A 72,089-nucleotide genomic window follows, 5' to 3' on the forward strand; every position below is an offset into this window, starting at 1 on the left:
ATAGGGGCGTAGTTCCCATGTCCCCCTAGGAAAAGGGCATGGCACCCTTGTCCTCACCCCTTAGGGTGGCCCTATGTCAGGTTTGTCCGATCTCCTATGCATAATTTGTCTTCGGGGTTTGCAATTCCTCTTTGTTGGCCTTTGGTGGTTGAAAATTAATCCTTGAGGCATGTATAAAAAGGAATTCAATACCCTCATTCAAGGATGGATAGATGAATGATAAGGGATAAGAGGCATAAGGAGAAGATACATGATTTCAAGGTCATCATCAAGCATTCTAGCATTCAAGTCTTCTTCATTCATCCATTGGAGCAACATTACAACATTCATTTACAAGTATCTATTTGTTTTAGGGTTTTATCATGTTACATGCCATTTCATACAACATTTGTGGTTACATTCAAGAAGTAAAGAAATCATCATCAATGAGTTGCAGATCTACAAGGTATACATTTCGATTGTTTACGTTCAAGCATTTGCAATTACTTTCTTTCAAGGTTGATTATTCAGTTGGGGTTTGACTGAGGCAAACCCCTATCCACAACTATTCTCCATCTCTTTTCTATGTGTAGGTTGCAGGTGCACAACTGTAATTGCAGGTTTGGGCTTCATTTGCAGAGATGGAAGAACCCTTTTTGTTTCGCAGATTTTGTGGAGTACCATGTACATTCCCGCCACGGTCCTAATAGATTTTCTCCAAATTTATAGGGTAGATTCATATCAGTCTAATTAGCTCAGATCTGAAGTTACACCATGATCCTGAACTGGTAGCTCCTCATTTAACTCATTTCCTCTCTCTTTTCCACATATTGAACAAGTCAACTTTCTCATTTACAAAAGAGGATAAATCACAATTCAACCCTTGCAATCCATTTGGAGTTGACATCCTCATTTCCCTCGAATTTGGATCTAGTGGATTCAAGCCCATATTTTGAATGTAAAGTTCCTCCCAAGTGAAAATCATCCTAGTGGCTTCCTTTCTCTCTCCTAGGTGGGGAGTCACTAGGATCCAATTTTCCACTTTACACTATGCATCTGAAGAAATTATATGCTTAAAAGTATCAACAAAAAATACCAAAAATAATGAAAAAGCAGAAAAAGCCTAAAAATCAGAAAAGCAACAAAAATTCCTAAAAAGCATAAAAGGAGAAAAATATAAAAATTAGTATAAAACAACGAAAATAGTTACAAAAAGAATCAAATATGGAAAAAAATGCAATAAATTTAGATGGTGAAAACTTGGTAAATAGGTGCTATCTAAAAGTGGGCTCTTCCATCTATGAGATCATTTTTCGCATCTATCCATCCTATCATATCCATCCATCCTTGCATGTCCATCTTATCTTTCGCATTCATTGCTTTGTACCATTAGCAATAAATATGCATCTTATCAAACAATTATCAATCTTTGATATACTTATCATAGTCACTATCTTGGATTTTATAAAAATCAATTAATCTATAGTTGTATCTCACCATGGTTTGGATCATTCTTCATACATCCATAATAAATTTTGTTTCCACTAGGGGTAAAATCCTAAACTCCTTTTGCTAAGGAAATATTTGAAAATCTAAAAACATTCGAAAAACTTAGAAAAACCAAAAACACCTAGGGTTTTGAAACATACAATAAACAACAAGGCAATGAAGATCAAGGCATTTGTAACAACTGGATCATGAAATTCAAAATACAAAGATTCAACTAGAAAGTAATGAAGGATTATCAATGATCATTCATCAAGATGATTATATCAGTTAATGACCATGAGAACATATGTATGACTCACAAGATTAAGTGTTTATATCTTGATTTTCGTTAATCACATGCCTTACGCAACTCGATAATGTCCAAGACTAGAGGATCTATGATGGGGCATTATTATTTTCTTTGTTTGTTGTTTGTGATTTATCTCTTAGTAAGGTATGTACTTGTCTAAGGATATGATTGGAAAAAGATCATGGAGGACGTTTTGAGTCATGCATGAAAGGGGATAAAATTTGTATGTTGTACAAGAAATACTCAGGTAAACTTGATTCATTATATCAAGTTGCTTGTATTAGCTTGCTGTATCAAAATCCATGTAAGAAGCACTCAGGTCAACTTGAATCATTATGTCAAGTTGCTGGTATTTTCTTACAACATTTAAAAGCTCAATGATGAAATCAAACACTATTACAAGAAAGCATGTGAGGAATGGAAGTATCTTTTTAGTTAGATCATTTAGATTCATTTATCATTTGTATTATAAGCATTTCATTCGAGATTAATGGTTAAAAATAAAGATTGAGTATATTTGGACAAAAACACAAATTTTTCTTGCATTGATCATGATAAATTGCATTAGACTGTATTTAATTAATTTGGTTCATTTCATCTTTTAAATCATTAGGTTTGCATGCTATCATAATCATCATGTCATTCACTATTCATCATTTATCAGATGCGTTCATTTCAATCATATTAGGTTTACATTCATAGTTATTTGCATTGATCATATCATTATTAGTTAGATTCATCATTATCATCTTTTGCATCCAATTATCATTAGTTTCATTTTCATTAATCCTATTATTATTCCATCATTATTTATATTTCATCATCTAATCATTATAAATATTTACATCCATAATCATCAAATCAAAAATCAAATGCATTCAGTAAATTATTTTATCATCATATCATCACTACATATATAGATTAGTAAAGCATCATCCATGTAATCAATGCATAACAGGTCATCATCATCATAGTAGCATGCATAATCAATCATGAATCAAAGCATCATATAAATTCCATGTCTGGATATCATCATAAACAATAAACAGTCCAAGTATACAATGATATCAAAGAAATAATCAATAAAATACAATGTCCCATGATACAAATCAATGTCTCATATCGATATGTCAACTAGGACAAAGAGAACCACTCTTTTCAGATGTTGTAGGCCTCGCTGATCCTTTTGCTCCCTTGGATGAATCAATACATCTAGATCATCCTGCAACATGATATCAACAAAATATTAGTTCTTGATCCAATCAATCACTTTGATCAATCAAACAGCTATCCTATCCGCTCACTTGAGACTTCTATCAATCTCTTTGACCACATAATAGTGACGCTCATTCATCATGAGGTTATGCATCTAGTCTATCCAATCTTGAGTTTACATCATTGACGTTCATCAATCATGAAGTCAATCAAACTCTATCCAATCAGATCATCAAAGCTTCGAGTTTATATCATTGATCCTCATCGATCATGAGGTCAATCAAACTCTATCAATCATCAAATCAATTAGAATATCAAAGTAATCAAAGAGTGGACATTTTCATCAACCAAAGTTGTAGAAATTTAATCAATTATCGTGAGATCAATTGCTTAATAAAAAAATTTCAAAATTTTCACGATCAATCTCCCGAGGGGCACACAATCAAGATTTTTTATTTTCATTAGGCGCATTATCGATATTTGATTTAATCTTTGAAACAATGTCATCTCAACATTATTTCAAAGAGGGGCAAAATGTATACACATAAAATTGGCTCTATATTTATTTAATAATTATTCTTCTATTAAATAGTTAATTTGAAAAGATCAATTAGTTTAATTAGTTTCATATTCTTCTATTAATTAATTTAATCGAAACATTTTATTAATTAATTCATTTATCTTTTCTTCTAATCAATCAATTAAATATCTAATATTTAATTATTCTTCTATCCACTATCCTATAGTCTCATCAATTAAATAATTTCTTAATTATTTAATCTCCCTTTTCCAACTCACCCTCATCTCCACATCACTTCTTCTTTGCCATCTCATCCATCAAGTGACTAAAGATATTAATATGTTTTTTAATATTAATATGCATCATTATCTTCAACATGCATTCTATTCTTCAAATAATGTGTATGTACACACATTCCTCAACCTTCCTATATTATCTCCAACCTTCCTACATCTTTGGAGGAAGTTCAGTCCACTTGTCCTCTTATCCCTAAATCTTCTCCAACTATCCTATATTCTCTCAGTCTTCATTCTTAGTCAAGGTGAGATGAATAACACTTGGCTTCTCCTTCCATTTTCCCCTCCATCATGTAGGTGTAGGAGGAACATCTTCCACATTTCTCTCTCACATCTCAACCTCTTTCTCATAGCCATTCAAATTGCAAGATTTAATTGTGATTGTTGATCTCTGCCACCTAATCTTATGCACTCAAAAATCTATAAATAGAGGTCTCCTAAGCCATTTTTGAAACTAATAGCTAATATTACAGTCATTCTAGGAGTCTTTATCTTTGCATTTTTAGTTATTTTTGAGCAATTTAGCATAAATCATTATCATAGTTTATCATTGCATATCATATTATTTATTAGTCCATTCCACACTTGCCATCTTGGAAGCTACCAATGCTTGTCTAAGAACAAAATCATCTGCAACCAAGAACAATGGGGTTAGGACACAATGAGACATTAATCATGAAGGTATAATCTTTTATTTGCTTTTTCATTTCATGTTGTTTCATTGGTTGAAGCTTGAGTTATATTTGCATGATAGACTAATAAGTTTGCAGGTTTAATCTTTGAGGTGAAACTTAATTGGATACACATACATACACACATGCACACATAAACACACATACATACACACAAATATATGTTAGCATTTGCATGAAGATTGCATTAATGATATGTTATGTTGTCATTGATGTCAATTAACCAGTAATGATATAGTTATAATTTTGTTTTGTAATCGGTAGGAAGAGCTAGTGAAAGGGAATTGTAACCGGTAGGTAAGTTTGTGAAGTGAATTAATATTGCTAAGTATTGGAGAGTTGAACCGGTAAACCCTACTTGTTGATTTGATAAACCCTAACTGATTAAGTTTGGTGAATTGGTTATATTGGTTTATGATTTGATGATGAGCGGTAATCATTATGACATGTATACTTATTGTATGAAGAGAGTTTCAAAGTGTTTTTGGTGCGTTGAGGTAACAATTTTTGTCTAGGGAATGAGCAAGTATATTGCATGTAATGCAAAGCGCGTGATGAGTTACTGAGTTCGATGAAGCGGTGATCAAGGAGTAGTCGAGGCTTTCTTGAATGATGTGTAGAGATTGTTATGTAATCCAATGGTCATACTTGAACCAACTTGTTTGTAATCTCTATGAGAGAATTAGATTTTTTTATGTTACCAATCTATTGATTTGTTTATAAGGTTGATGAATTGTTTAATTTTAGAGTTAGCAAAGTTTCAGTTGAGTGTGTAGTTGCCAAACCGGATGATGTATCTACAGTTTGTGTAAAGGTAGATAGGAGCATGAAAAGGATCTAAACAAACAAGTGTAGTGTTATTCAAACTGGTCAACAAACTCCTGTTGTTTTCTAACAATTACAACCGATTGAAATCCCCTAACCGGGTAAGCTCTAACAAGGTTAGTGTTATTCAAATCCTCTAACCAGCTGGTCCATTATCTTGGATTTCAAATCCTCTACTGAGGTTACTCCTCACAGGGTATTGCTTATAAAAAGGCATTATAGTCAATCCCTTAACCGGGTGGTCCCGAACATGATCTGATCTTAATAGGGCTTTTTGTAAAGCTTTAATAGGCTTGGCTTCTAACAAGGCAAACTTCAGAAGAGTTCAAATGGTTATCTTGTGAGTTTCATCTCATCGTCGTTTTTCCCATTTGGGTTTCCACGTAAAAATATTATGTCAAGTGGTGAATGTTTTTGTGGTTATGTTTTATATGGTTGATTTGCTTAACTACTTAATCCACTTTGATAAGTCATGATAACCGACATCAATATGAAATGAAGTTTTACTTATGTCAGTAAAAGTATTTGGATGTTTATGAGTTTCAAGTTGTTTACTGTTAATCTGTTGTAATAGACAATCAGTGTAACTTGACAGTGATATTGCATTGATAGTTCTAAGTTTACTTTGAGAGGTTGATTTTGAGATTGGTGAAGTTAATGTCAATTTTTCTATCTATTGATTCACCCCCCTCTCAGTAGTCAATCGGATCCTTGTTCTTTCATCACACCATCAATTGGTATTAGAGCATCTCAGGTCCTCTAAGGTCTAAGTCTAACAACTTGAGGTAAAGATCTTGTAGAACATGATGAAGAAGGAAGGTCTGAAGTTTAATAAAGAGAACTATAGAATATGGAGTGATAGAATGAAAATGTACATCAAGAGTCTAGGAAATTAATACTGGAAACATGTTGGTACTCAATATATTGCACCTAATGGGATTATGACTGATGATCAGAAGAAAGAGAAACAAGAAAACAATCAAGCACTGGAGGCTATTATCAGTTCTTTGTCAGATGTAGAATATGTTGATGTCCATGGTCTGGAGACTACATATGAGGTATGGAAGAAAATTGAAGAGATTTATAGCTATGATGAACATGTGAAGATTGCCAAGGAAGAGAGTCTAAGAGGAAAGTTTGATGACATGCAGATGGCTAAAGGTGAGAATATCCAACAGTATGGTCAGAGGATAAAAGAGATAGTTGGTGAGATCAAGAGTGCTGGTGGTAAAGTAGAAGTTGCCATAGTGGTTAGTAAGGTGTTGAGAACCCTGCTACCGGTCTACGCTATCCAAGTTGCAGCCATTCAAAAGCTGAAATCTATTGACAAAACTAAGGTAATCCTTGACTCCATCATTGGTAAGCTTACTGCTTTTGAATTAAATGGTTATAAGTGTAGTGTTCAGAAATCTAAGTCTGCATTTAGAGCTTTAGTTTCTAACCCATCTATGAGGAAAAGTAGAGATATCAGTCACAGTTATGAATCTAGATCCAGTAGAGATGTTGATGATGAAGACAGTTTGGTTGAGCTTGAAGCATTGCTGGTCAAGAAGTTGCCGAGAGGAACTAGTAAATATAGAGGTAATTTACCTTTGAAATGTTTTGCATGTAACAAGATTGGACACATTGCAGCTAACTATCCTAGTGGTGATAATGAGCACAAGCGAGAGAAATTGAAGAAGTAAAAGGGAAAAGGCAAAATAGATTGTCTTATTGTAGTTGATGGTGGTATCACTGATGAGGAATTTGATGGTGATGCTAATGAAATTATGTTTGTAGCCATTAAAGAGGAAACATCTGCTCAGAAAGATTTAGTTTCTCGCATGGATAATTTTGATGATTAGATCATTGATAGTGGTTGTTCACATCATATGACCGGTGATCGGAGCAAATTTCTTTCCTTGAGGGAATTTAATGGCGGAGTAATATTTGGTAATGACTCACCTTGCATGGTTAAAGGTAAGGGAACTATTTCTCTTAATGGAAAGAGCAGTGAATATGATGTCTACTGGGTTGAAGGTCTAAAGCACAATCTTTTGAGTGTTGCTCAACTCAATGACAAAGGATATCCATTAGAGTTTAAGAATGGTATGTGCAAAATCTATGGGAGCAAAGGTGAACTGATTGCAACCAGAAAGAAGACTAAAGGTAACCTGTTTCACTTGAATCCTAAAGTCAGCAACTGTTTAATTTCTAAAGTAGATAATAGTTGGCTTTGGCATAGGAGATTCTTTCAAATAAATTTTGATAACATTGTTAAAGTGAGTAAGTCCAAGAAAGTGAGAGGTTTGCCTCAATTGGACAAACTGGTTAATGCTCTATGTAAAGAATGTCAGTTGGGAAAGATGACATCCTAAACTTTCAAGAGAAAATATTTTTCAGTGGAACATCTGTTAGATTTGGTTCATACAGACCTTTGTGGACCAATAAGGACTAAAAGCATTCAAGGTGCTAGATATTTCATGATATTCACTGATGATTTCTCAAGAATGATGTGGGTCACATTCTTGAAGGATAAAACAAAAGCATTTAATAAATTCAAGGCATTCAGGGCCTTAGCTGAAAAGGAGAGTGGTAAGAAGATAAAGTATCTAAGGACTGATCAAGGCGGTGAATTTACTTCTAAGGAATTCACTAAATATTGTGAAGAAAATGGTATCAAATGGTAGCTTTCTGCACCAAGGACACCACAGCAAAATGGTATTGCAGAGAAAAACAATCAGTCAGTTGTTGAAGAAGCTAGAACGATGTTGATACAAGGAGGTGTAGTGAAACATTTCTAGAGAGAAGTTGTTAGCACAACTACCTACACTATGAACAGAATTTTGGTAAAAAGAGGTAAGGACAAGACTCGTTATGAATACTAGTATGGTAGATTACCTAATGTTAGTTATTTCAAGATATTTGGCAGAAAATGTTTTATTAAGAGAGGTGATTATGTTAGCAAGTTTGAGGCTAAAAGTGATGAAGGTATATTTCTTGGTTATTCTACCAAGAGTAAGGCCTACAAATGTTATAACAACTGGACACAAAGAATCATTGAGAGTGCTCATGTTTGAGTGGATGAGTATCCTGAAGTCTCAGGGGAAACCAGTGTGGAGAAAAAGGATTAAGATCCTTGAATTTTGTTTTAAGAAGGAGAACTTGTGAAACTTGAAATCAGTAAAGAGAATGTTGTTGTAGTAGTTCAACCAGAATAGGTAGATTCAGAAGAAGGTGATGATAATGTAGAAGAATAACCTAAAGATAATGATCATGTTATTCTGAGGTATGTGAGACTCAATCACAATCCTGACCAGATTATTAGAGATTAGGATGTTGGAGTGTTAACCAGAAGAAGAATTAGAGAGAATTCTTGCATGATCTACACTATTGAGCCTAGAACTGCTAAGGAAGCATTTGGAGATGATCATTGGGTCAAATATATGGAGGAGGAGCTTGATCAAATTGAGAAGAACAATACATGGACCCTAGCACCCCGAAGGGTGAATAAAAATGTGATAGGTACTAAGTGGGTATTCAGGAACAACCTGAATGAAGATGGTGTTGTAGTTCACAACAAAGATAGATTGATTTGCAAAGGTTATGCACAAGAAGAAGGAGAAGATTATGGTGAGAATTTTGCACCAATGGCTAGAATGGAAGGTGTCAGAACTTTACTTGCATTTGCAGCACATAAGGAATTCAACGTATATCACAAGGATGTGAAGTCAACATTTTTGAATGGAATTTTGGAAGAAGTATACATTGAGCAGCCATATGGTTATGCTTTGACTGATGAGAAAGACATGGTATGTAAGTTTCACAAGGCACTATATGTATTAAAGCAAGCACCAAGAGCACGGTATGAAAGGCTTCATTAACACCTGATGAATATAGGTTTTCAGAGAACTAGTGAAGATAGCAATATATATCTCAAATCTAAAGCAGATAAAATACTGGTTAGTGAAGTGTTTGTAGATGATATCATATTTGGAGGTAATGATTACATGAGCAATGAATTTGCAAATGAAATGAAAAGTGATTTTGAAATGTCTCTAGTTGGAGAGATAAATTTTTTCATAGGATTGCAAATACAACAAATGAAAAGTGGTATTTTCATCACACAGTCTAAGTATGTGAAAGAGGTATTAAAGACATTTGGTATGAATTATTGTAAACTAGTTGGAACACCAATGGTTATAGGTTGTAAGTTTTCTAAGGAAGATGAAGCCACATATGTTGATGAGAAGGAGTATAGGTCAATGATTGGAAAATTGCACTATGTTGTTCACATCAGACCAGATATAGCTCATGCAGTTGGTCTAGTTGCTAGATTTTAGAAGAATTCGAAGGAAACACATTTGATTGAAACCAAGAGGATTTTCAGATATTTGAATGGTACTGTTGACTATGGATTATGGAATCCATATGAAGGAAACTTTTACTTGAAGGTGTTCACAGATGTAGATTGGGTAGGTAATGTTGATGATAGGAAAAACACAACTGGTGGAGCATTCTTTCTTGGAGGAAGACTTGTTTCATGGAGTAGCAATAAGTAGAGTTGTATATCACAGTCTACTATTGAAGCTGAGTGTGTTGTAGCTTATATGAATTGTACCCAGGCTATCTGGATGAGGCACATTTTGGAAGGTTTCAAGATGAAGTTTATAGAACCTGTAAAGATCTTATGTGACAATACCAATGCCATAAATATTTCCAAGAACCCTATTTTGCACGCATGAACCAAGATTATTGAATTGAAGTATCATTTATTGAGAGAATAAGTGTAGAGTAAAGATGTGATCTTGGAGCATGTTTCTACCAAGGAGCAGCTTGCAGATATCTTTACTAAACTTCTACCTAAGACTACTTTTGTGTATCTTAGAAGTCAGCTAGGGGTTGTGCCCCTTCAAGAGGTAAATTGAGCATGTTGTAGAGTACATTAGTCCCAGAGCTACTTGCAGAATTTTACAACAAGATTGATGTAGAAGTGGAGTTATTCCACAAGGGGAGCATCAAGTTGCAGGTTGTTGATGCTAAATAGTGAAATTTGACATTGCATGTTTTACTTTCAATTTGACATTGTTGTCAAAGGGAGAGAAGAACTATGTGATTTTTGGAAGATGAATCGTATGATTGATAGAGAGAAGGTCTATAGCTGGTAGCTGAAGGAAGACAAGCTGAAGACAAGGAGAGTAAATGGTAAAATTTAAACCAAGATTCCTATTCACAATCACAACAATCAATGGTATTGATATTTGTATTGCCATCAATGCCAAAGGGGGAGATTGTTGGCATTTGCATGAATATTTCATTAATGATATGTTAATTTGTCATTGATGTCTATTAACCGATAATAATATTGTTGTAATGTTATTTTGTAACTGGTAGGAAGAGCTAGTGAAAGGGAACTGTAATTGGTAGGTAAGTTTGTGGAGTGAACCGGTATTGATAAGTATTGGAGAGTTGAACCGGTAAACCCTAGTCGATTAAGTTTGGTGAATTGGTTATATTGGTTTATGATCTGATGATGAGCAGTAATGATTATGACATGTATGCTTATTGTATGAAGAGAGTTTCAAAGTATTTTTGGCACTTAGAGGTAACAATTTTTGTCTAGGGAATGAGCAAGTATATTGCATGTAATGCAAAGTGCGTGATGAGTCACTTAGTTCAATGAAGTGGTGATCAAGGAGCGATCGAGGCTTTCTTGAATGATGTGTATAGATTGTTATGTAATCCAACCATCATACTTGAATTGACTTGTTTGTAATCTCCATGAGAGAATAAGTTTTTTGTTGTGTTATCGACCTACTGATTTGTTTATAAGGTCAATGAGCTGTTTAGTTTTAGAGTTGGCAAAGTTTTAGTTGAGTGTGTGGTTGCCAATCTGGATGATGTATCTGTAGTTCGTGTAAAGGCAGATATGAGCATTAAAAGGATCTGAACAAGCAAGTGTGGTGTTATTCAAATAGATCAACAAACCCCTGTTGTTTTCTAACAATTATAGTAGATTGAAATCCCCTTACTGAGTAAGCTCTAACAAGCTTAGACTTATCCAAATCCTCTAACTAGGTGGTCCATTAGCTTGGATTTCAAATCCTCTACTGAGGTTACTCCTCACAGGGTATTGCTTCTGACAAGGCATTATAGTCAATCCCTTAACCGAGTGGTTCCTAATAGGATTTGTTCATAACAAGAATTTTTGTAAAGCTTTAATAGGCTTGGCTCCTAATAGGGTGAACTTCAGAAGAGTTTAGATAGTTATCTTGTGAATCTTATCTCACCATGGTTTTTCCCATTTGGGTTTCCATATCAAAATATTGTGTCAAGTGGTGAATGTTTTTGTGGTTATGTTTTATATGGTTGATTTTCTTAACTACTTAATCCACTTTGATAAGTCTTGATAATCGACAACAATATGAAATGAAGTTTTACTTATGTTAGTAAAAGTATTTGGATGTTTATGAGTTTCAAGTTGTTTACTATTAATCTATTGTAACAGACAACCAGTGTAACTTGACAGTTTAATCTTGATAATGGTATTGCATTGATGGTTCTAAGTATACTTTGAGAGGTTGATTTTGATATTGGTGAAGTTAATGTCAGTTTTTCTATCTACTGATTCACCCCCCCTCTCAGTAGTCGATCGAATCCTTGTTCTTTCATCATACCATCAAAATACACCCACATACACCCATACACATACACATACACATACACATACACATACACATACACATACACATACACATACACATACACATGCATGCATACATACATACACATACACAGATACGTGCACATACACATGCATACACACATATGTACACACATGCATAACACATACACATGTATGCATATATACATACATACATACATACATACAGAGACACATATACGTGTACATACATACACATACACACATATGTACACACATGCATGCACGTGTGTATGCATGTGTGTACATATGCGTGTATGCGTGTGTATGTGTACATATCTGTGTGTGTATGTATGTATGCGCATTTGTATGTGTATGTGTATGTGTGTGTGCGGGTTTATGTGTGTGTGTATGTATGTGTATATGTATGTGTGTGTGTTTATGTGTGAATGTGTGTATGTATGTATATAGGTCTATGTGAGTGTGTATGTATGCATGTGTGTATGTGTATGCACATGTATGTGTGTGTATGTGTGTATGAGTGTATGTATGTCTGTATATATGCATGTCGGTTATTGCATGTATGTATGTATGTATGTATGTATGTGGGTATGTATGTGGGTATGTATGTATGTATGTGTGTACATGTATGTTTATGTGTGTATGTGTATCAATATGTATGTATGTGTGTGTGTATGTCTATGTATGTATATGTGTATACACACATAAAGGCACATACATACATGCATGTACACACACATACACCCACATACACACATACACCCATACACACATACACATACACTTACATGCATACATACATACATACACATACACATACATACATCACATATACACACATACATACATACATACATATACATGTAAATACATACATACACACATACATACAGGCATGTGTGTGTGCGTGCATTTGTATGTATGTGCATGTCCGTTTGGGTGTGGGTGCGGGTGTAGGTGTATGTGTCTATGTCTTTGTATGAGTACACGGATTTATTTTTTTATGTGTAGTGTATTGATTATAATTTTTTATGGTTTATATGTAAGGGTAATGAGAAAATGATTTTTTTTTAATTATTTAATTGGTATATGTGCATATTTTTCTAATAGTTTCAAAGTGTTGGTTTTCAAATTTTGCTAGGTTTAATTTTCTTTTAACATTTTTCTAATGTTTTCATTCTAAAAATTTTCAAAAAATTGATAAACTACATAAATAAAAAAAATTATAACAATAAATCTATTAATTTTTAAAATTACAAATACAAAACAAAAAGAAAAGGAAAAAAAATTTAACCTACCTAGAAAAACGGGTGCTAGAAATAAGCTCCTTATGAGTCCAGCCAAACTCCCAAAGCTGCTTAGGGTGCAAATGAGGGTCGATCGGTAAAAAATTGATTTATATAATTGATAGTCCAATCGGACTTAGTCCAACCAAACTAAGTTCAATCGAACTCTGTCCGACCGGACTCCTAATGCCACTTCGGTGCCACACAAGCACCACAGGGTGCCACACGGCCTGCAGGTAGTCCGACCGGACTACCCTCAGTTGACCCAAAGTGTGACACAACTCCATGCTTTCCCCCCTAGGTTTATCACAAGTTTCTCCCATGTCTTCCTACTATTTCCTCTTTACTCATAATTATAAATCCCAAAGAAAAATTCTCCTTAATTACCAAAGTTTCACAATAAATACTTACTTGAGATCTCAATGCTAAAATAATCACTTCAGTCCTTGACTTGATTCCTCCCTCTTGATACCTATCAAAATACATATTTCTTTGCATTCTTCAAATTTCTTGATTACCTCAATTCATGCTTAAGTATAATTCTCCACTCATGCGAACACTTCTGTCAAAACAACCATTAATGCATTCATTTTTTTTGAACTGTTGCTAGGATGTGATAATTCTCATTGACCAGACAAGGATGACCTTTCTTTGATCATAGTATCTCTTTATTTGGTGCCATCTCATTTGTAGTCCTTTTTCATCTTTATATCCTATCGAGGAGACAACATAATTTTCTTATCAAGGTTGAATGTCTCTTCGATGAAACCCTTTATGATCTTGTGACTTTTGGAAAAAACTCTTTTATCTCTATTTGATGTTTCTCTAATAGATCACCCTTCTCTTATATGGTTGAAACTTTAAAAATATCTCATCGAGATCAAATGTCTCTTCGATGATTTTTCTAATATATTGTGTCAATACTTCGAGGAGACCTAAATTCATTCTTGTTCACCATATTGTCGGGCACCCCCTTCACATTATTATTATTTTGAAGAGAATTTTGTAATCTCTTTTTGACACTGATTATATCCTTGATGAATTTTTGCTAAGTCCCTTTTTGTCTTATCGATGAGACCCGTTATCATCTATGTAGTGCCCTTCGTCGACCCATCCTATGTTGATCTTAATAGATTTGTTTATATTCCTATTTGATGTCTCAAGTTAAGTTTAGGACTCCATATGTTTCAGTTACTCTTTCAATGTTTAACATTAGGTGGGCATATGTTTCTCTGATGATTCTATGGATGAGGATATTGTCTTACTATATATGTGGATTGATGGGTTTACATATTGATGGTTTTTTTGTGCATTCATGTGATTGATGGATTATACATGTTTAGCTATGTTATAGATTAGGTTGGTTATACATTTAGTGATTTATGGATGTAATAACCCTATTCTTGAGTACATATGATAAGATGATGTCATGATATATAGACTATTGTTTGTATATTGTTTGATTATTTTTATGGAGAGTCAACGTCGCATCACTCATTGTGAGCGGGATGTGCCGTTGCAAAACTCTACCACTTGCTTGTTATATGTATATGTATATGTATCGTTGTTGTGGTTGCAGGATCTATAGGTACCAGACATCTATTCCTCCTAGATTCCCAAGTGCGAGATCCCCTGGCCTTACAAGTGCAAGTGTGTCCTTTCCCAATGGTAATATGTGGTTCCGGAGATGACGTTGTTTCCCCTTACACACTCTAGGTCTATGTTGTCACTTGTGTGTGTCGTCGGTGTGGGCAGGAATTGCCATGTCAACTTGGTCGCCTTGGTATGTGAGTATGTGGAATGAGTTGGTGGTCATTTATGTGATCGATAATGTTAAATTAATTATCTTAATATCATTTTGTGATTATATGGTTATTATGTGTATTTTGATGTATTAGACTCATTGGTTTTTGGATATTAAGGTTGCTTAAGGCTTTATTTAATATTTATTGTTTTTTTGATATTTGAGAGTTTGGATCATGTATTTGAAAATTAATATTTTATTTATTGGAGTTGATTTATTGTTTATAACTTACCATATTAATTTAGTGTTTTAATTTAATTAATGTTTAATGTTCATTACTTTATATTGCCTTGGGGTTCATTTGATATTTTACGTTTGTAGTTAATTTATTTATTTGTTGTTTATAGTTTATTTTATTTAGTGTTTAAATTAATCTTATTTAATATAGTTTTGGGGGACTTGGTTATTTATTTATAATCCCTCCTTGATTTATTTAATTAATTTACATTTTCATTTATATATATAGTTTCTTTAATATTATATAAAGGGGAAATAAAACTATAGGCTAAATTAATATAAAATACCTCGCCACTCATAATAATAGTGTGTTGAAATATTATATTTTTATCTCCTTTGTTTTTAAATTTTATTGGAAAAGTCAATGGGGAAAATATATTATCTAACCCTAAGATTTGGGATGAGATATATTTCAAATGAAATAATCTCATTGGCTAGAAGAGAGGGGTTTTGGATTAATTTTCTTTACTTTTTATGTTGTTGCCATGAGATTTTTGGGGCTCTTCTTCTTCCTCTCTACAAAAAAAATAAAATTGGGTCTGCAACTTCTTAGGTTGATTTTTGGAGCCTGGTCTTGGCTTTGCTTTGCTAGATCACTGGAGGAATTGGGGAAAACTCTTCATCAATCTCTTTCCTTCCATCACACAGGTTTGAGGTTGGCTTCTTGTCCTTTGTTTTATTTTTATTTATATTTGTGAAGTTACTCGTGTCTTCTCTGTGCTTGTGTTTTCTTGAAGGATATGGGGTAGTATTGAACATTTCTTTATATAGAATATCGTTTGCAATGGAGTATTATGGGATAAAGGAGTTTGATTTTATTGTTCATATTGTATGGTTTGATGTTGTATATTTTGCCTGTGGGTGCCATCCATGATAATGGTTCCCATCCCTATGCATTCTTCTATTGTTGTTGGGTAGTCTTTGTTGTTTTATTTAATGTTGAATTCATAGTGAAGGATTCACATTGTGGAGAACTATCTCTTAAGTTACTTAAATTTTATTACAATAATGTTTTCCCTTTTAAGGTGTCGTTCATGGCAATGCCTTTTCCTTCCTGTGCAACCATGTTTATAGTTTTGGGATTCCTTCATTGGTGTCTTTGTTTTGGGAGTGTTTGGTATTGTTGTGTGATAGTGTTGAAGTTGTTAATGTTGAAATTTACACTATGAGAGTTGTTGGTTGGTCATGGTTTGTTTGGAGTGAGCTTTGTTGGATGTTAATCTTCACCACACTTGTTCTATTTTATTTGGTTTTGTTTGTGAGTGTTGATCTGGTATGGGTGACTCTCTGTCTGTGTTACTGAGTCATTTGGCTAACTCCAAAATTTAATTTTCTTGCCACGATTTGCTGCTCTCATGTCTACAACATTCTGATGAATGTATCTCAAAAACTAGAAATTGGGTGTGCACGAATTTTATTGGTTTTTTTTTCCTTAAAGTCTTCTAAATTTTTTGTAAAAATCATGAAATTTGGGATCTGATTTTTTGAGATATGAACAAAACACTAGACTGTGTATTTAGGGAGTTTTCCCGTGTGTTTCTTATTTGACTTGATTTTTCCATATTGTTCTCCATACCAGAGGCTAGTTTATGATATATTATTGTGTTCCAGAATTGCTCTTATTAATATTTGAGGTTTTATGATGATTTATGAGCTTCTGATCTTCATGTTGTGGTTTTATTGGTTCCTCTCATGTTGAGATTGCCATGAGAGAAGGTCGCACCTTGATGTTTTGTTTCCAGCAAGTGAATGGCCTTGTTGTGATGTTGTTTCTATGTTTAGCAGCAGATTATGATGGCCTTGTGTGTGGCCCTTTGATTTATGAATGATTTCCAAGAGGTTCCTCTTCTTTCTTTTCTTGTTGGTGTGGCCTTGATCATGTTTATGTTCATGTGTGAGTGTTTGGGCTCCATGCTATGAGTTTCATTTCAAGATTTGAATACTTGTTTTAAGACCTCTTGGGCATATTTTCCTTGTTTTATGGGTCCATGTTAGGGGGAGTGGGATTGTTTGTGATGACCAAGGTCACGAGAGATGGACTATCATGAGGTTCCTTGTAAGGATGCATGAAGTCTAAACCACCAGGGCATAAGGGGGTTTACCTTGCATTGTAAAAAAGTGATAACCTAAAAATAAAAATGGGATGGGTAGATAGGTTTATAGATAAGATAATAAATTGATTTGTACCTCATGACTTAGTCCTAGGGAGGATGTTTTAGGATAAGAATGAGAAGGCCATGAAGACAGTAAGCTAATCTGCCTTAGTCTCTCATAGGTTAAGATGACTCCACATGTCCACAGGCTAGTGCCTGTGTTATGTGTTTTGTGGATGGCATGTGATGACACTCCACTCCTACATGTGATCCCTTTTTGTTTGCATTGCATCTATGCCTTATTGTTGGTAGCCTCTAGAAGTTTCTTATTGTGCTTGGTTGTGTTTGCTTCATGTATGAGTGTCTTGTGGTAATCTTGTCCTTTGGTTTTGAGTGTTAACCTAGATGTAGAGTGTGTGTTGGGACCTTGTGTCATCTCTTAGCATGGGGGGTGGTTCCTTGTAGGTTCCACATTGGTCGGGTAGTTGGTTCTGTTTACCATTGGGGTTTTTCCTTCTTGGTTGGTGTTCTTCTCTCCATGCATGGATTGGATCTTCATCTTGATGGCTTACGATCTATATGGTAGAAAATATATGTATTAGTAATCATAGTCTTGAAAGGATGAAACCCTCAAAGTAATTGATGTTTGAGTAAATGTGATGTAAACATTTGTAATAGTTGTAGGTTATCATTTGCATTTACGCTTGGTGAGCTATGCTCATGTTGAAGAACTATGTGACAAGTTGTAATCATAGCATACTCATGGTCATGTTAGTCTTGGACAAGCAATGTAATCATTAAATGACTTTGATATGCAATGTATATAATGTATAGTTTATGTTCTTGTTGGAGTGAGGCATTGATTCTTAAGTTGATTCTATTATGCTACGTTGATGTTGGAACTAAACTTAGCACCATGATAATGTGTAGTAGCATTGTTAGGTAGTGGAAAGAAAATTAGTGGTTAGAAACATTATGCAAGAATATTAGAAGAGTGGAATGGAAACTAAATAATATGTATGGCTGAAATCATATTATTAGTAATGAATGTAATATTCCCTTGGTTTCATAATTAAGATGGTTTGAATGACTCATATCAAGTGTAGGTAATGTTAACATTCTTTTAGTTGCATTTCCAAGTTAGTAAGCATGCATCTCATAGTGATAATACATAGGAAAGGCAAATAGACCATTGCATTATGTAGGTGGGATGCATGAAAGAAATTATCATAATAGGATTAGAAATATAAAATGAAGCATGTAATGATAAGGAAATGTCTGCATTTCATATTATGCATTATCTAAGGACAAAAGGGAAGTAGTTAGATATTACATTGTGCATGTAAGGCTCATGATAGTAAATGATCATGCTAAGAAAATTTAGATTTATGATAAATAGGGTTAGAGGTTAATGAAATTAATGATCATGCATTAGGAGATGGTTAATCATGATAGATTCATAACATTTCACATAGGTAAGAGATGGATAAGGGATTAGGAGTATTTGGATTTGGTGCTCAAATGGACATTAGACTAAAGGGGATAATCTTGCATCATATCATATAGAATAGAGAGATTAGTAGAAAGAATCATGAAGAGTAGTTAATTGTGTACTTCCATATGTAAATAGATAAGTTAGTGAATTTTCTAGTGTTGCATAATATTGTATATAAAATCAACAGATTGCATCCACGTTCATGTAGTCGCATGTCATGATGGGATAGATAGTTAGATTGCATCTATGCATGTCCATGGTATCAAAGAATAGGTAGTGATAGCTCATGATAGCTAAGGATAACTGTAATGCCCCGCTAGGAAACCCCAAAGGGTTTAAGTTAAAAAACACTAGATACCAAGTGTAATGCCCTACCAGGAAACCCTGAAGGGTTTAAGTTAAAAAAAACTCAAATGGAGTGTAAATATATATATTTTTATAATAATAATTAAGAGTGTTAATAATAAGTCACAACATTAAGATAATTTGGAGTTATCTAAAGCTTAGATAACACAGTGGAAGACTAAACGAACCTAAGGAGTTTCCCAACATGATTACGTAACCTTACACCTAACTCAACTCGTGACATTTGATCCAATTAAGTTGGATATCCTAATTTCAAGTTAATGCTTAAGACATGGGAATGTTATGTTCAATGAATTGACATTTTAGAATTTAGGAAGTGTTTCATCTATTATGATTGGAGATGAGGCTAACAAGGGGATATTTACTCAATGAAGTTAAAACATAATTAACTTAAGAAATCACCCATTAAGGTTTAAGTAGGGTTAACTTGACGAGCCATCCATTTTAGATACAATGCAACTAATATAACGAAGTTCATTTATAGATGGTTGAAATGTAAATAGCCAAAGAGTTCATTTATTGAAGTTAAAATAATACTAAGAGATGAAGTTAATTCATTAAGGTGAAAATGTAATATAGCCACATGAGTTCATCCCTTTAATTAAACTATGGTTAGTAAGATGATATTCATTCATTAAGGATTAAAAATGTAAGCAATAAAGCGAGGATTCCTTCATTTGGGTTTAAACATAACCAACTAATAAGTCATAGTTCATTTATAGAGGATAAAATGTAAATAGTCTATTAAGATCATCCATTAGGGTTAAGATATAGGTAACTTAATGAGTTCACTCATTTTAGTTAAAATAAAGTTATTATGAAGTAATACTTTTGCTATGATTAAGATATAAACAACTAAATGAGTTCTCTGATGTTAGTTCGATTATAGCTATTATGATGAAGATCATTTATTAAGGTTATAATGAGGATAACCAATTTGAGTTCATCCAATTATAAAACTAACCTAGTGAGGATTATTTGTTTAGAATAAAATGTAAACAACTAAATAAATTCATCCAATATAGTGAAATATAGCTAACATTGACGATGTTCATTTATATAAGATAATACGGTAAGTAGCCGAATGAGGATCACCCATTAGTTTTCAATTTAGATATTATGACATTAATCCAATATTTGTTACCCATCCAATACATTCAAATTTCAAGCTTTACAACACGTTAATCCAATATTTGTAACCTAGCGAGTTTCCTTCCATACTTCTTTTCATTAACATTCACAAAATACTTTCCATAATCATATCTACAAACTTTTATGATCCTAATTACTACTTTAAAAAAGATGACTATATTATTCGCATTCAAGTAATAACTTCATTAAATTCCCATTATTCACATACAAAATGCAACCATACATGCTAGCTCTAAGTATGAAACAGGAGAAAACAAAAGCATCGCATAACATAGATATGATCTCGGAGTTCATCCCTAGAGGGCTACATCTTCGGGTCTGCTCAACTGCAAGACCCCTCTAGCATTTAATAAAGTTAGGATTACATAAGTTTCAAGTCTATTACATCTCTGCTGTTTAGGCGAACACAATCACTATACAACAACCACCTCGGTCGATAATTACATAATGATCCCTTTTGAAGCGGATACAACTAAACATGTCAAAAGCAAATACAAGGGTTTCTTAACTGACGGTTCTCTAACTAGGGACATGACCGCCTATGACCAAACACATACAACTAGACGACAGGGACCCAACAAACCTATCAGGGTCATGCTATTACTTTAGACATAGCGGTTACAAAAATAGTAAACCATGCACAAGCATTAATGGGTAAATACAGTCTTTTCTCATGTTGATTTAAGCATCTAAACAAGTTATTTAATCCTTAGAAATTCATCAATGACCAATTGGTTTTACAACAATACTCTAGCCCCCTTTTTTTTAACAACACATAAATTACCCTTTACTATAAAGAACAAAATACATTAGAAGTGAATAAGGAAATGGGAAAATCATCTCCCAGCTTATTTAAGATTCCCTTGCATTCATTTTAAAAACCAATTTCACCATTCGATTTATTCATTAGCATCTAAATATGAGTCCCAATATCTACCAACTTAAATAAATAAAAATAAATACAACATTCAACAATTGTTAAATCAATGGAAATCATTACTTTATTGAGTCCAATGATTAATATATAATTAATAATATATATATTTATCCCCTTTTTTTTATAATTATTACTTGCTAAAAATATAAATCTCAACCAAACTTTAATAATAACAAATATATTACTTATAATATATTTTTTTATTAGCTATCCCTTTTTTTTTACACGGTAAAAAGAAACTTCATATTTAAATTTTAAATACATAAAAAAATAACAAATTTGAGGGCGGCCAAAACTCTAGCCGTGCTCTAGCTGAAGGGAACTGTGGCCTCCATGGAGGACGCAGGCCCTTGGCCTCCACCCATAGTGGAGCCGGGGTTACTACGGCCGCCGTGGGGGTCACAGCCTCTTCGGCCTCCACATAGTGGAACCGGGGGTTGCTGCGGCCTCCATGGAGGACGCAGTCCCCTTTGGCCCCCACTGTGTGAATTCGGGGCTCATTGCAGCCGCCATGGGTGTCGTAGCCCCTTCGGCCGCCACTTTGTGGAGTCGAGCGGCTTGTGGGGAGCGGTAGGGGAGGGTGCGGGTTGAGCTTTGGCTCCCCCCCCCAAAAAACCCCAAATTTCTTTTTATTTATTTATTTATTTTTGTTTATTTCCAGTTTCTTCTAGAATGGAAAAATAAAGATATACACAAACTAAATAACGAAAAGAAAACATAAAACCCCCATTATCCATTTATCAAAGTCACAGACATATTTTTTTTTTTCTCAGAATGTTCAAAAATAATATAATGGAAAATATTCTCAACTAGATCATAAATCTCAAATACCCAAATGGATTTAATCCCATTTATTTACTCTTTTTAACAATCTTGCCCCAAAACAACAATATTCTCAAAACTGAACTTGAATCTAAGAGTATTCATGGATATTTTAAAACCAACATTTCATGAAGAACAACCAAATACCATTTTTTTTGATTTAGTAAAGAACAAAAGGATAAACCGGAATCCTACCTCTTTAGCATTCATAGTAAGATTTGAAGAAGAGCCCCCAATCCTGCAGCTGTAGAAATCTATCCTTGCAAAAATCCCCAAATCTCCATCCCCATATTTTTCTTTTCCCAAAAGTTCAACAACCCCCAATAATATTTTTCAACCTAGGTTAAATGGGAACCAATTTTGACCTAATTTCTAATTTCAAAATTTAAGCATTTTTTTAAATTAAAAAGGAAATAATAATTCTTTTCAACTATTAAATTAATTTAACTTGATTTTCTAATTAATATACTTCTCTCTTATTTAATCTTAATTTTAATTTCTCAATATTAGTTAAGCCAACATTTATATTTCGAACTATTGACAAGGGTAAAGTATTTAAATTATATTAATTTCCAAAATCAATCTTTTAGACTATATCAAACTTTACAAATTAAAAATGATTTTCTTTAAATAATAAAATTTACCCTTTCTTTTCCAAAATGCAAAAGTGGTTAAATTAATTATATTTCAAATAACTTTAAATATTTCCCTTTTTTTAAAAAACGCATAAACTAATTAAATTCATTATTTAAAACTAACCATTAAATTAAATTCGCTACAACATAAATAAAGCGCTCCTTTTAATTAATGATTAATCACCTAAAAGAAACCTATTTATTTTTATTTCTCAACTACTAATGCGTAAATGAACACATTAATTCAAATTACATACTTAAGCTTGCTACAAATATAAATAAAGTGATCTCTTAAATTAACAATTAATCATATAAAAGAAAACTATCTATTTTAAATTTCTCAATTACAAATGCGTACTTCCACACATTAAATTGAATTAAATACTTAGGACAAAATACTCCATTTTCCACATGCAAGGCACACAAACCAAGAAAGTCCACCAATCACATGACACGCAACCCAAACGACAAAGGAACCCTACAGACCACACACGACGCTCACCTAATCATGGCTAAGGCAAGACGAGAGTTTTATGACCACCTAATCCGAATTCTAAGGATGAAGGAGGTATACTCAACCCTGCAAATCTTGAAGGAGATGAACCCCGCACCAAGGTGATATAGTACCTGCAATCTCCTACAACCATGAGTCACACAAGCATGCATATATATACATATTCAATGAAGGCATTAGCTCGAGATTTATAACAAGAATTAGGGAACAATTACATTTACACAAGAATCGATGCAAAAGCACAATAATAGGTATGCACAATATTTATATAGTCTAATCTACAACATTACATAATGGTAAATCCACCATTCAAGAATGCCACGTAGGAGGTCAACCAAGGTCAAACTGGTTTTGCAAGGCCGACTAGGGTAGGGGCATTACATTCTCCCCCCTAGGCTCCGACTTACTCCTGGAAGTCGCAAGGCTAAGCAGAAGTCATACGACACGTATTAGCCCTGAAACTCAATTAACAATTATCAATTTGCACAAATAACTATGTTGTCAACAATTTAAAACATTATTTATAAATCCTCTACGAATGTCATTATCTATTAACAGAAAGCATCTAAAATCATACACTTGTTAAAATTATGCTAGAAATTACACCCAATCTTAGTGGAGAAACGAGAATTTTTTCTTCCTTTCATTACACCAAACTAAAGCATTAAAAGATATAGACACAGTTATCATACTCATTTATCAAACATGACAAGAAAACATGCCATCAAGATCAAATTCTTTCGCCCATACCTCTTTTAACAAAACTTTATCGCATAGGACTAGCTTCAAATATAAATTTCTACAACCAAGTTAACTTTTCAGTAAATAAGAGCAACATAAATAACTCAATTGTTTACACTTTCCAGGCATTTAAGAACTTTTCCAATGACTATGTCCCATAACATAGTGACAAGTGAATGCCATTTAATCCATGATTACACCTAATAACCATCCACATAACTGGTTTGCACAACACAAAAGGCCACATGTGAGCATGTCTAATGCTCGGTCAAAGATAACATGCACAATTAGCATCTCTATGCTTGCTCTCAGAACAAATAACATGATCATCAATATCCAACATCTCACTCAAGGGCTTGATGGTGCTAGGGTACACCATAGCGGTGCTACCTTCCATACAAGACCCTCATGAATATCCCTTGTTGCGTAAGGTGTTTAGCCTCCAAGAGATAGTCACCACTCATAGATAGGTAGTGGATCCTAGCTGTCTCATAGCCTCACATACCTCCATCCTCAAGGTTCCCTACGTCTACTTCCTTGTATACACTCATCCAAGACCATCTCCTACATTCTTGGAGAGGAATTCACATCGCAACACAAGACCAGCATACGAAAACAACAAGGATAAACTAGTTTAGCCACCAAAGTATAGAAGTATAAAGATAATAATCATCAATTCCAACAGTAAGGCAAGAAAATAATTCCGAAATTGCAACATCAAATCAAGTAAGAACAAGATTGCAAGATTGTGGCTAAACCTTCAAGGTCAAAATAAAATAAATTGTTGACCCACAAGGAAATAAATAAATAATAAAAGAAGATCATAAGTGCACATTACATCACTACGTGACTAGCAGCTAGCCACCAACGAGGAAGGAAGGAATAATCATCTAGCTATCATAGTAGCTCATCATGTGGTGTGGCCTAGTCACACATCCACATAGCATGGCAGTGTGCACCTTGACATCACCCCGCATCACATTGTCACGCGGTATGGCTCTACCCTATACCTATCGGTAGGCCGCATGGCAATGTCTACTACATCCTGCATCGTGTCTCAGCACGACATGGCAATACTCCAAGCAGACAGGGCACACAATGGACGTATCCCGCATGGCAATGTACCTCACGGATAAGGCATGCGTAGGTCACACCCCGCATAGTGATGTTCCTCTCAGGATACCCGCCGTAAGCCAGAGGTATACATGGCTAAGGTCTACCCACAAGTCTACCAACACTAGTCAATTGGCAGCTCATGTAAGAAAAATAACACGCCTCTCATGGAGACAAGGCAAAAGATGCTCCAATAAAATCCATCATTATGCTCAAGAACTATCATCTATATGCTCAAAATAAAGGATAGGAATAGGCTAGCACACATGAACCTCATAAATCGGTCCATCACAAGGGAAAGTATTGAGTACACCTATAATACAGTTTCATTATATAACTATATTTTTCCTCGAGATAGGGAAGCTAAAGTCGCTTCGCGTTGACATTACTCGTACGCTGTTCATACTATTCAAGGAATGGTGACTTTTAATACTACCCCTTCACATACTGACTTATCAACAACCCGTGGGTTGGCACTCAGTAAGGGAACAAATATGCAACATCACATAAATAGGTATGGTTTCCCATACTCATAAACAAACATATCCCCCATGGTTGATTACTTCACCATCCCATGGCACACATAGAAAGTACGGGTTTCTTACAACACACAAAGAATAGCACCATTACTGGTTTAGTCACATTTACAGGGAGTACTTTACACTACGCTAACATCTACTTTACTCTAGATACATGTTCTAAAATTCTTAACAATTCAAATTTACACAAGGGAATAACGTCATTCCAATATCTTTCTCAGTTTCCACTAAGCATTTTCATTCAGCTTACGAACTATGCAATTTTCTCTTCCAAAGCGAAAAACTTTCCTCATTCAATCAGAAGCCAAAGCAAAGATACAATTTTATATGCATTAAAATTCTTCTTAAAATCACTGCATTCTTAATAGCATTTCAAAAACAACAACCTTATATTTTAGGCAAGAGGAGGAAGAGAGTTGGAAAAATCATCCTTTTTTTTTTTTTCTACGAATACACAAGATCTACAAGATCACACTATATGCTCAGATATAAGTCTATCATTTTAGTTGCACGGTTTTCATTTCTCTATCTTTTAGGAGGGTGCCAAAACAACCTAGCATGACATTTCCAATTATTGTTGTTGCAATATAATGTTCTAGTTTTCTGAACAAGAATTTCAAGACAAACAATTTTTTTTTTGGTAATACAAGTCTTCTTGAGAACACTCACTATTCATAATACAATACAATAACACATCAAACCTAACATTGAAAATTCAAAATACAACAAGAAGGTAAATGAGGAGCTATCTACCAGATATTACACATTAATGCATACAAATTAACAAGTCTTTCATTTGCTCTTTCTAAACACAATAAGACAATTATCTATATCCAAAGCAAGTTAAATGGTGCGTTACTAAAATAGGTCCTAAATCAACTAGTTTGAAGATGCACATAAAACAATCTTTCAAGGAACACATCAATACACTCTTGAAGCTACTATAACATGTTCTCTTTTGGTACTTCTTTCACAACAAAGCAATTTTCACAAAATCAACTATGCGCATATTACTGCACCTTACCTAAGATGGACTTTAATTATATTACACTTACAAAGCACATGGAGAAACCTTAATGTAAACATACAATTTTTCTCTCAATAACCAGTATTAACTTTCAACCCAAACCCCTTTCACAATCTAAAACACATAAGCGTTATATGGCTCACACAAGGGCTCAAGAAATATCATCCTTTCTCTTGCGATAAGAAAACTTAAATAAGAGATAATTACCCATATCAGCTACATTTTAATCTCTAGAGAGAGAGAGGAGGAAGAGTCATAATCATTCAATTTACTACATAATAAGCATTGATATTTGCCATACTAGTCCTTCAAGTGGACAATCATTAAGATAGATCATAACCATGACAAGCACATATCGTACTTTTAGATTCAAGATAATACCAACTAACCTAGATGGATTAGTCAAAAGAGTAAAACAAATCAAGAGCGAAGGTACATACGATTCTCTTTCAGAATAAGAGAAGTCGTAGACCAAGACATTAATAAGTAACAAAACACATACAATCACTCCAAAGCACCCACATCAAGAAGGTGAGAACAGGGTGTGAACACAATTGTTACACCCAAGTTAGGGTCCGCTCAATCACACACACACAACAAGGAGGACAAGCCTACAACATAAGGTAGATACACCTCACACCAACTAAGGGCACAAGCGAAACAAGAGATCCCAGTGTTGCAACATGGGCTCTGATACCAAGTGTAATGCCCCGCCAGGAAACCCCGAAGGGTTAAAGTTAAAAAACACTAGATACCAAGTGTAATGCCCCGCTAGGAAACCCCGAAGGGTTTAAGTTAAAAAACACTCAAATGGAGTGTAAATATATATATTTTTATAATAATAATTAAGAGTGTTAATAATAAGTCACAACATTAAGATAATTTGGAGTTATCTAAAGCTTAGATAACACAAGAGAAGACTAAATGAACCTAAGGAGTTTCCCAACGCGATTACGTAACCTTACACCTAACTCAACTCGCGACATTTGATCCAATTAAGTTGGATATCTTAATTTCAAGTCAATGCTTAAGACATGGATATGTTATGTTCAATGAATTGACATTTTAGAATTTAGGAAGCATTTCATCTATTATGATTGGAGATGAGGCTAACAAGGGGATATTTACTCAATGAAGTTAAAACATAATTAACTTAAGAAATCACCCATTAAGGTTTAAGTAGGGTTAACTTGACAAGCCATCCATTTTAGATACAATGCGAATAATATAACGAAGTTCATTTATAGATGGTTGAAATGTAAATAGCCAAAGAGTTCATTTATTGAAGTTAAAATAATACTAAGAGATGAAGTTCATTCATTAAGGTGAAAATGTAATATAGCCACATGAGTTCATCCCTTTAATTAAAATATGGTTAGTAAGATGATATTCATTCGTTAAGGATTAAAAATGTAAGCAATAAAGCGAGGATTCCTTCATTTGGGTTTAAACATAACCAACTAATAAGTCATAGTTCATTTATAGAGGATAAAATGTAAATAGTCTATTAAGATCATCCATTAGGGTTAAGATATAGGTAACTTAATGAGTTCACTCATTTTAGTTAAAATAAAGTTATTATGAAGTAATAATTTTGCTATGATTAAGATATAAACAACTAAATGAGTTCTCCCATGTTAGTTCGATTATAGCTATTATGATGAAGATCATTTATTAAGGTTATAATGAGGATAACCAATTTGAGTTCATCCAATTATAAAACTAACCTGGTGAGGATTATTTGTTTAGAATAAAATGTAAACAACTAAATAAATTCATCCAATATAGTGAAATATAGCTAACATTGACGATGTTCATTTATATAAGATAATACGGTAAGTAGCCGAATGAGGATCACCCATTAGTTTTCAATTTAGATATTATGACATTAATCCAATATTTTTTACCCATCCAATACGTTCAAATTTCAAGCTTTATAACACGTTAATCCAATATTTGTAACCTAGCGAGTTTCCTTCCATACTTAATTCTTTTCATTAACATTCACAAAATACTTTCCATAATCATATCTACAAACTTTTATGATCCTAATTACTACTTTTAAGAAGATGACTATATTCATGCATTCAAGTAATAACTTCATTAAATTCCCATTATTCACATACAAAATGTAACCATACATGCTAGCTCTAAGTATGAAACAGGAGAAAACAAAAGCATCACATAACACAGATATAATCTCGAAGTTCACCCCTAGAGGGCTACATCTTCGGGTCTGCTCAACTGCAAGACCCCTCTGGCATTTAATAAAGTTAGGATTACATAAGTTTCAAGTCTATTACATCTCTGTCGTTTAGGTGAACACAATCACTATACAACAACCACCTCGGTCGATAATTACATAATGATCCCTTTTGAAGCGGATACAACTAAACACGTCAAAAACAAATACAAGGGTTTCTTAACTGACGGTTCCCTAACTAGGGACATGACTGCCTATGACCAAACACATACAACCAGATGACAGGGACCGAACAAACCGATCAGGGTCGTGCTATTACTTTAGACATAGCGGTTACAAAAATATTAAACCACACACAAGCATTAATGGGTAAATATAGTCTTTTCTCAGGTTGATGTAATGCCCCTACCCTAGTCGGACTTGTAAAATCCGTGTGACCTTGATCGACTTCCTATGTGGCATTCTTGAATGGTAGGTTAATCGTGATGCAATGTGTAGTCTAGATAATATAAATAAATGGTGCATACTTATTATTGTGCTTTTGCATCGATTCTTGTGTAAATGTAATTGTTTCCTAACCCTTGTGATAAATCTTGAGCTAACGCCCTCATTGAATATGTATATGTATATGTATGCTTGCATGAATCCATGGGTGCAGGAGATTGCAGGTACAACACCGCCTAGGGCGAGGTTCATCTTCTTTGGGAATTTGCAGGGTTGAGTATACCTCCTTCATCCATAGAATTCGGAATTGGTGGCCATATAACTCTCATCTTGCCTTAGCCATGGTCAGGTGAGCGTCGTGCATGGTTCGTGGGGCTTTCTTTTCATTGGGATGCGTGTTGAGAGATTTGGAGGACTTCCTCGATTTGCATGCCTTGCACGGGGTAAGTGGAGTTTGTTATCCTGAGTATTAAATTCAATTTAATGAGTAGACGTACACATTAGTGATATAGAAATTTAAATAGGTAGTTTCTTTTATACGATTAATCGTTAATTTAAAGAGATTGCTTTAATTATTATTGTAGCAAGCTTAAGGTATTTAACTTGGATTAATGTGCTCATTTACGCATATGTAGTTGAGAAATTAGAATAAATAAGACTCTTGCATTAGATTAGTCATTTATTTAAAAAGGTCGCTATATTATGTTATAGCGAGTCAATTTAATAGCTAATTTTAAAATAAACGAATTTAATGAGTTATGCGTTTTAGAAAGGAAAGATTCAAAGTCATTTGGGAAAATAGAAATAAATTCATCATTCTCGCATTTTGGAATAGAAAGGATAAATTTTATTATTTAAAAGGAAATAATTATTCTTTTTACTTGCAAATTGATATAGTATAAAGGATTGATTATTTGAGATCTAAATTAATTTAAATATCTCACCCTTGTTAACAGTTCAAAATATAAATGTAGGCCTAAATTGATATTGAGAGATTAAAATTAGAATTAAATAAGAAATAAAAGCAAGTTAATTTTAATTAGAATAAAACAAGTTAGATTTATTGAGCAGTGGAAAATAATAGTTTCCACTTTCATGTTTCTTTTTATTTCAAACAAAAATGCCTAAATTCGAAATTGAAAATTAGGGCAAAAATAGGGTTTCTCATTTTAACCTAGTTGGGAAATGTTTTTGGGGGTTCTTTTCCTTTTTGGAAAGAAATGATTTTTGGGGTTGGAAATAGAGGTGGGAAAAATGTTGGAGGAAATGGAGTTCTCTTGCTTGGAGTTGCAGGTGGAGCTCTTCATCAATAATCTCTTCCCGGAATGCGTTTGGAGGTAGGATTCCAATCTACCTTTTTTGTTTATTGTTATGTTCTCCATGAAATGCTGGAAAAATAGAAAGGAATACTACCCATGAGAGTTCTTAAGATTTAGTTTTCAGTTTTGTTGAAGGCTTGGTTGTTCTTGGTTTAAGATTGACCATGGTTTCTTGGGTTTTTTTGGAAAGAAGAAAAATCTTCCTCAAATCTATTGCTTAAATAATCTGGAAAATATTTGTGGCTGTAAAAAAAAGGGGTGTGAAGTTTTTTATGTATTTTTGTTTATCAGTCCATTTAGTTTCATTCAAGTTGTTTTTTTTTTTTTTTTTTTAAAAAAGAAAACCGAAACTGGAAACTGGATCAAAAGAATGCATACAATAAATAAATAAAATCAAAATAAAATAAACAAAAAAAAAAAAATGTATTGGGGTTAGGGTTTGACGGGCGGAGGAGCCGAAGCTCGGCTCGCGCCGCCGCCCCCTCCCCCGTCTCTTCCCCTCTCCCGTGACACGCAGGGAAAACCCCACAGTGCCACAGGGACCTGCGTTCACTGTGGCCGCAGGGAACCCTGCGTTCACTGTGGCCGCAGGGTAAAACCTGCGACCACAGTGGCTATAGGGAAACCCTGCGTGCACAGTGGCCGCAAGGGGGATTCCCTGTGCCACTGTCGGGCCACGAGGGAGCTGCGGGATCCCCGCCCCTTCCGTGTTGGAAGGTGGGCCCCGCAGTGCCCCGTGCTTTCATTATTTAATTTAAGTTTTATTTTGTTTTAGTTTTAAATTTTTTTTTTATGATTTAAAAAAAATAATAATAAAATGCAATAAAATATACTTTGAGAAATATTTTGTGTTATATAAACGAGTTGGGAATTTTATTTTAGAAAATAATGTTTTTCTTAAAAAAAAAAAAAGAGGATAAATGCATATATTAAAATACATGCTAATATAGTTAGCATCTATTTAGCAAATATTATTAAGTATATATATAGATTTTTGGGCTTTAATCTAGCAATGACTTTCATTGTATTTTTAAATCGAATGATAATTGATTATATGATAATGAGTAATTTGAATGGGGGTAATGGTCTCTAATTTTTAAATGTATGCAATAGAGGCTTAATTTAGCTCGGAAATGATCTTTCCATTGCTCCATTCACTCTTAATGTATTTTGCTCTTGTGGTAGAAGGGTTGTTTTTGTATCGTTAAAAAAAGGGGTTAGATTATTGTTGTAAAATTAACTTGTCATTAGTGTTTATCTAAGGTTTAATAAATCTGTCTAGATGCTTAAGTCAACTTGGGAAAAATGTTGTAATTACCCGTTAACGCTAGAGTACGACCTATTATTATTTTAGTAATCGATGCGTTTGTTATAGTAGCACGTCTTGCTAGGTTTGTTTGGACCCTGTCATATGAATATTTTTGTTGGTCATAGCTGATTTCGTCCCTAGTCAGAGTATCGTCAGTCATTTGAACTTGTAATTGCCTTGAAGTGTTCAGTTGGATCCGCTTCAAAAGGGATCATTATGTAAATTCCGACCGAGGTGTCTGTTGTATATTGATTGTACTCACCTAAGTGGCAAAGATGTAAAAGACTTATAAATTATGTATTCCTAACGATATAATACCAAAGGGGTCTTGCAGTTGAGTAGACTCGGAGATGTAGCCCTTTAGGGGTGAACTCTGAGATCATATCTGTGTTATGCGATGTTTTAGCTTCCTTTGTTTCATGCTTTAAGTTATCATGTATGGTGGATCTCTTGTATAAGTGCATGGTGTGAATTTATTGAATTTAAATCAAGTGCATCAGATTATTCATCTTGACAAATGTAGTAATTAGGTTCATGAAAGATTGTAAATGAGATTATGGAAAAGTATTTTGAAAATGTGAATTAAAAGTAGTATTAGTGAATAGAATCTTGCTGGGTTACATCATTGGATTAACTTGTTATTAACCATGTAAATTGATCGAATGTGAATGGGAATACAAAGTTTGAATTAATGTTTTAATATTCTAAGTTGAAATTTAAAGGATGAACCTCATATAGATATTTACCTTTTTACCTTAGTAAATGAGTAACGCCATGTTAAATTATGCTTCACTACATTGGACAAAATTGTTTAGTTATTTATGTTTTAATCTTAACAATAATCCTTACCAAAATTAACTTGATAATTGGGTGAACTCAACTAGTTATCCATAATTGTAACCTTAATAAAAGAATCTCTTATAATTGCTAAAATTGAACTAAAAAGGGAAGAATTTGTACAGTTGTTTAAACCTTAATCTTAGTAAATGTATCTTTCCATATTAACTTCATTTAACCAAAAAAAAGAGTGATATACAATAAGATAATTGTATTTTAATCCTAATGAAAGAACGCCACTATGAACTTATATTCTAATCTTGAAATGATGGATATCATCTTGCTAACTATATTTTAATTTAAGGGATGCCCTCATGTATCCTAATACATTTTCATCTTAATGAATTTAGCCATTTATTAGCATTATTAAAACTTCAATGAATTCTATGGCTACTCACATTGTATCCTCCATAAAGGAACTATAAATCTTTAGTTTGGTTATGCTCCAACCTTAATGAGGGAACCACACTCCACTACTGGAAGTTTAATCCTTAATGAACGAATTTTTTTTTTAGCCATACTTTTAATATTTAAGAAAGATATCGAATGTGGGTGATTATCTTAAAATCAAATGAAGGAATCCTCGTTTTATTAATTGTAGTTTAGTCCTAAATGAATGAATCTCATTAGGCATATTTTTAATATTAAAGGATGATGTCAAGTGTGGATGGGTACCTTAAACCCAATGAATGAACTTCATTATATTAAACACTTTGAACCTTTCTGGGGGCCTCTAAATGAAATTATGAATTTAAGTGCATTGAATAAATAACCTCTCAATGGCCTTCTAACCACCCAAGGTAAATGAACACTTCCTAAAATTCTAAGATGTCATATCATTGAAACATATATATATATATATATATATATATATATATATATATATATATATATATATATATATATATATATATATATATATATATATATATAAAATCATGTCTTATGCATTATCTCACAATTAAGATATCCAGATTTAATGGATCAATTGACGCAAGTTGAGCTAGGTGTAAGGTTATGTAATCGCGTTGGGAAACTCCTTAGGATCTTTTTAGCCTTCCGCTGTGTTATCTAGCTAGAGATAACTTCAAGATAACTTCAAACTATCTTAATGTTGTAACTTTTCATTAACGCTCTTAACTATTATTTAAAAAAAAAAAATATTTACACTCTATTTGAGTGTTTTTAACTTAAACCCTTTGGGGTTTCCTGGCGGGGCATTATAGTTGATTTAAGCATCTAAACAAGTTATTTAATCCTTAGAAATTCATCAATGACCAGTTGGTTTTACAACAATACTCTAGCCCTTTTTTTTTTAACAACACATAAATTACCCTTTACTATAAAGAACAAAATACATTAGAAGTGAATAAGGAAATGGGAAAATCATCTCCCAACTTATTTAAGATTCCCTTGCATACATTTTAAAAACTAATTTCACCATTCGATTTATTCATTAGCATCTAAATATGAGTCCCAATATCTACCAACTTAAATAAATAAAAATAAATACAACATTCAACAATTGTTAAATCAATGGAAATCATTACTTTATTGAGTCAAATGATTAATATATAATTAATAATATATATTTATCCCCTTTTTTTTTATAATTATTACTTGCTAAAAATATAAATCTCAACCAAACTTTAATAATAACAAATATATTACTTATAATATATTTTTATTATTATATATCCCTTTTTTTTTACACGGTAAAAAGAAACTTCATATTTAAATTTTAAATACAAAAAAAACTAACAAATTTGACGGCAGCCAAAACCCTAGCCGTGCCCTAGCCGAAGGGAACTGCAACCTCCACTGAGGACGCAGGCCCTTGGCCTCCGTCCATAGTGGAGTCCGGGTTAGTGCGGCTGCCGTGGGGGTCGTAGCCCCTTCAGCCTCCACATAGTGGAACCGGGGGTTGTTGCAGCCTCCACGGAGGACACAGTCCCCTTCGGCCCCCACTGTGTGAATTTGATGCTCACTGCGGCCGCTAGTTTGTGGAGCCGAGCGGCTTGCAGGGAGCGGTAGGGGAGGGTGCGGGTTTAGCTTCGGCTCCCCCCACCCCCCCAAAAAAAACCCCCAAATTTCTTTTATTTTATTTTATTTATTTTTGTTTATTTCCAGTTTCTTCTAGAATGGAAAAATAAATATATACACATAAACGAAATAACCAAAAGAAAACGTAAAACCTCCATTATCCATTTATCACAGTCAAGGACATTTTTTTTTTTCCAGAATGTTCAAAAATAATATAATGGAAAATATTCTCAACAAGATCATAAATCTCAAATACCCAAATGGATTTAATCCCATTTATCTACTCTTTTTAACAATCTTGCCCCAAAACAACAATATTCTCAAAGCAGAACTTGAATATAAGAGTATTCATGGATATTTTAAAACCAACATTTCATGAAGAACAACCAAATACCATTTTTTTTGATTTAGTAAAGAACAAAAGGATAAACCGGAATCCTACCTCTTTAGCATTCCTGGTAAGATTCGAAGAAGAGCCCCCAATCCTGCAGCTGTAGAAATCCATCTTTGCAAAAATCCTCAAATCTCCATCCCCATATTTTTCTTTTCCCAAAAATTCAACAACCCCCAACAATATTTTTCAACCTAGGTTAAATGGGAACCAATTTTGACCTAATTTCTAATTTCGAAATTTAAGCATTTTTTTAAATTAAAAAAGAAATAATAATTCTTTTCAACTATTAAATTAATTTAACTTGATTTTCTTATTAATATACTTCTCTCTTATTTAATCTTAATTTTAATTTCTCAATATTAATTAAGCCAACATTTATATTTCGAACTATTGACAAGGGTAAAGTAATTAAATTAAATTAATTTCCAAAATTAATCTTTTACACTATATCAAACTTTACAAATTAAAAATGATTTTCTTTAAATAATAAAATTTACCCTTTCTTTTCCAAAATGCAAAAGTGGTTAAAGTAATTATATTTCAAATAACTTTAAATATTTCCCTTTTTTTTTAATACGCATAAACTAATTAAATTCATTATTTAAAACTAACCATTAAATTAAATTCGCTACAACATAAATAAAGCAATCCTTTTAATTAATGATTAATCACCTAAAAGAAACCTATTTATTTTGATTTCTCAACTACTAATGCGTAAATGAACACATTAATTCAAATTACATACTTAAGATTGCTACAAATATAAATAAAGTTATCTCTTAAATTAACGATTAATCATATAAAAGAAAACTATCTATTTTAAATTTCTCAATTACTAATGCGTACATCCACACATTAAATTGAATTAAATACTTAGGACAAAATACTCCATTTTCCACATGCAAGGGACACAAACCAAGAAAGTCCACCAATCATACGACACGCAACCCAAATGACAAAGGAACCCTACGGACCACACATGACTCTCACCTGATCATGGCTAAGGCAAGACAAGATTTTTATGACCACCTAATCCGAATTCTAAGGATGAAGGAGGTATACTCAACCCTGCGAATCCTGAAGGAGATGAACCCCGCACCAAGGCGATATAGTACCTGCAATCTCCTGCAGCCATGAGTCACGCAAGCATACATATATATACATATTCAATGAAGGCGTTAGCTCGAGATTTATAAAAAGAATTAGGGAACAGTTACATTTACACAAGAATCGATGCAAAAGAACAATAATAGGTATGCACAATATTTATATAGTCTAATCTACAACATTACATAACGGTAAATCCACCATTCAAGAATGCCACGTAGGAGGTCAACCAAGGTCAAACGGGTTTTACAAGGCCGACTAGGGTAGGGGCATTACAATAACCAATGATAGTTAGTAATGGCTATTGACAACTAATGAGGGTTAATGAAGGTTATTAAGTAGATGTTACTGCCGAGATTAAGTAATGAGGTTAATGTACCCTAGGGAAATAGATGTGGTATCATAATGAGAATTCCACTTGCGTAACAACTTAGTAAATAGTCAATGATAAAGATATCAACATTAAGTTGGAAACTAAGTTAGCCAATGCTTAATCATGTCGTTAGTACGACTTAAGTGTACTTGAGTTTATTAAACAAAAAAATATTAGCCCTCTTTAGAGTATCTTGGCTTTAATTCTCTAGGGTATTTTGGTGGGCATTACAATCTGCCCAATATAATTCATGTAACTTATTGCCAAGACATCAAAAAATTCTTTTAAATGCCTCATGTCTCATCAATCAAAGTTATCATAGTACAATCAAATATACATTATAATGTATGTTCGATAAAAGTAAATCTGTTCATTCTTATTAAATCTAGGAGACTTTCAAAATGTCTCCTCTTGACACTGGTGTGTTGTCAACGAGATTCCTTAATGTAGGATCTAGCAGACAATATGGTGTCTTCTCGATATGTTCAAAGTTGACCTTTTGTTCAAGTTTCCTATCTTATTAACCATTTTATGTTACATAAATATTCAGGCATGATTTATAGTTTGGCAAGCAATTTAGTGTTACACCAAAAAAAATTGACTTTTAGAATTTAGGCTTGAAAAGACATTGAATTATGACACATAAAGGATTTAGCTATTGAACACAATGTTGTCACTAGTGAATATGAGCACTCACAAGATTTTTTTTATCATTTAGATGGACAGTAGTGGGAAAATTATTAAACTTAGTAACACATTGATCATGATAGGAAATAATTTATTTTTGGACTTTAACAATGGCTCCCATTGGGGATGAATGTCTGTGCACTGGTTGTTCTTGATTTTCTCCTGACATGTTCTATAAGAAATATGAATCTCCTCCCTTTCCTATGATGACAAACAGACCATCCCAAAGTTCTTCAAACTTTCTGTGTTTCCCTCTATTCTTATTCTTGGTGTGCCACATGAAAACCAAATCTCCTTCTTGAAACTTTCTATTTGTTGTTCTTTTATCATACAAATATTTCACCTGTTGTTGTCTTTTAGCATTTTCTCTTTGTGCTTCATGCCTTATCTCATCCAATTTTGCCAAATGTTCCATATTTCTTCCATTGGTTCAAGGATGTGAAGGTTCTCTTCTAGCATGAATTTTTGTACCAACAAGAAATTTTCTAAAGGCATTCTAGCTTGAGCCCCATACACCAATTCAAAAGGAGATTTGCCAGTAGTTTTCTTAATAGTAATCCTATCTTCCCATAGTGCTATTTCAATTTTGAATTGCAAGACTTCTCATTGTTTCCCAACATTCTTTTTATTATCTTCGTAATATTCTTATTGCTGGACTTTACCTATCCATTTGCTTGTGGATGGTATGGTGAAGCATAGGAGTCTGTTATACTATAATCCTTATAGAATGAATTGAATTCATTTGATCTAAAACACATTCCATTATCATTGATTATCCTAACAAGGACTCCAAATCTGGTTATGATGTTTTTCATAATAAATTTTACTACCACTTTACTAGTAGCTTGATTGGTTGGGACTGCCTCAACCCACATAGTAAAGTAATCTATTGCTATAAGGATCCACCGATGTCCTCCACTATATTTTTCTAAGATCTCTCTTATAAAGTCTAACCCCCATTGGTAAAATGGTGCTTCAACTTGCATAGGTCTCATTGGTAGAGCTCCTTGATATTTTAATTTTCCAAAGAATCTTTGGCATTCATCACACCTCCTAACGAACTTGAAAATATTATCAAATATATGAGGTCAATAATATCCCGCTCTCAATATTTTATGATCAGTAATTTTGGCTAAGAAACGGCCTCCACAAATGCCTATGTGCATCTCTTCTAAGACCTTTTTTGCTCGCACTTCATAAAGACATAGCAATAATACTCCATCCCCGTTCTTCTAGTACAAATCTTCATTTATTAACACATACTTAGATTCTTGAAGCTTTAAAGTTATTCTCTAGTTATCATTCAATTCTTTAAATCATTTCACGTATTTTAAGAAATAAACAATGTCAGTGTACCAAGACATCCTTTCCATGCTACACATTGCATCCTCCCACTCAAAATTATTGATTTGAGAAGCTTCAAGGTTCAATTCAGCCATTAATCTTTCTCATACCTCTCCTCAAACAAGTTTAGTTATTTGGATATCTATATTGAACTCCTGAATCTAATTTATCCACCTACACCTCCTTCATGTTACTTCTAATTACATAAAGATATCTTTTATTGTTTCATTTGGAACATATGCAACTATTGTTGCTCCTACCAATTATGGCCTAAAATTGTTAACAACTTTAACAAGTGAATAATCTTGCCTCTCATTAATTTCATACTTTAGTTTTGTAGCTTGAAGTGACTTACTAAAAAATGCTATTGGTTTCTCATATCCTTCATCATTTTTTTAGCATAATATCAGTAGTAGTGTGAAAAGAAGCAAATGAAAAGATCCGGAGACTTCAATACTAGATCTTCTTTAATTACTCTTTTGATATTTATGAAAGAATCTAGTGCTTGTTGTCCAATACAATTTTTATCCCTTCTTCAACATCTTAGCAATTGGTTTAACTATCTCTGAAAAGTTTGAAATAAACCTCTTGATAAATATAATTTTCCCAAAGAAATATTGTATTGTTTTCACACTCTTTGGAATAGGGATGTTGGCCTATTGTCATTGTTGTCATTGTTGCAATGGATATTTAGTCCACCATGTGTGTATGTGATTCGGTATGGAATTTTTCTTCTTTATATGATGTTTCTTTATCATGCAATATTTGTGTTGGCTTACTTCATGCATCTTTGGGTCCAACATTCATTCTTATTATAAGTTGTTTTGGGGCCCTGGTAAAGGAGCACCTAATGAGGTTATGCCTCCATGTGGCTTGATGATGTAATTTTCATGTTTTTTGTCATGTTTTGAGTCAATAAGGTCCTATGGACCATTTTTAATAAGTTTGGAACCCAATGGGTGAGTTGGATTGGTCCTCACCAAGTTAGTTCATATTTGACTAGGTCTAGGGAACCTAGTGTGTTGGGTAAGTTGGGAGAAAGATCTCCCTATGTATTTGTCTACATTTGGTGTCTTGAAAACCTATTTGTAGGACACCCTAAGAATCCTCCCACCTCTACATCAAATTGGTATCAGAGCTTGGGAAGTATATCTCTTGAAGATGAAATTTGAGAGAAGAGTGTGTAAGGAGTTGAAGTCAAGATGCCTTGTAAGAATAGTGACACTGCTAGAGAGTTGTAGGAGTTGAAGGAGAAACATGAAAATCTATTGGAGTCCCATAATACTATGTTGGCAAGGATTTATACCCTTTAGTCTAATCAAAGAAGATGTGTGGCATTGGATAATGAAAGTGAACCCGAGGAAGAAGAAGGGGAAGGAGAGAATGAAGGACAAGAAGAATAATTGGACCATGAGGAACAATGAACAATTAGACTTCTAAAAGTAGTTCAAGGTGATAAACATAAGGTGAAAGTTGATTTTCCTATGTATGGAGGGAATTTTAATGATGAAGGGCTTCTAGATTAGATTGCAACTATGGAGAATCACTTTGAATATGAAGATGTTCCTGATGAGCAGTAGGTAAAGATAGCAAAGACAAAGCTAAAAGGGAATCCATTGTTATGGTGAGAATATGAATAAGTTTAAAGGAGAAACATAGGTAAAGCAATGATAGTTTCTTGGGATAGAATGGTTGCCAAAATTAAAGGTAAGTTTCTTCCTAAAGACTGTGAAGTTCAATTATATAAGAAACTCCAAGGTTTGAAATAAAAGGATTTAGATGTTAATACTTATACTGATGAATTTTACAAGTTGATCATAAGGTTAGGTATGATGGAAGATGAGGTTGAAAAGGTTGCTAGATACCTTGGTGCACTTAGATTTAACATTCAAGATGAATTAGTTGTGGCAAACCCAAGGATGGTAGAGGAGTGTTTTCAATTGGAATTAGAGTGGAAGAAAAGATGAAAATAAGACAAGATAAGGCAAGTAAAGGAAAAGGCAACACCTCTAGGGGGAGAGGATCGTTTCCTAAATTAAGACCAACAAATGAAAGCCAAGAAGATGAAAACAAAGGTCAGGAACAAGTTGTAGATTCCAGAGGTGGATTCAGAGGCACTAGAGGCAAATTTGGTGGAGGTAGGAGTTCGCATACATTTTTCAGGGAGATGTTACCATTGTAATTATTTTGGACATCCAAAATTCAAGTGTCATGAGAAGAAAGTTTCTACATCAAGTGGAGGTGAAGGAAGAAGTGAAAAGAGGGTACAAATAGTGCAAGAAGAGGAAGGTGAAATTGTAAACTCTCCTAGTCATGTTTGTGTTTCAGAAGTTGGAGAGGCATTGATATTGAGAAGAACACTCTTGAAGACATCCAAAGACAAGGAGAATACACAAAGGAGACAATTTTTTAGGATCAATTGCAAATGAAAATATAAGGTATGCAAGGTAGTGATAGATTCTGGTTCAACTGATAATATGGTGTCTAGTGAAATGGTATACAGACTAAAACTAGAAAGAGTTCCTCATCAAGAACCATATAGAGCCTCTTGGGTAAATGATTACTACTCCTTATTGGTGAATAAGAAATAATTTGTTGAGTTTCAGATTGGTGAATATAGAGATAGGGTTCTTTATGATATTTTACCTATGGATTATTGCCATCTACTTCTTGGTAGGGCAAGGCAATTTGATAGAAAATCAATTTATGATAGTAGGGAGAATACCTACACCATTAAAAAGGATGGAGACTCTCTCACACTAACCCCAGTGCAGGAGAATGAAGAAGTAAGAGGCAAGGCAACAAAAATCATCATGGTTGGCAAGAAAGAGTCAGTGAAGGTAAGTGAAAAGGAGTAAATAAAATTTGCAATCACTCATATGTTTGGAGATACCAAACCAAAAGGTTTTCAAATTATTTTAGTCATGGATGACAGAGATCAGATGTTGATGCATAAAACAAACCAAGAAAAGACAGAAGAGAAGATGTATGTGCAAACATAAGGTAGGTGGAAGGAGGATAAAGCAATCCTAGTTGGGACTATGATTTGTCCTATAGTGGAAAAAGAAATTGATAGGAAGTCATATCCTACAATAAAAGAACATTTTGGATATGATAAACATGATGGAGAAAGGGTTCCAATGATAAATAACTTGAGGCATGAAAGAAAAGTGATTGGGCAGGGAGCCAAGAGTGTCTGGCAAGGGACCAAGAACAAAAACAAGCATGAAGCAGATCTGATGAAGGAACCAATTCAAGGTACCCTTTGTTGGCATTATAACAGACAATAAGAGATTGTTGGCATTTTAATTATGCATATAACTGATTAAGGATGTTTACTGTCTTCACAATATTATTTTGTCATTGATGTCAAGAAATTGATTTTCTGATTTAGTAGGATGTTGCCATATCTTAAGAAGTATGTTTGTGATGAATAAGGGGAGGAATAAGTTATTCAATGGGCAACTATTACCAGGTTAGACAATGATGAGATCATGTTTTTTGGATTGTTTTGATATCCTACATATGCTATTATTTGTAAGGTTAATACTATACTATGTTATCGAGCAAGGAACCTAGTTGGTAAAACCTAAGGAACCTAGTCGATAAACCCTAAGGTTATCGCTATCGGTTAATGAAGGCGGAATGTCTAACGAGCAAAGTTTAGTATTTACCAAGTTGCAACCAAGTAATAATAGAATGCATTGGATGTATACATGCATTATTTAATGATGTAAGCTGATGAGCTGGTTATGATTAAATGATTGATACAACGTGTATGAAGTTTGTTAAGGATCTATGGCAATGGAAAATCGACATGAAGATCTACATCTCAGATTAAACCGCAATACCCTAGCACAAGTTCCAAGAAATATATGCAAGTTCCAAGGTGAGGTAAAACATTTTCCGATCGAAGGATATATTGAACCTGGTCAAGATTGAAGATCTAATGGCTATGATTGATCATGGGAAATGTGATCAAAGAGATTAAGTGGTTAGAAAATTGTTTATAAATAAGGAACTGTTGATAAATAATGTATGCGGGCAAGTGTAAGCATAGGGATGCTACATAGTGATTACCAAGCACAGAAGCTTGAAGAATTGTTTGAATAATGGAGTAAGGAGCCCAGCAGAGGGACAAGATAAGTCCTATGACTAGATTGTATTGATCAAATAAGAATTTGCTTTAGCATTTTAGATGCAAAGTTGCAGACATACTAATTATTGTTGTTTATTTGTAAGTGACAGAAAATCTCTTAACCGAGTGGACTTAACAGTCTTATTTGTAAATCCTCTAGCAAGGTGACATTCTGATTGAGTGTTTGAAACCCTTTAACAAGGTCACCTCTAACAAGGTGAAGATCCTAACAGATCTGAGGGAAATCCCTTAACCGGGTCACATCTAGCAATGTGTTTGTAATCTTTAATAGGATTTGCTTTTAACCGAGCATACTCTAGAAGAGTATATTTCTTAGTGGGTCCAAAATCCCACAGTGGTTTTTCCCTATTTGGGTTTCCACATTAAATCTGGTGTTATGAGTGTTGTTATGATTATGTATTCTTAAGGTTGCATGTTTTACAATTTTGATTACATATATCTGTTTAAGCTACCGAGGTTGAATCTGTTGAATATATTGAAGATTAAGTTTGTATGATTCACCCCCCCCGCTCTCATCTTGTTAGCTTGGCATCTGTACTTAACAATTAGTATCAGAACTATCAATTGGTATCAGAGCTTTGGACTCCAGAAGAAAAAGTTTAAAGGTACTTGAGGAAAATATCCAAAGATGTATAAGAGGGATGCACCGAAGCTGAACAAGTCAAGCTTCTCTACATGGTAGAAAAGGATGAAGCTGCACCTATTAGGAGTTGGAGAATATGTTGTATATTATCTAGAGAATGATTTCATTACACCTAGCACCTATCCATTGACAATGGAAGAGATAAAGGCAAAGCAAGAACATATTCAAGCAATGATTGAAATAACATCTACATTGACCGACTCAGAGTTTAATGATCTAGAAGGCTGCAATGATGCCAAGGCAATGTGGGACAAGCTCATATCTGTGTATGGTGGTGATGAACATGTTCAAAGAGCAAAAGTGGACGGTCTAAGAGGACAACTTGAATCCATGAGAATGAATGAAGGTGAGAACATAACCCAGTACAGTACAAGGTTAAAGGAGATTGTCAATCAAATCAAAGGAGTAGGAGGAACCATTGAAGATAAGGATGTCACAAGTAAGTTATTTAGAACCCTTCTACCACCTTATGCAATCCGAGTCTTTGCAATCAATGAATTGAGGTCTATACCCAATATGCTAGTTTCTTTGGATGCTACTATTGGTAAGCTACATGCATTTGAGTTAAGTAACTTTGATAACAGTGGGTCTACGGTAAATAAAATTGAGTCTGCATTTTAGTTCTTTTCATCTTGATGAATCTAATGATTACAATGATAGAAAGTATAAGTAATCTGAAGGGAATCACAGTGGAGCAAGTGAAAGATTTTGCAAAAACATGGAGGAGGTACAAAAACTTTATGAAGAAATCAGAAAGCAAGAAGAGTTTGAAGCATTATTAGCTAGAAGGCTACCGAGAGGAAAAAGTAAGTGCAAAGGAAAGTTGCCTTTGAAATGTTTTAACTATGATAGAATAGGACATATGGCTTCTAATTGCCCTAACAAAGAATCCAGTGAAAAGAGAGATTATCGAGATGACAGATAGAAAGATAATCATTACAGAGGACAGCGAGACTTCAGAAGAAGAGATAAAAAGACATGTCTAATAGCTGATGAGGAATCTAATGATGATAAATCAGATGAAACCGATACAGAGGAAGTTGTTTATGTGGCTATCAAAGATGGATCAGATGAAGAAAGGTACGAAGAAAAAGCTTTAATATCTCACATAAATACTAATGATTCTTGGATCATAGATAGTGGATGCTCACATCACATGACAGGTGATATACACAAGTGTGAGGCCTCACCTTGACTCAGCCTGACATTCAGTGGATTTTATATTTAGACTATTATGGATACTTTATTTTGATGCATTTTGAGACTTTGAACTTATATGATTTTAGGATTTGGATAACATTGCTATGATTTGATGATTTACTTACATGCTTTATGAGATAGAACACTACATGATTGTTAGGTAGAATGATATTGCAATGATAGATGTCGTTATTTGAATTTGCAGGACTTTCTTTGAATATAGAACTATGATGTATGGATAGTTTACGTGAATTGGGATGAAATTGCTTATGTAAAATTGCTTGGTAAAAGATGTATTCAATCTGTGCAGATGAAAATTGTATGCAAGTAATGATGTGCATTGTTATATTATTGAATTATATTATATATGGATATTTGGAAGTACTAATGTGTAAATTGAGATGCGCAGGAAATTTACCATGTGACCATGGAAATTACGGAGAATCAAACCTAGACTTATGTATGTTCGTAAGCCAGGGTTTGTCTATTTGGAGAGACAACACCCCGTTTGTGTTGTATTTTATTCGTAATAGTATATGCTGCATGAGTGTTAAGTGTTATTTAATTTTATTGTTTAAAAACCACAAGAGACAATTTCATGTTTTATTTTGTAAAAGTGTTTTATTTGTGTCACTTGACACATGTGTGGATTTAAATTTAAATGTTTTTAATTGGTCTCTTGGTGGGAAAGTGTTTAATTATAGTTCTTCTTAAATAAAATAATGTGTTGTCATAAATACTTTGGGAATATAATATTTGGAGTGGTCAACTTATGTTTGACCCGAAAATAAACTTCAGAGGGGTTTAAAATGGGTTAAATGAACACCTAGAGGTAGTTTAATAGGGTTTCCTAAAGCCCATAAGGTATACCTAGGGGTTAGGGGTAATTTTAGGCAAGTTTCTACTTTATAATGATTTTTTTAACGCTTTAAAAATTGGCTTTTTTGAGTTGTGCGAAAATTGAATATTAGAAGTTTAAATCTAATTAGGATTTTTCCTTTTGGAATGGGAGTCTTTTTGCATTTTTGCTTTCTTTCCCTTTTAGTTTTGGAAACTTGTGAGAACTCAGAAAGTGAGCTTCTTAAGCAAGATTTTTGAGAATTGGAGGGTAATCACCCACTCTCCATTTTTGGAGACAGGAGAAAATTTGAAAAGAAAATAATGTTATGGAATAGAAAAAATTGATTAAGGGTAGAAGGAAAAAGATTTGTGGATTGGGCAGCTCTTCATCAAATATCATAAAACCTTTGGGCAGATTAAGGTTGGTTTTAGTTATTCATTTTAATGTCTTCTTCTTGTTTATGTCTGGAAATTGTTGGTGTAAGAAATCTGTGTTCTTAAAAGTTTGTGTTAGAAAATCTTTTGGTATTTTTGCATTATGAATTGCTGTGATTTGGGAGTTTTCTCAAGATCTCTTACTCTTGGGAGAGAAGAGGATCTTGAGGGTGGTAGCAGTGACAACCCTCGAGTGAGAGACTCTCTTTGAGAGCGATCACAAGGGATCTTTGTTGTGACCCTTGCTGCATGGCTTGTTTGTGCAATGGGGGTCATAAGGAGGGATATAAGGCTAGAATGCCTTTGGGGGGCATAAGGAATAAGGGGTTGAGATTCTTGATATTATTATTGTGCCATGAGGTGGCTTCTTGTTTATTTCATACTTGCAGTTCTCCTCAGGGATTTGGTCCACTACCACCCATTGAAAATGTTCATCACCAAAGTGTGGTGCTGTGAAAGCCAAGTTGGGAATGTGTCTGGAATATCTGTATGCATTGCTTTCTATGTGTTTTCCTGTTTGTTACCCGTCTAGGAATTGGTTCTCCGAGCTCGGGGGTGGCTACCAGTTAGCCTAGGCTGGGAGGTGAGCACTCTATGGTCATATTGTGTTTATCTATTATGCAAGAAAGTCAGGAGAAAGAGAATAGGATCCATGAGAAAGATGCAGAAGATTATTATTGAAGATACTTAAATCCAGTTGCAGATATTTGTTTTAAATTTGTTATAGAAGTATGCCTCATTCATGGAAAAGAGAAGCAAGTTGTAATTATTGAAAATAGACTTGAAGTTTTACTGTTGTGGCTATTCAAGAAACATCCTGTAAATTGGTAGAATATCTTAGAGTTGTTTAAAAAAAAAAGGAAAGCTTGTTTTATTTCTACTTCTGGTTTTTAGTAAAAGAAAAGTTATTTTGAGTTGCATGCAAAAGCTTCTTTGTATTATAAAAAAAAAAAGAATAGATTTCATTTAAATTTTATCTATATTTTACTTGTGGCAAAACAGGAGTTTATTTATGCTGAAAGATCTTAAGTACTTTAAAGAAAAAAAAGATGTTTTATGAATATATTTTATTTGAGGAAAAATCAATGAATCTTTTTATTCTAGTGAGTATATTGTATTTCTTAAAATGTATTTCTAAATTGTATTTTAGTTAGAGTTGTTTAAAGAGCTTCTCATATATATATATATATATATATTCCTGAATTAACTTAATGCTTTTCCCTTTGTTATATTAGTTTAAAATTTTTGCATGTAAATCTTTGTTTTAAAAAAAAAAACATATATATATATATATATATTGAAATATTTCCCCCCCTTTTTAACTATGATTATAAATTTATATAAATATAAATATATATATATATATATATATATATGTATGTATTTATATATATATATATTTATATATAATATATATTTAAAAAAAAAAAATTAAATTTTTAACCAAAAAAAAAGATTTGTTTTGGGTCCACGCGGACCCCACTGTGTGTACACACAGTGAGGGCCACGCGGCGCCCACTGTGTGCACAGACAGTGGAGCCGCTTCGGCTCCCACTGTGTGGACACACAGTGGATGGCCGCGGCCGCCACTGTGTGGCCACACAGTGGGGAGCCGCTAGCGGCGCCCACTGTGTGGACACACAGTGGTGCCGCGGCGCCCACTGTGCGCCCACACAGTGGCGCCACGGCCTCCCTGCCTCCACTTCCGAACTTGCAATAAACAAAAAAAAAACCATGGCCGCCTTGGGGTCTTCAGCCCAGCATGAAAAATTGTCTGTAAAAAAATATGGATTAAACCCTAGCCCGGGTGGGGCTAGGGCAAAGGAATTTAAAAGAAAAAATATGTTAATTAGATTTGAAAATATATATATGAGAAAATAGAACCCTAATTAGGGTTGGGGAAATATGGATTAATATTAGAAAGATATTATGTTTTTGAATTAGAATTAAAATATTTAAAATATATGTAATATATATATGTATCTATATATATATATATATATGGATATATATATATTTATATGTATATATATAAATTCTGGTCATATTTTGGATTAAGTATTTAATTATAAATATATATATATATGTATATATAAATATACATATATATATATTTATATAATTCTGGTTATAATTTGAAGCAAGTAAAGTGAAATAAATAAATTATCGGAGGTAAGCCTAGCTTTTATAATTTTAAATGTATTTAATAATGTCCCATGTAATTTAATTAGAGTATTTAAAATTTAAATTGGATGTTTAGACTATATGTCTTTTTGGAGATTAAATTAATTTTTCCTCTCCTATTCCTTTAGCGTGATTGATTTAATAACCCTAATGACTAGGTATCTCGTGGAGATAAAATTAAACCAGTTAGTTTTCCGCAAATAATATTTAACAATCTATCGATGCTTGGTTCGTCTCAGAGCTAGATCGAATTTAATTATGAAAATTTCTATAGCGCTTGTCGTGTGAGTGAACTTGTTAATTAATTAGTATGTTTTAAAAAAAAAAAATTTGTTCCGTTTTTGCCCCTAAATTTTGGGCATGACATTTTGGTATCAGAGCAAGGTTTCCACACTAGGAACCTTACTCACTTACGTTTCGCCTTAGAATATTTAAAATTATTTTGTTAAATGGAATTTTGAATTTAATTGAATTTAATTGTAAAAGAAATAAATTAATTGTTTGCCTTATTTCCTCTTAGGATGCCACAGACGACGCGACAAGCTCGCAAGTGTGGACGGGGTCCTAGACATGTGCGCATAGCACGCGATGAGGTAGAGAGGGAGGTATCGGTTCCAGAGGAGAACCCAGAAGCACCTCCCAAACAGTCAAATGAACCTAACCGAGACCTCTTAGCAGCCATTCAAAATCTTATTGGCATTGTTTAGGAAAGGATCCCAGCAGAGAACCCTCAGGTTAGGAGTCATGACTCTGGGAGTCATAGATCTGTTGATAGAGAACGAAGCAGGAACCTAGCTCCGATTCCTGTAGAGAGTCAGGGTGGAAATGAGCCAGAGTCAGTGCATATGCCAGGACCACCTCCAGCGGTGGAACCAGTTTATTTTGAGAGAGGTCGTCGAGATCCAGGGGATCTCATCAGGGAGGTCATGCGCCTCCAACCACCATCCTTCAGAGGTTCTACAGATGGAGTAGAGGCCGAGGCATGGCTTTTGAGTCTTGAGAGGTGTTTTGCGTTGCGTTCTTATGAGAACAACTTGAAAGCACGTGTTACAGTTCATCTTCTGAGAGGGACAGCCTCCACTTGGTGGAGACAGGAAGAGTACAAATGCGGATTAGTTCCTGATACACTCACTTGGGAGATATTCACAGAGAGGTTCTGTGAGAGGTACCTATCAGAACACTTCAGGCAACGTCGTATAGACAAATTTCATGATCTCCAACAAAAAGGCTTGTCAGTAACCCAGTATGAGAGTAAATTCTTTGAGTTGTTGCCATATGTAGATTATCTAAAGGATGAGAAACTTCTTGTAAACTGCTTCATCAGGGGATTGAATGTCGATATAGCCGGGCCTGTTAGGATGTCCACCCCAAAGAGCCTTCGGGTTGCTGTAGAGAAGGCACTGATTGCCGAGGAAATTCAGGTTAGACCACAGGACAATAGGGATCGGTTTCAGAACCGAAATCCCGCACCTCAGACTTATGGATTCCAGAAACCACATTGGAAAGGGAACAACCAAAATTCTCAGGGGGTCTCCAAACCCCCTCCTCCACAACAGACACCACAGAACCAGAGGCAGAAGCCTCCACAGTATCAGCAGGGCTCCAAGCCCAAGCAGTGGTAGACTCAGGGACAGAAACGTGATCACAGAGCACAGGGGCAGTACACACAGCCTGCGGGGACTCAACAGTCCTCCAGGGGTGGGTACAGTGGATCCAGTAGGACAGGGGGTCAGTCATTCTCTAGGCCTCAGGGTGCCCAGTTCCAGGCATGGAGTGCTTGCTTTACTTGTGGAGCCATGGGGCATATGGCGAGGGATTGTCCTCAGGGACAGGTAGCAGGGAGTCAGCGGATGGCCGCTTCAGAGCCGACAGTTGGTGATATGGGCAGGTCCCATAGAGTATTCACAGCGGTTGACAACCGCCAGGCTGAGCATCAGGCCACGGTTATCGAATCTACAAGTATAATCAAAGGTAACAATGTATCTATTTTGTTTGATTCAGGAGCTACTGACTCCTTTATATCTCCATTGGTTGTGGAGCGTTGCGGGCTAGTGGCAACTAGGCAGGGTGTCAGTTGGGAAGTGGAATTAGCTTCAGGGGCTAGAGTGTCACTAGAATCAGAGGTTAGGGCATGTCAGCTGCAGATTGGCAAGACCACCACTTTAGTAGACCTTAGAGTGACTCCACTTGGATCTTACGGAATCGTACTTGGCATGGATTGGCTTTATGCTCACAGGGCCAAGATGGATTGCCGCCTGAAAAAGATCGAGTGTGAGGATGATCATGGTTCGCCCATAGTTATCACCGGGATTCAGAGGCCCGTGTCTCTTTGTATGATCTCCGCAATGCAGCTTAAGCGGAGCATGCGGAAGGGATGTCAGCTTTTTGCTATCACTATCAGTGATAGAGGGGAAGAGGAGGAAAAAGAAACATCGCTCGATGACCATCCTATCCTTAAGGGATATTCAGACGTATTTCCTTTAGAGTTACCGGGAATGCCTCCCCGCAGAGAGATTGACTTTCATATAGACCTAGTACTAGGAGCCGAGCCAGTTTCCAGAGCACCTTATAGGATGACTACAAATGAGTTAAATGAACTTAAAATTCAACTCGAGGAACTTCTTGAGAAGGGTCATATCCATCCCAGCGTATCCCCGTGGGGTGCACCGGTCATCTTCGTTAAGAAGAAGGATGGATCTCTCCGATTGTGCATGGATTATCGGCAGCTAAATAAAGTAACCATTAAGAACCGATATCCTTTGCCCAGAATTGATGATTTATTTGACCAGCTTCAGGGTGCCAAAGTCTTTTCCAAAATAGATCTGAAGTCTGGATACCATCAGTTGAGAATAGTGGAAAGTGATATCCACAAGACCGCTTTTCACACTAGATATGGTCACTATGAGTTTACCGTAGTCCCCTTCGGACTTACGAATGCCCCAGTAGTTTTTATGAGCCTCATGAATGGGGTGTTTCGTACCTTTCTGGACCGTTTTGTTATTGTGTTCCTCAATGATATACTGATATATTCTCAGAATGAGAAGGAGCATGAGGAGCACCTGAAATAGGTATTGCAGTGTTTGCAGGATAACCAGTTGTTTGGCAGCCTATCAAAGTGTGCTTTCTTTCGATCTGAGGTCAAGTACCTTGGGCACGTTATTTCCGGTGATGGGATCTCAGTCGACCCATCAAAGATTAGGGCTATTATGGATTGGCCAGTGCCTACCAGTGTGACAGAGGTCAGGAGTTTCATGGGTTTAGCAGGGTATTACCAACGTTTTGTTGAGGGATTCTCCAGAGTCGCACACCCTATTACTTCTCTTCAGTGTAAAGGGAAGAAAGTTGAGTGGACAGAGAAGTGCGAGAAGGCCTTTCAGGAACTCAAGAAGGAACTTACTAGCGCTCCTATCCTTGTTGTACCAAACCCTACAACTGACTTCATGGTTTGTACAGATGCTTCCCTAGAGGGTTTAGGGGTAGTTCTTATGCAGGATGATAGGGCCATAGCTTTCGAGTCTAGGAAACTTAAGACTCATGGACTTAATTATCCCACTCACGACCTTGAGCTCGCAGCAGTAGTGCATGCACTTGTGAGGTGGAGACACTTCCTTTTAGGTCATCACTTTGAGTTGCATTCAGATCATCAGAGTCTTCAGTACATCTTTACTCAGCCAAACCTTAATGCACGTCAGAGGAGATGGATGGAGTTCTTGTGCGAATATGATTTTGACGTTCACTACATCAAGGGAAAGGAAAATGTAGTTGCAGATGCCTTGAGTAGGAGACGTCATGAGGTTTACACCATATCCATGGGCACGGACTTGAGAGACCGTATACTTCGGCACTTGTCAGAGGATGGATGGTATGCAGAGGTTTGTCAGGTATTACGTTCTCAGGTTACTCTAGAAGGGAAATATGTGGATTATTCTTTGGAGTCCGATGGATTGTTACGCCACAGAGGGCGCATTTATGTACCTTCCTCCGGAGGGTTGCGAGAGTTCATTGTCATGGAAGCTCATAGAGCTCCTTATGCAGCGCATCCCGGGGTTAAGAAGTTGCATGTTGACTTGAGGCAGTTGTATCATTGGCCAGGAATGCGGCAGCTCATTGCTGAGATAGTAGCTCGATGTCTCGAGTGTTAGAGGGTAAAGGCGGAGCACCGCCATCTAGGTGGGTTGCTTCAGTCTCATGCTATACCAGAGTGGAAGTGGGATACTATATCCATGGATTTCATCTTTGGTCTCCCTATGTCTTCTCGTCGCCATGATGCTATCTTGGTGACAGTTGACAAGTTGACCAAAGTAGCTCACTTTTCACCAGTTTGTACTACATTCACAGTTCCAACAGTAGCACAGGTGTTCTTGCGAGACATTGTTAGACTACATGGCGTACCCCGCAAGATTATTTCTGACAGGGATTCTCTTTTCACTTCTTCCTTTTGGAAGTCATTACAGGCAGCTATGGGCACTAAGCTCAATTTCAATATAGCCTATCACCCGGAGACAGATGGGCAGACAAAGAGGGTCAATCAGGTGTTAGAGGATATGCTTCGTATGTATGTCATGGATCATCAGACCTGGTGGGAGGAGTATCTTCCCTTAGTGGAGTTTGCCTATAACAATGGGCATCACACTTCTTTGGGGATGTCACCCTACTAGGCATTATACGACAAGCCTTGCAGGACGCCCTTGAGTTGGGATCGCATAGAGGATAGAGTTACCATTGGTCTTGAGTTAGTTCAGGATATGGAACAATAGGTGGATTTGATTAGGCAGCGTCTCAGAGAGGCTCAGGATAGACAGAAGAAGTATGCCGATGCTAAGAAGATAGATCGTAGCTACTTGGTTGGAGACAGAGTTTTCTTGAGAGTGCGACTGCATAAGAGTCCAATCCGTTACGGAAAGGGTTCTAAGCTCGCACCTCGCTTTGTAGGACCTTTTGAGATTCTGGAGAGGATAGGCCCAGTTGCCTACCGTTTAGCTTTGCCACCTAGCCTGTCACGCATCCACGATGTGTTTCATGTTTCAGTTTTGAGAAAATATATCTATGATGAGTCTCACCTTTTAGATTGGGATGCCTTGCAGGTGGAGTCAGACGGGCAGCTAGCTTTGGAGCCCATTCGCATTTTGGCACGTTGGACTTTGGCCCTTCGAGGTCGAGAGCTGGACCAGGTTAGGGTCCAGTGGGATTGTTATGATGAGGTTACGGCTTCATGGGAGGATGCAGCACGTATGAGATCAGAGTACCCCCACCTCTTTGATGAACTCCAGGAGGAAGTTCATGCCTAGAGGGGGAGGATGTGAGGCCTCACCTCGACTCAGTCTAACATTCAGTGGATTTTATATTTAGACTATTATGGATACTTTCTTTTGATGCATTTTGAGACTTTGAACTTATATGATTTCAGGATTTGGATAACATTGCTATGATTTGATGATTTACTTACATGCTTTATGAGATAGAACACTACATGATTGTTAGATAGAATGATATTTCAATGATAGATGTCGTTATTTGAATTTGCAGGACTTTCTTTGAATATAGAACTATGATGTATGGATAGTTTACGTGAATTGGGATGAAATTGCTTATGTAAAATTGCTTGGTAAAAGATGTATTCAATCTGTGCAGATGAAAATTGTATGCAAGTAATGATGTGCATTGTTATATTATTGAATTATATTATATATGGATATTTGGAAGTACTAATGTGTAAATTGAGATGCGCAGGAAATTTACCATGTGACCATGGAAATTACGGAGAATCAAACCTAGACTTATGTATGTTCATAAGCCAGGGTTTGTCTATTTGGAGAGACAACACCCCGTTTGTGTTGTATTTTATTCGTAACAGTATATGCTGCATGAGTGTTAAGTGTTATTTAATTTTATTGTTTAAAAACCACAAGAGACAATTTCATGTTTTATTTTGTAAAAGTGTTTTATTTGTGTCACTTGACACATGTGTGGATTTAAATTTAAATGTTTTTAATTGGTCTCTTGGTGGGAAAGTGTTTAATTATAGTTCTTCTTAAATAAAATAATGTGTTGTCATAAATACTTTGGGAATATAATAGTTGGGGTGGTCAACTTATGTTTGACCCGAAAATAAACTTCAGAGGGGTTTAAAATGGGTTAAATGAACACCTAGAGGTAGTTTAATAGGGTTTCCCAAAGCCCATAAGGTATACCTAGGGGTTAGGGGTAATTTTAGGCAAGTTTCTACTTTATAATGATCTTTTTAACGCTTTAAAAATTGGCTTTTTTGAGTTGTGCGAAAATTGAAGATTAGAAGTTTAAATCTAATTAGGATTTTTCCTTTTGGAATGGGAGTCTTTTTGCATTTTTGCTTTCTTTCCCTTTTAGTTTTGGAAACTTGTGAGAACTCAGAAAGTGAGCTTCTTAAGCAAGATTTTTGAGAATTGGAGGGTAATCACCCACTCTCCATTTTTGGAGACAGAAGAAAATTTGAAAAGAAAATAATGTTATGGAATAGAAAAAATTGATTAAGGGTAGAAGGAAAAAGATTTGTGGATTGGGTAGCTCTTCATCAAATATCATAAAACCTTTGGGCAGATTAAAGTTGGTTTCAGTTATTCATTTTAATGTCTTCTTCTTGTTTATGTTTGGAAATTGTTGGTGTAAGAAATCTGTGTTCTTGAAAGTTTGTGTTAGAAAATCTTTTGGTATTTTTGCTTTATGAATTGCTGTGATTTGGGAGTTTTCTCAAGATCTCTTACTCTTGGGAGAGAAGAGGATCTTGAGGGTCGTAGCAGTGACAACCCTCGAGTGAGAGACTCTCTTTGAGAGCGATCACAAGGGATCTTTGTTGTGACCCTTGCTGCATGGCTTGTTTGTGCAATGGGGGTCATAAGGAAGGATATAAGGCTAGAATGCCTTTGTGGGGCATAAGGAATAAGGGGTTGAGATTCTTGATATTATTATTGTGCCATGAGGTGGCTTCTTGTTTATTTCATACTTGCAGTTCTCCTCAGGGATTTGGTCCACTACCACCCATTGAAAATGTTCATCACCAAAGTGTGGTGCTGTGAAAGCCAAGTTGGGAATGTGTCTGGAATATCTGTATGCATTGCTTTCTATGTGTTTGCCTGTTTGTTACCCGTCTAGGAATTGGTTCTCCGAGCTCGGGGGTGGCTACCAGTTAGCCTAGGCTGGGAGGTGAGCACTCCGTGGTCATATTGTGTTTATCTATTATGCAGGAAAGTCAGGAGAAAGAGAATAGGATCCATGAGAAAGATGCAGAAGATTATTATTGAAGATACTTAAATCCAGTTGCAGATATTTGTTTTAAATTTGTTATAGAAGTATGCCTCATTCATGGAAAAGAGAAGCAAGTTGTAATTATTGAAAATAGACTTGAAGTTTTACTGTTGTGGCTATTCAAGAAACATCCTGTAAATTGGTAGAATATCTTAGAGTTGTTTAAAAAAAAAAGGAAAGCTTGTTTTATTTCTACTTCTGGTTTTTAGTAAAAGAAAAGTTATTTTGAGTTGCATGCAAAAGCTTCTTTGTATTATAAAAAAATAAATAATAGATTTCATTTAAATTTTATCTATATTTTACTTGTGGCAAAATAGGAGTTTATTTATGCTGAAAGATCTTAAGTACTTTAAAGAAAAAAAAGATGTTTTATGAATATATTTTATTTGAGGAAAAATCAATGAATCTTTTTATTCTAGTGAGTATATTGTATTTCTTAAAATGTATTTCTAAATTGTATTTTAGTTAGAGTTGTTTAAAGAGCTTCTCATATATATATATGTATATATATAAATTATATATATATATATATATATATATATATATATATATATATATATATATATATATATATATATATTCCTGAATTAACTTAATGCTTTTCCCTTTGTTATATTAGTTTAAAATTTTTGCATGTAAATCTTTGTTTTAAAAAAAAAAACATATATATATATATATATATTGAAATATTTCCCCCCTTTTTTAACTATGATTATAAATTTATATAAATATAAAAATATATATATATATATATATATATATAAATATATATTTATTTATATATATATATATTTATATATAATATATATTAAAAAAAATAAATTAAATTTTTAACAAAAAAAAAGATTTGTTTTGGGTCCACGCGGACCCCACTGTGTGTACGCACAGTGAGGGCCGCGCGGCGCCCATTGTGTGCACACACAGTGGAGCCGCTTCGGCTCCCACTGTGTGGACACATAGTGGACGGCCGCGGCCGCCACTGTGTGGCCACACAGTGGGGAGCCGCTAGCGGCGTCCACTGTGTGGACACACAGTGGTGTCGCGGCGGCCACACAGTGGGGAGCCGCTAGCGGCGTCCACTGTGTGGACACACAGTGGTGTCGCGGCGCCCACTGTGCGCCCACACAGTGGCGCCACGACCTCCCCGCCTCCACTTCCGAACCTGCAATAAACAAAAAAAAAACCATGGCCGCCTTGGGGTCTTTGGCCCAGCATGAAAAATTCTCTGTAAAAAAATATGGATTAAACCCTAGCCCGGGTGGGGCTAGGGCAAAGGAATTTAAAAAAAAATAATATGTTAATTAGATTTGAAAATATATATATGAGAAAATAGAACCCTAATTAGGGTTGGGGAAATATGGATTAATATTAGAAAGATATTATGTTTTTGAATTAGAATTAAAATATTTAAAATATATGTAATATATATATATATATGTATCTATATATATATATATATATATATATGGATATATATATATATATTTATATGTATATATATAAATTCTGGTCATATTTTGGATTAAGTATTTAATTATAAATATATATATATATATATATGTATATATAAATATACATATATATATATATATATATATATATATTTATATAATTCTGGTTATAATTTGAAGCAAGTAAAGTGAAATAAATAAATTATCGGAGGTAAGCCTAGCTTTTATAATTTTAAATGTATTTAATAATGTCCCGTGTAATTTAATTAGAGTATTTAAAATTTAAATTGGATGTTTAGACTATATGTCTTTTTGGAGATTAAATTAATTTTTCCTCTCCTATTCCTTTAGCGTGATTGATTTAATAAACCTAATGACTAGGTATCTCGTGGAGATAAAATTAAACCAGTTAGTTTTCGACAAATAATATTTAACAATCTATCGATGCTTGGTTCGTCTCAGAGCTAGATCGAATTTAATTATGAAAATTTCTATAACGCTTGTCGTGTGAGTGAGCTTGTTAATTAATTAGTATGTTTTAAAAAAAAAAAATTTGTTCCATTTTTGCCCCTAAATTTTGGGCATGACAACAAGTTTGTTATGTTAGAATATTATGATGGAGGTTATGTAAGATTTGGTAATGATGCACCATGTCTAGTGAGAGGTAAAGGATCTATAACACTTCTTGACAATGCTAAATGTAATGATGTTTATTGGGTTGAAGGTTTAAAATGCAATTTGTTGAGTGTAGCACAACTAAACAATACAAGATACTGAATAGAGTTTCAAAAAGGAATTGTCAAAGTTCATGACAAGCATGGGAAGTTAGCAGCTACTGGGACACAAACAAAAGGTAACACATTTCACCTTAACTCAACTCGGAATAAGTGTCTATATGCAAAGATAGATGATACCTGGTTATGGCATAAAAGATTTTGTCATGTAAATTTTGATAATCTGATCAAAATAAGCAAGAAGCACCGAGTCTTGAGAAACCTGAGAATGCTATATGCTGAGGATGCCAGATGGGCAAGATGACAAGATCAAGCTTTACAAGTAAGTCCTACACTTCTAAGGGAAGTTTAGATCTTGTGCACATTGATCTTTGTGGTCCTATGAAAGTTCAGAGTTATTATGGTGATAAGTACTTCATATTATTTGTGGATGATTACTCAAGGATGATGTCAGTAATGTTTTTAAAAGAAAAATCAGAAGCTTTTCAAATGTTTAAATGGTACAAGGCAAGAATTGAAAATGAAATAGGAAGACAACTGAAATATCTTAGATCTGATAAAGGAGGCGAGTTCACTTCTGATGAATTCAACTTATACTGCAATGATCATGGTATAAAGAGGCAAGTATCTACACCAAGAACACCCTAGAAAAATGGGATAGTCGAGAGAAGAAACAAATCAATTGTGGATTGTGCAAGAACCTTGATGATAGAAAAGAAGGTACCTCAAACATTTTGGAGAGAAGCAATCAGCACTGCAGTTTACACCCTTAACCGAGTACAACTGAAGAAAGGTACCTTGAAGACACCATATGAAATCTGGTATGACAAGAAACCTAATGTAAGTAGATGCTATGTTCACAAAGATGACATAAATGGTAAGTTTGATCAGAAAAGTGAAGAAGGAACATTTCTTGGTTATTCTTCTAGAAGAAAAACATTTAAATGTCTGATCAAATCCTCTAACAAAATGAATTTGCAGAAAGAAATGATGAAGGAAACTCCAAAGAACTAGAAGATTATGAAGGATTTGTATATGTTCAACCGAGAAGTCCTACCGAGAAAACTACTGAAGGAAATGAAGAGAATGTCTAGTTACTGAGTGATGAAGAAGATCATACAGAGCCTACCAAGCCTGTATTAGCCAAGTATGTCAGAAGGAATCATGCATCAAGTTAAATTATAGGAGATAAGGATGATCCAGTGATGACAAGAAACAAATTGAGACAGAATACATGTCTGATATCTGAATTTGAACCAAGGATAGTGAAAGAGGCATTTAATAGTGAAGATTGGATAAATGCTATGATAGAAGAGATTGATCAAATCAAGAAGAATGACACATGGACACTAGTCCCAAGACCGAAGGACAAAAATGTAATCGGTACAAAGTGGATTTTCAGAAACAAGCTGAATGAAAAAGGTGGGGTCATTTGAAATAAAGCAAGACTAGTTTGTAAAGGTTATGCTCAAGAAGAGGGAATTGATTATGGTGAGACTTTTGCACCTGTGGCAAGACTTGAAGGAGTAAGAACATTGTTGGCATATGCTGCTTACAAGAATTTCAAAGTATATCAAATGGATGTCAAATCTGCATTTCTGAATGGTATATTAGAAGAAGTTTTTATTGAACAACCTGAAGGATTTGTTGAAGGAGAGAATAAAGATCAGGTATGTAAATTGAACAAAGCTTTATATGATCTGAAACAAGCACCTAGAGCATGGTATGAAAGATTGCACTCTTATTTAATCAAGATTGGTTTTATAAGGACAAGTGAAAACAACAATATGTACATGAAGAATGATGACAATGGAATATTGATCTCAACCATATTTGTTGATGATATTATCTTTTGTGGAAATGACTCTTTATGCAAGAACTTTGGAAATGAAATGAGAAAAGAATTTGAGATGTCATTAATTGGTGAGATAAAATATTTTATAGGTCTATAGATACTACAAATGAAAGATGGGATTTTCATTACTCAATCCAAGTACATAAAGGAAATCTTGAAGAAATTTGGAATGGAGGATTCAAAACCAGTAAGTACTCATGTGACTACCAACTGTAAACTATCAAAGAATGATGAATCTGCATCTGTTGATGAGACACTTTATCGATCTATGATTGGAAAGTTGCAATATGTTGTTCACAGCAGGCCAAACATAGCACATGTAGTAGGTATAGTTGCAAGATTTTCTGCAGATCCCAAGGAAACACACATGGCAACAATCAAGAGAATTTCCAGATACCTGAAAGGTACTGAGGATTATGGCTTAGTATATCAGAAAGGAAATGACTTTGATTTAAAAGTTTATACTAATGTTGATTGGGTAGGCAACATAGATGACAGGAAAATCACAAGTGGTGAAGCTTTCTTTTTAGGAGAAAAACTAGTGAGTTGGCTTAGCAAGAAACAAGGATGTATTTCACAGTCTATAGCAGAATCTGAATATGTTGCTACAACATTAAATTGTACCAATATAGCATGGATCAAACAACTGTTGGAAGGCATAAATGAGAAAGTTACCGAGCCAGTAACTATATTCTGTGATAATACTAGTGCCATTAACATTTCAAAGAATCCTATCATGCACTCTAAGACAAAGCACATCTCTATCAAATATCATTATCTTAGAGAAGAAGCTCAAGAGAAGAAAGTGGTGTTGGAGTATGTTAGTTCAAAGGAACAAATAGCAGATATTTTCACCAAGCCACTGCCAAGGGACACTTTTGAGTATCTCAGAAGTAAGTTAGGTGTCCTACCCCTATCTTCTACTCACTGACCGAGTTCGGTGAAAGCATCAATTCGATGACTCTAAAGAATATCTTATAGGAGTTGATGCTGATTTACATACTTTAGGATGATTTCTAAAGGTGTGCAGGAAACAAAAATAGGGAACATGAATTGAAGATAAAATGCTCTAACTGAGACTGAGTTGATACCGAACAACAAAGGAATTACTTCACATGGGAAGAAATTATGTATTAGTTTTCTTTTGTCATTATTGTCAAAGGGGAAGAAGACTAATGTATGGGGGAGAAGACTAATGACAGGGGGAGAGCATTTCAGCAATCTGAGCAATAACAATCACAACAATCTGAATTCGAATTTTTTAGGTCAAATCAATTGGTTTTGCCATCAATGCCAAAGGGGGAGATTGTTGGCATTTTAATTATGGATATAACTGATTAAGGATGTTTACTGTCTTCACAATATTATTTTGTCATTGATGTCAAGAAATTGATTTTCTGATTTAGTAGGATGTTGCCATATCTTAAGAAGTATGTTTGTGATGAATAAGGGGAGGAATAAGTTATTCAATGTGCAACTATTACCAAGTTAGACAATGATAAGATCATGTTGTTTAGATTGTTTTGATATCCTACATATGCTATTGTTTGTAAAGTTTATACTATACTATGTTACCGAGCAAGGAACCTAGTCGGTAAACCCTAAGGTTATCGCTATCGGTTAATGAAGGCAAAATGTCTACTGAGTGAAGTTTAGTATTTACCGAGTTGCAACAAAGTAATAATAGAATGCATTGGATGTATACATGCGTTATTTAATGATGGAAGCTGATGAACTGGTTATGATTAAATGACTGATACAATGTGTATGAAGTTTGTTAAGGATATATGGCAATGAAAGATTGGCAGGAAGATCTACAACTCAGATTAAACCACAATACCCTAGCACAAGTTCCAAGAAATATATGCAAGTTCCAAGGCGAGGTAAAATGTTTTCCGATCAAAAGATACATTGAACCTGGTTAAGATTGAAGATCTGATGGCTATGATTGATCATGGGAAATGTGATCAAAGAGATTAAGCAGTTAGCCAATTGTTTATAAATAAGGAACTGTTGATAAACAATGTATGTGGGAAAGTGTAAGCACAGGGATGCTACATACTGATTACCAAGCATAGAAGCTTGAAGACCTGTTTGAATAACAGAGTAAGGAGCCCAGTAGAGGGACAAGATGAGTCCTATGACTAGATTGTATTGAGCAAATAAGAATCTGCTTTAGCATTTTAGATGCAAAGTTGCAGACATACTCATTATTGTTGTTTATTTGTAAGTGATAGAAAATATCTTATCTGAGTGGACTTAACAGTCTTATTTGTAAATCCTCTAGCAAGGTGACATTTTGATTGAGTGTTTGAAACCCTTTAACAAGGTCACCTCTAACAAGGTGAAGATCCTAACATATCTGAGGGAAATCCCTTAACTGGGCCACATCTAGCAATGTGTTTGTAATCTTTAACAGGATTTTCTTTTAACCGAGCATACTCTAGAAGAGTATATTTCTTAGTGGGTCCGAAATCCCACAGTGGTTTTTCCCTATTTGGGTTTCCACGTTAAATCTGGTGTTATGAGTGTTGCTATGATTATGTGTTCTTAAGGTTGCATGTATTACAGTTTTGATTACATATATCTTTTTAAGCTACCGAGGTTGAATCTATTGAATATATTGAAGATTAAGTTTGTATGATTCACCCTCCCCTCTCATCCTGTTAGCTTGGCATCTGTACTTAACAATTAGTATCAGAACTATCACCCTTGGTAAGTATGTGTTTGAATGATGTAGGAGCATCCCCAGTTCACATGAATCTTGTATCAACCAAAAAAAATTCCTCTTTATTTTGTTTTCTATTTGTAGTTTCAGTTTTCCTTTCTATATGTCCCAATTTTGGCTCACTGGATCCTGTGGACTTGGATTCTACTTGAAGAATTGATCATCTTTCTTGCTTCCAGATCGCATCAGTTTTGGGATCATTTTCCCTCAAGATATCACTACAGGTTTGCATGACAGTTTCTGGTTACCTAGACCTATTCTAGTGATCTACTAGAACCCATTCTGAAGCTTGCAAAGCCTTGGGTGTTGATTCTGATGCTCCTTGGCATGCGGCTGACCTTTTCCTACAATCTACGTTTTGTCCTTTGGATTTTTTGGAGGAATCTCTTGGCGGAGGTTGACCTTGTTTATTTTGCATGTTAGGTCTTGTTCTTTGGGTTTTGATCCCTTTTGGGCTGACTGTATCCTCTAGATCGATTTATATATTTGTAATTACACATTAGAATGGAAGGAATTAGAATCAAAGGAGAGAAGAAGTAGCTAGACTGTGCATAGAAGATAGATCATAAGATTCAAGGTCTCAGTTGTGACCTATTCTACCAGGCTTGTGAGCCGGTATGTTGTAACCCGGTTGTTACCGATTGGATGTAATCAAATTTCATGCAATAAAACAAACTGTTTTGCATTGCCTCCATCATATCTTTGTGTTTTCATTGTGTTTACTCTTGCTAACCTATCCAGATTAATCTCTTTGAGGTCCCTCCTCACCAGTAACTACTCCAAGTGGTATTAGAGTGAAGTTTCATTCCAGAGGTTGTGTGCCCTAGAATTTTGTTGTAGGGTGGCAGATTGTGGATCCGACCTGTAGCTGTAGAGGAGTAGTGTGAACGATGGCATGAAGAGGAGCTAAGAATGGTGGAGCGCATGGGAATGCAGACCTTGCTATGATGGATATGTTGTGAGGAATAACAAACTAGTTAGAAGCCGTGGAGACATCCCAAAGAAGAGGCTGACATATTCAAGATATAAGTGAAGATGAAGGAGAAGAAGCCCTGACAAAACAAGAAAACCTACCGGCAGTTGATCCGGAGTAGGAAAGGTTTTTAAGGGTTTTGAGTAGGGAAAATACTAAACCTCATTTTACCCCATCAGAATATAATGGAAAGTTAGATTCAGATGAGTTGATGGATTGGATCTCGGAGATGGAGAAGTATTTTGATTTTGAAAACATTGTAGAAGAGAAGAAGGTGAAATATGCATATACCCAGTTGAAATGTCATGCATCTCTTTGGTGGGAGCATTTGCAAGTTGATAGACATAAAAGAGGTAAATAGAAGATTAAGACATGGAATTGGATAATTGCTAAGTTGAATTCAAAGTTTGTGCTGACGAATTATCAAGTAGATCTATTTCGGAAGTTGCAGAATTTGAGATAGAAAGAATCTAGTGTAAAGGAGTACACTTAAGCATTTTACAAGTTGAACATTAGATCCTGACATGTTGATGATGAAGTTGAACAAGTTGCAAGGTATATGAATAGATTGAGGATGTATATACAAGATGAATTGAGTATGATCAAATTCGAGAGTGTTGAAGAAGCTTACCAGTATGCCCTAAAGGTAGAGGAGAAGTTAAACAAAAGACATGAGTAGAGATAGATAGGTAGAGGTGGAAGGTTTATCAGAGGAAGCTTTCAAGGAGGAAGACTTTATACCGGAGGAAGAGGAACCAGTACAGATCAGAACAAGGACAAGGAAGTAACCAAAGATGGTAATTCATACCGAAAGGATGATAGAAATTTCTATTGGAGGAGAGAACCGAATGTTTACCAGAATGAGAATTTTGGAAGACAAGACAAGAGGACATTCAAAGGAACCTGCTTTAAGTGTGCAAGAGAAGGACACCATTCATTCAAGTGTAAGAAGATAGAGACTACCAAAAGAGTGGGAGTGGTGGAAGAAAACCCCATCAGATCAGACAATAAACTAGAAGATGGAGAACTATTGATGATGAGGAAAGCTTTGTGTCATACCAAAGGAGATGAAGAGCCCTTGCAAAGGAACAATCTATTCAAGACCAGATGTAAGGTATCCGGTAAGTGTTGTAAATTTTTTATTGATAGTGGTAGTTCAGATAATCTTGTTTCGGAAGAGATGGTGAATAAGTTGAAATTGGAGATATTGAAACACCCTAAGCCTTATCAGATAGCGTGGATTCAGGAAGAACATAAGTTGTTAGTAAGTGAACAATCTTTGGTGAAATTGAAAATTGGGAATTTTTATGATGAAGTCTTGTGTGATATTATTCCTATGGATATTTTTCATCTTTTTTTAGGTAGACCTTGGTAGTTTGATAGACAGGCAGTACACGATGGGAGAAAGAATACATACACTATTGTGGCCAATAGGATGAAGCAAACCTTGTTGCCTTTGGAGGAACCTTTGAAGAATGAAGTCTTTACGAATGCTAGAATCTATTTGGTAGATGAAATGAAACTACTAGATGAACTAAGACATGAGAATGTGTGCTTTGCCTTAATTCCTAAGAAGACGGAGAGACTAGAACCGGAAGGAGAAGACCCACAAGAGATAAGAGATTTTCTGATAGAATATGAGGATGTCATTTCAGATAATATACCTGATGGATTACCACCTATGAGAAGTATTAGTCATTGCATGGACTTGGTTCTCGGAGCTAGTTTTCCTAACAAAACCGCACACTGGTTGACACCAGCAAAGAATAAAGAAATGAATAGACAAGTGCAGGAGTTGTTGAAGAAAGGTTTGATTAGGGAGAGTTTGAGACATTGTGCAATACTAACAAAATTAACACATAAGAAGAATGGAGAATGGAGGATGTGTATTGATTGAAGAGAAATAAACAAGATCACAGTGAAATACTAGCTTCCTTTGCCTAGGATGGATGACATAATGAACTGTTTGAGTGGAGCAAAAAACTTTACAAAGATAGATTTGAAGAGTGGATATCATCAAATCAGGATTAGAGAAGGTGATGAGTGGAAGACAATATTTAAGATAAAAGAAGGACTATATGAATGGTTGGTGATGCCTTTTGGATTGACTAATGCACCAAGTACTTTCATGAGGCTGATGAATGAGGTATTGAAGAAATTATTGGGTAAGTTTGTTATTGTGTATTTGGATGACATTCTGATTTTCAGTAAGACAAAAGAGGAGCATTTGTTGAAATTAAGACAAGTTTTGCAAAGGTTGAGAGAAGAGAAGTTGTTGATCAATATCAAGAAGTGTACTTTCATGAAGGATGAGTTAGTCTATTTGGTATTTGTGATATCTGAGGATGGTTTGGAGATGGACCCTAAGAAAGTGAAAGAAATTGTTGAGTGGCCTAGACCAGAAACTATTGGAGAGGTAAGATCATTTTATGGATTGGCTAGTTTTTATCGGAAGTTTATCCAAAATTTTAGTTCAGTTTGTAACCCTATGACTAAGACCATGAGAGGAGATTAGAAGGAATTCAAGTGGACCACTAGAGAAAACAAAAGTTTTGACTTGTTGAAGCAAAATGTGACTGAGCAACTTGTGTTGGCTTTACCGGATTTCAATAAGGTATTTCAAGTGGATTGTGATGCAAGTGGAACAACAATAGGAGCAGTCTTGAGTCAAGAAGGAAGAGTGGTAGCCTATTTCAGTGATAAATTGAATGATGCCCAGAGGAGATATTCAATGTATGATTAGGATTTGTATGCCATAGTTCAAGCCTTGAAGAAGTGGAGACATTAGTTGTTGCCTAAGGAGTTTGTGTTGTATACAGATCATCAAGCTTTGTAGTATTTGAACAGTTAGAGTAAGTTGAATCAAAGACATATGAGATGGGTATAATTCTTCCAGATTTACACCTTTGTGTTGAAGCATAGAAGTGGGAAATCTAACAAAGTTGCTGATGCATTGAGTAGGAGAAGGAATTTGTTGACAAAGATGAGAGTGAGATTATTAGGATTTGAAGATTTCAAGACCTTGTATGATGAAGACCTGGATTTCGCAAAACCTTGGAAAGCATGTAGAGAACCGGTTATGGTAGACATAAGAAAATGATCAGATGTTATTCAGAGGAGTTCAATTGTGCATACCTAAGAATTCTATGAGAGAAAATATGATAAAGGAGAAATGTAGTGGAGGTTTAGCTGGATATTTTGGCATTGACAAAATAGTAGCATTGGTGAGTGAGCAGTACTTTTGGCCCCATATTCATAAGGATGTTAAGAGATATGTGCAAAGTTGTAGAGTTTGTTAAGTTTTAAAAGGTAGTAGTCATAATGTAGGATTGTATAAACCGTTGACAATACCAATAAGACCTGGGGAGGATATAAGCATGGATTTTGTACTTGGATTGCCTAAGACACCAAGAGGGAATGATTATATATTTGTGGTAGTGGATAGATTCTTGAAGATGACTCATTTCATACATTTTAAGAAGACATCAGATGCATTACATGTAGTAGACCTATTTTTTGAGGAAGTGGTGAGATTGGATGGATTACCTAAGAGCATAGTTTCAAACATAGACACTAAGTTTGTTGGCTATTTTTGGAGAAAAATTTGGAAGAAGATGAAGACAGATTTGAAGTTCAATTCTACTTTGTTGGCATAACTGATGGTGTTGGCACAACCAGTTCATTAGTTAGTATTGTCATTGATGACCAACACTTACCAGTGAATAAGGCCAAGCTCATAGGAAAGAAGATGTGGTAAACCTCAATGGGTTACTTATGGCTACAAACAGTATGGAGGATCCAGTGCTTCCCTAATATGCATCATTGACACACTTAAGCAGTGTGTTGGTAGAATAATAATCGGTTAAAGGATAAACAGAGTAGCCAACTGGTCAGTCAAGCACCCAATAGGTGTTGAGATCAGTTTCTTAAAACTAGCAGATGAAATGATGATGCGGTCACAAGAGGTGACTTAGATTGTAGTCTAGTAGTCTTATGCATGACTGGAACACTTTGGACATACAGGTGATCAATCTAATTGATGATCAGTGATCAGTGGCAAAAGGTGAAGAGTTACATCAGGGGCAAGATGTGAAGAGTTACACCAATGAACAGGTGTTACAAGTTGAAGGATGATATCTACCAAGAATCTCAGAGAAGTGAATGGTAAGATGGATGCGATGACCAAAGGTGATTCAATCATGGCAAGATATCAGCAAACAAACATATAGTAAAGTCTATAGAAGTTAACAACTAGTTAAGATGAGATTTGTGCATATTTTGTGGTTCACATTAAAAAGACAGAACATGACCTAGAGGTTGGTGAAACTATGAGTTGCAGAGGCAATCAAGGATGAGTTGCTAGTGAGATTGATGGAGAGCACACAAAAAGAGTGTAGGAAGATTTGGAAAGATTTGAATTTCAAATCTATCGAGTGTTAGGTGTAAACTAATTGAGGAATCAATGGGTATGTGTTGGCAAAATATGGTATAAAAGTTTTTGGTGAAAACCAAAATGATTGATCGTAAAAATTGCAAAGTGAGATTTTGAGGAGAGGTGATCCAGCAAGGTGAGAAGATGGAATAAATTCTAAGTGAATAACAGAGTGGTGAAGAGAGTGTGCAGAGCTTGGATAGTGTGAAGAGTAGAGAAAGAATGCAGAGAACCAGTAGAGTGCAGAGCATGTATGATGCAGAGCATCGGTAGAGTGCATAGAAAGTGTAACCGCTGGTCAAACCGAAGGGCTTCATTTGGACCTGATTAAGCTAAGAGTAGCTATTACAACATATCATTATCTTTGTTTCTTTCTAATAACTAGAATAGTAAAATCCCTTAACCAGGTGGACTTTAACAGGTCCCTTTGTAGAATCCCTTAACCAGGTGACATCTTAAATGACGATCCTAAGTCCTTTAACAAGGCTACCTCTAACAGGGTAAATGTTCTAACATGTCTTAAAGAAATTCCGTTAACCGGATGGCACCTAACAATGTCTTTGTAATCTCCTAACAGGGATGGCTCCTCACTGGGCATACTCCAAAAGAGTGCAGATTTTGTGAGTTTCTACTCACACCATGGTTTTCTCCCATTTGGGTTTCCACGTGATAAATCTTGGTAGTCATGTGTGTTTAATTTTTGTGTGCATGTTTCTTATCAATGGTTCTTTTACTGATAAGTGTTGAGTTTGAATAGAAGTGTTTGATTAAGGTTAAATCTGAGACAAACTGGTATAGTGTTGATTCACCCCTCCCCTCTCAGAATCATTTGGGACTAACATAATTTTCATCCATAGACTGATGGAAAGACATAAGTTGTTAACTGGAGTTTGGGAAACTTATTGAGATGTTTAGTGGGAGATAAAACTAGAAGTTGGGATTTGCTCCTTGCACAAGCAGAGTGAATAGAAGTATTAGAAAAACACCTTTTGAGATTGTTATCAGAGTGCATCCTAGAGGTATATCATAATTGAGAGACATTAGAAGTGAAGAACAAAGAAGTTAAGAAGTAGAAGAATTTGCAGATCACATGGCATCATTGCATATTTAGGTTAAGCAACATTTGGAAGACATGAACAACAAGTATAAGGAGAAGGCAAATGAGAAGAGGAGACATAAGGAATTTGAAGTTGGCTATGAAGTGATGATGTATCTGAGAAAAGAGAGATTCCTTGTTGAAAATTATAACAAGTTGTAGATGAAGCAGTTTGGAACTTGCAGGATTTTGAGAAAGTTTAGTTCTGGAAATGTTTATGAAGTGGAGTTTCCGGATAGTCTAAGTATTTCACCTATATTCAACATTGCAGATCTTCATGAGTACCATGAAATAGAATTAAGTGAGGATAATGTTGTAGACTTGGAGAAACAGTTACCCTAGAAGGAATGAAATCAGATTGAAGAGATTTTAGATAGTAGGATTGGGTGTAGTACCCGAAGCAGTGAGTATAAGGAATATCTTGTGAAGTGGAAGGACATACCAGCTGAAGATTCATCTTTGATTTCTTAGGTAGAGGTAGACCATCTTGGTTTCCCTCTGACCCCGACAAAGTGAGAGGCTCACTTTCTCAATAACTATAGATGTTTGATGCAAGAGCATCCCTAGTTCACAACAATCTTGCATCAACCAAAAATATTTTCCTTTCTATTTTGTTTTCTATTTGCAGTTTCAGTTTTCCTTTCTGTATGTCCTGATTTTGGCTTACCCGATCCTATGGAGTTGGATTCTACTAAAAGACTTGATCATCTTTCTTGCTTCCAGACTGCATCACTTTTGGATAATTTTTTGGCAAGATATCACTATTGGTTTCCATGACAGTTTCCTATTACGAGTTGTTCCTATGTTACTGGTTGCTTGGACCTATTTTGGTGATCTACCAGAACCTATTCTGAAGCTTGTGAAGCCTTGGTCATTGATTCCAATGTTCCTTGGTGTGTGGCCGACCTTTTCCTGCTATGTATGTTTCATCCTTTGGATTTTTTGGAGGAATCTCTTGGCGGAGGTCGACCTTGTTTATTTTGCACATTAGGTCTTGTTCTTTAGGTTTTGATCCCTTTTGGGCCGACTAGATCCTTTGGATCGATATATATATATATATAATTAGACATTAGAATAGAAGTAATTAGAATCAAAGGAGAGAAGAAGTATTTAGACTATGTGGAGAAGATAGATCACAAGATTCAAGGTCCTGGTTGTGACCTATTCTACCCAGCCTGTGAGCCGGTATGTTGTAACTCGGTTGTTACCAGTTGGATGTAATCAAATTTCATGCAATAAAACAATTAGTTCTGCATTGCCTCCATCATATATTTGTATTTCCATTATGTTTACTCTTTCTCACTGGTCTGGATTGATCTCTTTGAGGTCCCTCCTCATCAGTGACTGCTTCAGTGAAGGTATTCTAGCAAGAGTGACACCAAATAAGGTCAGAGGTGGATAAGTTGCACTCAAGTTTCCAAGAGACTTGGAAACTTGTCAAGCCCGGGTGTATGGTGAAGGAGCACCTAATGGGATTATGCCTCCATGAGGCTTTTTGATATAATTTTCATGTTTTTTGTCATGTTCTGATTTAATAAGTTACTATGGACCATTTGTAATAAGTTTGGAATCCAATGGGTGATTTGGATTGGTCATTGGCCCTATTTGAGAAAATGTTGTGATATTGTTGCTCAATGTTGTAAAAGTGTCACCTAGGTGTTAGGCCCAATATGGAAAGCTAATGTACTAAGAGGGGAGGGGTGAATCAGTACTTCAAAACTTTTCTTCAACAATAAATTTACTGTTAAGCATAAACTGAATAGTGCAGTAACATAATATAATGCTAAAACAAATAAATAACAATTATACATGATTCACTCCATAACACATATATTTTGGTTATGCAGAAACTCTTGGTTAGAGAGAAAAACTGTGGTGGGGATGACACCCACAACTTCACTACTGCAATAATAAAGGTTGCTCGGTTAGAGCTACATGTTTAGCTATTTCTAATAGCTTACCCTGTTAGGAGTATCAAGATCTATTAGATCTACCTTGCTAAAGTATTTTACAATACTTATTCTAAATGTTGCACCTGGTTAGAGGCTTTACAATTTATAGACTTAGTTAGAGTCTTTTACCTTGTTAGAGGTTTTTCTTACAACTCAAAATATTACAATCAAATCTTTACAAATTATCTACAACTTTACATCTGAAATGTTATAGTAGATTCTATGTACTCAAAATGATATTATCTTGCTTATAGCATACCTCAGTAATCCATATATTAACTTGGTAAACCCTTCTGTTTACTCTATTCCTTGACTGTTCTCTGAAATCCTTCTCGGTGACCTCTGTGTTTCTTTGTCAACTGTAACAGTCATAACACTCTATGATATCTCACAATTTTCCTTTTTGTATATGTCTTGCTTCACACACACATACACATATATACTTGCACATATATCTAATCTTGAATTCATGCTGTATAAATAGATCTATTATGTCGGTGATCTGGTCCATGCTTCGATCTTACAAACATGATTTCTTGAATGAATAACCATGCAAAATATTTCATTGGTTAGATGACCTCAAAATCATACACAATCTTTAAGTGCAATTTCCAATTTGATAACGGTTACATGTTCCTCGATCTTTATAACACGTTTCCCATATATGTCCAGGTTCAGTGAATCTGGTAACACGTTTCACTCTGTGTGTGTTCACTTGGTATATCATTCTTGCTGCTCAGTAGACATAGAGTGTTACTCGGTAGAGTGTTCGGTGTATACTATGCTCTGAGACTACTTTCTTCTATAACTGGCTGCACTATGCATACCGACTATTCTGTGCTTACCGACTGAAAGATTCGATAGAAGTAACCGACTAGAATATATAGAATAACTTTGAACATAAGACTAATGGGAATCTTAGTAAGTAGTAACACTAGGGTGACTAATGATGTAAAAAGTCTTATTTGGGCCTAATAAGGGGTATCTAGGTTTATTTGAACTCATTTGGGTTCTTTAGACCAAGTTTGGAAAGAAGATGTAAATTCTTGCAAAAGTTGATTTGCAACTTTGCAAGTTAATGTTGAAAAAAAAACTTATAAAGTGCACCCAATGTTCACCCTTTTTGAAAATCAGTTGTGGACCATTAGGAACTACCTTATAAAGGTTTAAATACTTTCCTTTGGGTCAATACAAGGTTGGTTGATGAATTTTGGAGAAGATCTAATACAAACAATTATGATTTTTCTATAAATTTACTATTTCAATTGTGTTGCAACATTTTTGTACTTTTTTGTATTGTACTTCCTGGGTTGAAA

The sequence above is a fragment of the Cryptomeria japonica genome, chromosome 5 (assembly GCF_030272615.1).
Source record: "Cryptomeria japonica chromosome 5, Sugi_1.0, whole genome shotgun sequence".
Lineage (NCBI taxonomy): Eukaryota > Viridiplantae > Streptophyta > Pinopsida > Cupressales > Cupressaceae > Cryptomeria > Cryptomeria japonica.